Source organism: Anopheles marshallii, chromosome 3 (assembly GCF_943734725.1).
Source record: "Anopheles marshallii chromosome 3, idAnoMarsDA_429_01, whole genome shotgun sequence".
Lineage (NCBI taxonomy): Eukaryota > Metazoa > Arthropoda > Insecta > Diptera > Culicidae > Anopheles > Anopheles marshallii.
Genome location: NC_071327.1, coordinates 52990858 through 53062946, shown reverse-complemented (window position 1 = coordinate 53062946; position 72089 = coordinate 52990858). Strand labels below are relative to the sequence as shown.

Sequence of the window (72089 nt, the reverse complement as noted above, 5' to 3'; positions counted from 1 at the left end):
AGTTTGATGCTACCCGCGTTTCAACGGGGTTTTAAGCGATTGAAGCGCATCCGTCAGCTGTGTCCATTACTCATCGCAGGATTAGCTAGGTTTTTCATCACACGATGACAGATCCGTGCTACTACCGTGTGGCATTTTGCTAAGGCTAACGAACGCTAGTGAAAGAAGACGCTACCGCTTCCAAACGCCATCTATAAATCTGTCACCGTACGACGAATAACGTATAACGTTTTACTGTATCGCTTACTTATTCACATAACGTTATTGCGCTTTACAGCGTAGCGTGTGCAGCGGATAGGGAATAGCAAAGCAAAGGAAGTAACAATTTGTTTTTGCGACCATATTGGAAGATCTGCACAAAAAAATATCCTCTCGGTTGTTACTAAATTTTCGAACTAAAGCAACCTACAAAAGGAAAGGAGAATCATGAGGAAAAACCGATAAATCACGTGGTTTATGTGTTGCATTAAGACATAAAACAATGGATTTTAAATTCGCTTGATAGAGTCATTAACGTATCTTTCCCCTTCATACGCGCGTTTTATATGTAGCGTAATTAGTTTGTTAGAAGATTTTGTAGTTTTTGCTTATTTGTTACTGTTTTTTTTGTTTTTTTGCCATTGAACACTTCATTGTTTCCAACACGTAAACAAATTTTGTTTTGTTTTTTTATTCATTGAAACATAGTTTTTTGTACTGTTTTTAAGTATTAACGTTGTAAGGTTTTTCTTATATGTGAAATATGAGTTAGGAATTTGGCTAAACTTTGGAAGTTGTAAATTTATAAAACATAATAAACTTCAAAAAGTATTGTTTTTAAAAAAACAAACGATGATTTACAAATAGGGAAGTAGACGTGGTAGGAGTGTTTTGTTGTATCTGTGCCATCCTATTTGTTGCTTGTTTTGTTACACTCTCGGTCAGACCGGATCAAGGAGCGACAAGAACATCGCGAATTAAGATCGCGTTTTTTTTTAAATACGGTCAAAAAGTCACCTACAACAAACAATAGTACCTCAGCGGACAACATTTTACAATAGCACGCGGCGGATCATGCGGCACATACAGGGCAGTAGAACATCCTCCATCCAACAACAACGAACACGATAGCTATAACAACCCGAAAAACATCAGCAACAACCAAGTATGCCCGGGATAAGGCAAATTACATGGAGGGAATGCTTTGTAAAAGATGACCAATTTCAAATTCTATAATGCCGGCATCTTCAAATAAATAAAATAAAACAAACACAAAAGAATGAAAGTTGAAGATATAGATAAAAATGTCATAAAAGATAGACAATACGTCAAAAAAAATACCAACGATGCTGTGCGGACTTTGGGAAAAACGAAAATTATGTCCATCAGACCGATCAGAAATAACGACCGGTCAGTACGTCACATTTTATGCAAGCAATTGACACATTTCGACAAACAGGTAACACATTTTATGCGTGCGTAGCAGCAAACAATAATTGGGAAATCATAACTATTGTTATGGTTAGCATTGCGACAGGAATCAATCGTTCGATTGACAATTAACTGGAAGAAAATTAACAGAAGAATCAGCTAAATAAAGCGAATCATTCAAGTCTGAGCGTTAACACGGAATAGAATAGTTTAGACTGTCAGGCTGTATCTTCTCCAACCCAAACCTAACGTCTTTTCATTTCAAGCCCATTGAGTGTCCCTCTACCCATGGTAAGGTTTCAATGTATCCAACGGCTCCAGTAAGCACCAGGTTCTAACGATCACTTGGATGATCGACACAACGCGGAGGATTTGTGTCGGAGAGTTTATTAATCGTTCCCGGAAAGTATGTTCGCGTGTGTATTCTATACGGAAATTTTTAAATGGTGTCAGTAAAGTTGTATTATATGGTGAAACATTTGTATTACACTTTTTCCAAGTTCACGGCGTCTTTGAAGCGATTTACATAGCTAAAAGACCAATTTTGCTCTACGTGTATGTTAATCTTGAACATCTTATCCGCATTTTATGTTTTATTTGTTTTTTTTATATCACTTGCCCGCCTCTTTTGAGCCTCACAAGTCAGTCGGGGCATTACAAAAAAAAACATAAAATGAATTAAAAAAAAACACAATATTTAATTCATAGCAATCACCAGATATGTGAGAAAAAAAATAAAAAATGTATTGTACAGTTACTTGAGCTTCGAAAAGTTTATTTTTCTTTTAATTTTCGTATAGCTATATTAACTAATGATTTATGCAATTTTTGAACTAGTGAGCGTAAAATATCGAATTATTATATTTTACAGTTATTTAATGTTGCCTAACTTTTATTTATCTAATTATTTTCTATTCAATTTTCTTTTATTTGATAAAAAAAACAAGTGAAGTGAGTTGTTATCACTTTCTTCTACTTTCCTTCTACTTCTACTTCTACTAATTCAATTCTTCTAAACTCCCTTTGTTGTTTTGTTGTATATTATTATTTTCATATTCATTTACTTTTAATTATCGTACAGTTTCCCAACTCTAACAAAAACCAATGCTCATGCTGAATGACTTTTCTTTCTGTTTGATATTTTAAAAATTAATGGGGAAAAATATCACTCTCCCTTTCATCGCAGCCGTTAATCAACATCATAGTGCATGAGGTGCTTTCGGTATTGAACAAAACTCCACACAATCTCTCCATCGGCCATCGGTACTAGCCTTTTTTCGGATGGTATTGGGTAACGGATCGGAAATATAAAGCCGGCCGCACCTTAACAACATACATCACCTTTCTCTATTTTCATCGGATTTACCCTAAAAATAAACAAAAGTACACACACACACACACACACACACACACACACACACACACACACACACCTGATTACTCTACTTCCTCCAATTTGGCCATTCGCCGTCGGGGTTGACTCGCGGTGACTTAGTTTTATGGAGCTTTTAACGAGTGCACAAAACAGTGCCAAATTATTTTCTACTTCCTGCACGACGCATACGAGGGAGTTCCTTTTTTCCGAGCCAGTTTGGTTTGCTGTTACGATGTGATTACGTCGAAATGGCCTTCCCTTTCAATCTGGAGGCGAACAAAGCGATCTCAATTAAACATTCATTCAACCCGAAGCTTTCCTTTGTCCGGACAGGACTGTCATGCTTGTTTTGCCTGCAAAAAAAAATACTAGTACTTCACATTCTTCATTCTTGCGTGAGTTTTACACGATCGTAACTTAACAACATGGTCGCTCTGGGTTCAAATAAGATTTTATCTTCAAATTTCCTTTTCACTTCGCTTTGTGCCTACTAACAGCAGGGCTATGGTTAAACTAGATCTTTCGCCAAATTGCGCAATGCGGTGCATTCACGTGTGGTCAATAAAATTCATTCTCCCCACTTCACTTACCTAACCTCAAAAGTGCGATGATTTTTCGAGGTGCAAAAAAGTCCGCAAACAAAAGCAATAAAACGAAACCCAGACAAGTCAATCAGTCGCAAAGATCAAAGAAAAGCGATATGATACGCCAGGAACAGGGCTGAGTGGTCCGATTTTCCGTGTGCGAAAATTAAAACACTACTGTCACTGTGACGGCGTCTGTGTTCCGGTGCACACACGAGGTATATGATGTGCTTTATCGTGCCACTGTCACGCTCTTTTGAATTATGTATAAGGGCGCGGAGACTCGGAAGGAAAACCCAAAACAGATCCACAATGATGACAGGCCGACCGTCCGTCCGTCGGTCTGACGGAAGGTTTTCAATGCATACAACACCACCATCCAAAAACGGTGGTAGGTATCAAAAATGCGTATACAATTGAATAATCGAATATAAAACGATACCATGAACCGTTGAGATGGATTGCACTTTAAAACAGGATGTAAACGAAGTAGTTTTTTGTAGGCTTTTGTGACCCTAAAGACGGGTAAAAGATCCAATATGTTTTAAGTTAAACTAAGCACAATTTAAGCTGCAGTTAATGAATTTAATTTCATCACATATATTAAATGCCACGTATTTGCACTTTAATTACTCTATTCGAAAAGGCGGGCAGTGCACACTCTTCAGTTTTCCGGCTACCGGGTTTCAACGACCTAAACCCACCAATTAGCCACCCGGCAGCACCTATCATAGCCGTTCAGCTTTATCTAACATCTTAACGGATAAAAACCGCTCGAAACGAAGAAAAAAAAAACGAATATGTCAAAAAGGTTACAACCGATACACCCTCGTGATCCTCCCACTATTCAACGGGCACATTTTTCACCCCAAAGCAGCAAAAAAAAAAAATCCCACCCTTGTTTGAGCATGATCTTTTTAAACTCATCAATTTTACAGTTCGTGCACTATTATTTCGGCAAATGGGTGGTGCGATGGTATCGACACTTCTAATTCAATATTATTTACCACAACCGCGGTACTACGGTTCGATGGGCACGAGATGATTCCAGGATGTATGGTAGCTGCTAATGGGGCGTTAGTAATCGTTAGTCACCGTGAGCAATTTGGTTTTGTTAGTGATGTAAATGATGTAAGCATGTTTAACACATTTAACGCCAACAGTAGGGTCGGACGGGAAATACTATAAGCTTGATGATGGGAAAATTGGAGGATTATGAGTTTCACGCTTCACAAGCGGCACGTTTGCAATTCGGTGATGAATTATTTATGATTTCTTATTAGTTTATTTAGGATAAGGAACGATATGAAGACTGCCGTTTTAAAATGCAATCCGGCGTATTTTCAAACATGAAAATAAATTAATTTACATCGAATAATTCAGTTTTTAGATTATTCTTTTCCCTCGTAGACGTTTGATCTAAGCACTGATTATCTACAGAAAGGATGAGTTTGTAGTAATGGGTCTATTAACACTGGTACTGTCACGCGGTTAAAGCATTTTTATTGGTGATTACATCAATTTAATTTTGATTCTAGATAATTTCGAAGAGATGGATTATGGATGAATTGTGTTAATATTTTTTGAAGTTGGGAATAGAAAAATCATGCAATAGATCTGATGTTGAAAAGGTGATGAAAAATAAATAATAAAATTAATTGAATGCCATAAAGTTTACTACTGTCTTATTTTTAATAAGTCTTCAAAAAGGCTGGCTAAAGGCTAAAGGCTAAACTGGCAGGAACCTAAGGCAAAGGACAGCAAAAAAGGTAAATGTTTGCTTTTAGCTAAGTTTTTTCGAGACCTTGGTGATCAACTGTCCCTACGTTTTGGGCCACAAAATTATTGGAAGAGACCTTTCGTTTGAGGTTTGGTTATGAAAGCTCTAATGGTTGCATCTGAGGATCATGGAGAGTGTTGGTGTTTTTCGGTTAAATGTTTACCTTTAAAATAGCAAACAGCTCAGCTACTTCTTTAGTGATTTCTGCAAATGAAGAGGCACATCTCAAATTTCACAAATGAAAATAAATCGCGAAGAAATTTTTTCCATTTCGTTGATTATCAACCACACAAGGATCTTCTTCACAAGGAGTTGTAGTAGTCGGTGGAGGACATAAAGTTCACGATCCCCAACTATCAATTTGCTGTCCAGTATCGTCTCGATATCATCAATTAAGACCCTGATAGGATGTTTCTTTTATGTCTTATTGTTGAGATGCAGTTGACCACGACTGACACTCACAATGCTCCTGGTAATCGAATAGACTTTGCCTCGATCTTTATTTTTTACCAATGCTTCAAAAAACATTAAAGTTAACATTATAACAAAAATTTAATTTAAAAAACCACTTAAATCATCAACGGTACAATTGTTTAAGCCCAAAAATAAATGTAAGTGAAAGTAAGCGTACTACTTAAACCTACTTGTCCAGTAGTACTGGTGTTTCGCAGTTATGTGGCAGCCATTACCTCTACTAGGTCGTTGAGCCAATAAGATCAATGATGTGTAATTTTAACGTCGATGTGTAATTGTATATCAACAACTAGTATTTGTAAAATATTAATGCCCATTTAACAATTTGGCTTTAACCGCTTAACTTTGTTGACCTGCGACAGAAGGACTATAAAATACAAAAAAAAAAATCATGATAATAAATAAACTCCCCTATTTATTGTTAATATGTTACATCCAGTTACCGGGGCCGTTCGATTGAGTTACGTAAATCAATGAAATTATGTAAAATTAGACATTACAACATCATTCATTTAGAAGGCATCAATTGCATTTCAATGCAACCGTCTCCTATTAGAAGGCCTAAATTTTGAATACTTTTTCACGATCGACCTCACCCGATCGTGCGATCGGGCGTACCGTTCCGAATTCCATTCATCGAATTCCTTCCATCCTTCGCTATCTGGTCTAACCGGCCACTACTAAAAGCACCTTTCCAATATCGATTTTCCGCTTTTTGATTTCGGCTCTTCGCAACGTCTAGAGATTGAATGAAAGAGGAAAAAAAAACATCTCACCACGACAAAACGGTTCGCTTTCATAATCATACCTAATCGAAGTACAACTAAAAAGCCATTTCTTCTCGGTTGCCCTCGCGAAACCACACGTCAGCCTCACCATCGCCGTCGGTTCGGAGAAAATTTCCCTCCAAATTTTCCCCAGAAATCGATCCATTGAAGAAGACTATCATCAAACCCAGACAGGTTGGCCCAATCAAAAGATGCCTCTGCCTCTCCCACTGCTTCGCGTCCACTCCGGACTACTAAGTGGGTCCGAGTGGTCCGCGATGGTAGTTTTCGGATAAGATCTTACATTCATGGCTTGACGGTGGCTGCGTCAACCATCCTTAACCCGCTTTTTCATTATTTTCGCTTTCCGATTTTTGTCTTATGCACCAGAGCTTGTGCGCTTGGTTCTTTCGTCTAGGCGCATCCGCTGAAGATGATATACATACTTGACAAAGTTAAACTTATCTTAGCATAAACGGAAGACATGGGAGAGGTCCACGGTTGAGTTGGAGGGACGCTTTTTTGGCAGCTAGCGTTAGCGTAACGAGTGGAAACTTTCCAACAAGGCACTTTTGTTAGACGATTTCCTGACGACTCATGACGGTAAACGAGACAGACAGAGGGATCTATACGTTGTGATAAAGATGACATGTATTGCTGCATTACAGTGCGTTGTATTCCGGCGCAGTAACGTTATTTTGAATCTACTTCACACCCAAAAATATCCTAATTCACCCAAAATCATTCAAAAATTGTAATTTTTAATTAAATTATTTAAATGAATTTCGGTGCACATTTGCTATTGCTAGCATCATAACTTAATAAAATATACAACAGCAACATAACAAATTACTTTTATCATTGAAAAACTAATGCGAAAAAATCAATGGACAAATTGCCAGTAACTTCACTCGAACCAGACAACAAATCTAGATGGTGCGCAAAAACCAAAACAGAGGCTAACGAGCGGGAAGCAAATCGACCGAAGGTCTGCAAGCCCGATAGGAGGACCATTTTGTTTTGACCGAAACTCACCGCACCGTCAGGCCTAGAGAAAGTTGAAATCGATTAAACAACACGCCAGTTTGTGGCCAGTTCGGAAAGCTGGTAAAAAAAAAACCTCGAGGAGGAACCTGACCGCGTCCGGCTGTTTAAATATTTGATCATCATCTTCCACAGCACAAATCCAATCCATTAGCTGGATGGAATGCAGCTATGGGAAGTTTTCATCCCCGTTTGGCTTGCCAATATTTTATCAACCCGTGTGCCGACGATGACGATGACCATCTGTACCGTCTATTTCATTCATCCACCATCAACAGAAACAGGTGCACGATCGTTTAGTGTAGCTATTTTTCAACGTTTTAAGCCCTTGCAAGCACAGACCGCTATCCGGGAGAATGGGCGAGACACCGGCGGCATCGCTTTAGCGACATCCTGCCCAGATCTTCCCGGACATTCGACATTCGTTTTTGTTTCCCACAATTATGCAATCATCTCCTTAGCATTCCAGCAGACTGGGAGGAACCTCGCCAACCAGACACTCACTCACTCACGGTACGCGCTCTGAAAGTGGAACTGATTGCAAATCAAATCGCTCAAATCAATCATCCGTACGGTTCCGGCGGGACAGTACAGTACAGTGTATTAAAACACTATTGCACAGCAAGGAAAAGTGAAGGTAACAGTAGAGGAAATGGAATCTAATGCATGATTGACATGCTTTTAAATTACATTACAGGTGAATGCGAGAAGAACCAAGCATGAAATTCGGAGGACAATGCGTCATAATGTACGATCGACATTCACACATATACATACTACGCCTTACTGTACGTGGGTCCCCCTCACTCGGTACGCTTAAACAGCTCTTAAGCAGCACACAAGCATCATAACAATTATAAGAGTAACGCACGCTGTACAACATGGGTGTACCAGGTCTTTCTTTTGCAACAACCGTTTAACAAAACGCTTCAACAGCATCTTCAATTTCCTTCCCAAATGCTGCCAACCAAGGTACAAAAGAAGAAAAAAACTATGGGGGACAAAACAATTTCCTACCATCGAATACAAGGCTGTAAACCAGAGGAACCTTTCTAACCTGTTTCTTCCACTCTTTGGCGCCCGGTTGGTGTTTCCCTTCGAAGTTTCCCTAAACTGTCAACAGAGGAGCGGTTCCCAAAAATCCGCCCATCTCATAATGGTTAATCAATTATGCATTTTTGCTGTGACTTCTGCGTACCACTTCCTGCCCTTTGGCTGGAGAGCGTCATTTGTGGTTCCTTCCTCCGGTCCGTCGATCCATCGTCCACTTCCGAGTTCACGTTTCTTCGTAACGATATGGCACCACGGTGTATCGAGCCGAATGATTTAAAAATGAAACTAAACCTCAACACACTGCACCGACATTAGCCGATTGGATTGTACTCCGCATCGAACGGAACTGAGTGGGAACGAGATGGATCGGATATGACTGTGGCCGCGGACCTGGGTGTAATCATAAATCAATATTAACTCTATAACATTAATCACTGCGGAGCGGAACCTTTCGATCTCGCCGTCCGCTGGAAATGTCGCATTTCCTAGGTGAATTTATAAAACATGCGTTACAGGATGGGCAGGGTCAGGTCTGGAGAGTTTAGCCATTTATCGACAATCTCCCGCCGCTGGGACGTCGGTGCGTGGGAGGCGATGGTTTGCGATATTTCCTGTAGGAGGCCAAGAAGATCGGAATGTTGTACTTATATTTTACGATTATTGCATAGCTTGCATTCCAAACTAGGATTTTATGGGCGAAAAGATATTGAGTTTATTTTTTTTAGTAGTTCCAGTTGCTCTAATGCGGATGGCCCATATCCGTGTTAGTACTATTAAAATGTTAATGCATTCAAGCATAAAGTTAACATAACGTTAACAGGGCGACTGAATTGCCTAAGCGGCGAATTGACAATCCGAAGACTGCTCAGATGCTGGTGTCAGAAGGATCGCCAAAAATGCTGAGATTTGATTGTGGAGAATGAATCACGTCCTTTTGATTTAGGTATTCGACACGTGAATTAAGGAATTCGTAATCAATTTGCAATCATCGGTAAGTACATAACTTTTGGGTAAAAATTGCACTAGATATCATGATTGAATAAGAAAATGGTTGAATATTACGTTTAAAAAACCTTCAAAGACCACTCAAAACCTCAAATCATTTCGTTCCGTTCAGCTTTTACGTAGTCTAGACGATACACTGAAAATTCATTTTAGACTCTAAGCTATAGGAGTGCTTTCTTTATTAGAAATTTGGCAATTTAAGTTTTGCGTCTATTATCTATTATTATTTTCCAATATCCTTTCTCGATTTCTTGACATGATGGGTGAAACCAGGACAGTCCAAAAATCACACACAATTTGTCAAGTGATATTTTCTGATGAATATGAATTTCAGCTTTTATGGAGGATAACTTGTGATAGACACTTTGTGGTGAATAACCCAGGTCACCGCTAGTCCTAAAGAAAGAACTATGCTCCTTTTTCAAACGATAGTTAACCACAGAAGGACCTTCTTCCACGGAACATGGTGAATAAGCCGTCATACATTAAGACCCCGACGTCGCGCTTCGCCTGAAAGAATTTCTTCACCGGTACAATTTGCCTTCTGGGTGATCGCCGACAGATTCGCAGAATAATATTCACTTTGACCAAATTCTTCTTCATCGTTTAGCCGGTTGCTCCTACATCTCCGAAGAAACAATGAGGTTATTTTACTCTCTCGATCTTAATATTAAGATTATGCAGATATAACAAATACCATAAACGCTATATCCGGTCTATATCCGTGTCTCACGATGTAAAACTTTTTCGTTTCGATGTGGCGTCAACAACACTAGCAAATTTTCGAGCATAGTTACTGAACTGTTGCTGAACTGAATTAGCATTGATTGTCACAAATTAACTGATAATATTATAAAATGTTATCTCTGCACTATGGAATAGCAATAAAAGACGAAACATAGTTGGGCTCGCCAGCAGGTGCCAGGAAAATCGTATGTCGGTTAAATCAGTCCATTTTTAATGGATATGTTAAAATAAAAAGTGTCAAAAGGAAGTCGTTACGCAAGGCACTGGCTCGTTAAACAAAAGGGAAAAATTAAATCAAAGCACCACACTGGGAACAAAAATACAATAAAAGGTCAAAAACTTTCCGGTACGCTCAACACAAATTTCACCTTATCATGCAAACCATCCTCTCATCACTCAATCAGGTATCAGTATCAATTTTAAGACCATAATTAGCATATCGCAACAGGTAGTAACATGCGTAAAATTAATCGCAAAACCAAACATACAAAGCTGGATGTGCAGAAAACAAAAAAGCAAGCGAATAAGTGCGTAAACATCCGGCCATAAAGCTCCCCGGTCTATGGATTCGAAAGGAAGACACCACTTTGACACCGACCCAAAAATTTCTCTTTCACTCTTTCTCGGACAAGCGTTGAGCTAAACGTGCAGGAAAAAATGTTAAATGGCCAATCAAATGATGAAAAGATTATTGTGAGACACACCAGAAGAATGGTGGTACGATCATGGTAACGTAAAACATGATCACCTATACCGACGGCTACGGTTCCACCAAGATGACAACGAAAGTCACCATCATCATTAGAAGAATTCGCCGGCTCTTTGGACGGGACCCGATCTACGAAAGTGATGGTAGCGACACCTAATGCTTCCGACTAATCGACACCGACTAACCATCCGTGCGGGAGACTACAATCAATCAAGCGAAGTTTTAGCAACCGTTGACCGGTACGAGACCGTGCTGATTGAGTAGCTCCAAAGATGGCGAATGAATGAAAGCGAACAAATGACTTCGTTACCAACATCGGAAGGCAAGCGACGAACTCCCGACGAAGGGTTTTTTTTATCTGTTGTTGTATGTGTCTTTTTTTCGGGAAAAGGAAAAGGTGTTTTCGGTGTCTAACCGAGGTAGCGGCTGTTGTGTAATGAGGTGCGCAACTCACATTCAACGGTGTCATCAGTCACCGTCGATAGGACTGATCGGGAGTGCAGAATGGTATATTACAGCATTGGAAAACGATAAGCGCACTGCCCTGAAGCAGCTTGCCTTGTCACAGTTAGGGAGCGTACGCCCTTACCATCATCTTTTTTTGTCACTGACGGCACGTGATGAAAGTGCGGTCGTTTGCGGTTGGTACGATGCGCAGTAAATAGTGCATGCGCAACCCATCAGCTGTTGTCAAATCCATTCGATTCGGGAACGAACCGTGCAGAGGAGTTTCCTTTCCGCGTGCACAGTAGACGCCATCCGCAAGTGGCCGTCATTGCATCATGTTTTGTCATCTGTCCAAGAAGCTGCAGCTACCCGGTGCCCCCATTGTGCAGGAAAAATAATGCGATGAAGCAAGACAGACGAAGAAGAAGGAAAACTCACCCCAGACGCGTCTGTCGTCTAGTTACAGGATTTCACACTAGCTGCCGCTCTTGGTTGAAGATGGGTAGCCATGGTAACACAGTCGTTCACAGCACGAACAGGCAACCACTTTGGCAGGGCTCTGCCACTGTGGTTTTAATTGTACCCATAAAACATTCTCCCGGTACGCGATTCGCACGCGATTCGAACGCGCCGCAGAAGACCGTTCCACACGGTGTGACAAATGGGTTGGGGCACACGCTCTGCGCGAGATTTATTGGTGGTCTCTGGATGGAGCTGGTGGTGTTCGGTTAGATTTCCCTAACCGTACCAACGTGTGCCGGTACAATTTTCCTAAGTAATGATGACGACCACGAAGACGACGTGGATGAGGTTGATGATGATGATGAGGGGGGATGTCTATTGCCCGGTTGGTAAATGTACTTTAGATTTTACGATGCGTCTTATTGGATTGCATAATGTAAATACGTTGGGAGCACGTGTTGTTGTAGTTCTTACGGAGTTGAACTAACTCTCATAAATAGTTCATAAGAGCTACTCTATTTTTAATTTAATATTTAATTTAAAAAAAAGCCACCGTATCAAATCTTTATGGGTCGAGTCTATTTGTGCATTAATATAATTATGCCATCAATGAAAACATTTCCCGGGTTAGTAGGTTAAATCGTACCGCCCCAAAGGAAACACCGCCGTCCATACGATCACTTTCGATTGTCTTTGGAAAAAACGGACCAGGAACGAGATCAAAAGTTGAACTAATATTTAACAGGTTATTCGGGTCAGCTGAAGCTTTTAAGCAACGCGGTGCGGGAGCAGTGCACCAAACGACGTGCAAATATTAATCATTCACACTATGGCCACTATCGCACCAGCGGTACCGAAAAACCAATTTTGATTGATCGGCATCATGAAATATTGATGGTTTCAACATGCCACATTAAATTGTATGCGTTAAACGGCGAGGCGAGCTGCTATGGACATGGAACAATTGCACCACCATAATGGAAAATGTTTGAATTGGTTGATTAAACTAGGGCAACTAGATTCATAGAGAATCAACAAAGTAGCACTAGTGCAAATAGTGTGTGATCGCAGTGGATCTTTGAATTCGGTTGCAGGTTTTCGAAATCAGAATATTTCCTACTGAGACAATGATTAATTACTAATTACATGGCAATCACACATTGAAATCTATACCGTTTGTAATAACCACAAGTTTGTTAATTGCGTAATATATAGCATTTAATAAACAAAATCTTAAATTGAGCCATCTTTCCACAACGGTGATCCTCCATGAACTATTATACCTTATTTTCGTCTCAATTTCCATGCGCGATTTTCGGGCAGCACCAATTTATATCCAATTCAAACAACAACGTTTGCACTTTTGGGCCAGAATTCGCATGTATTCAGAAGGTTATGCGCTGTTGCTCATATTCTACATTTTTAATTTAATTTGTATTCGAACCGTTGCAAGGCCCACTTATGACACGCGATTCGGCAGGCATCGGTATTGTTGAGCAAACGATATCCGATGTGCGATGAATTTCATCTACCTATTTACGGGTAGAGAGTGTGGCTCACCTTTCCTTCCACGAAATTGGCAATAGGCCAACAGTAGAGTAGAAAAAAAAATGATTCGAACCTCCGTGCTTGATTGCTTGGACACACAACGAGCTCAGGCTAACCCTGCCATGTGACGAAGGATAATTACCGACCGAAACGGTACCGGGCATCGGTTCCGAACCGAGCTATGATTAATAAGCAGCGATTGGCCTGAACAAAAAGGGTACCAACGTCGAGAGAAAGGATGGTGCGCTGTCGCTTCTTTTTCGCTCACACTCTCGAAGTTTGCTGCAGTGAAGGCGACGACGATGGTGTAATGTATAGCGCCTCGAAATTAAACCACCAACAACAACATACAACCGAGTTCAGCAGAGATGTGACCTTGCTCTGATTAATAGATCTCGAACAAGACGGCATAATTCTCTAAGATGAAGCGTAGCACAAACGTCCCACGCTGGAGATAGTATAATGTATAATGAATTGCGTCACTTAGCATCATTACCTAAATGACTGCTTCCGATTGGATCTGGTTGCACGCTACCGACGAGATGTCAAAGCTGTCCATTCTCGTGCCTTTCCTTTCAATCCTGCGTACAGTGCACGCATCTACAAGAAAAGAAGTTCATAAGTCAAAGTTCAACCGAAATTGTAGCGGAAGAAAAGATCTCTGATGAACTCGCTTTACCTCGGAGGTTCTCGATGTATGGCTCCGCATGTCCAACAATACCGTCACTGGACAGATCACGGACGACCAAGGTCAGATCTTTCGGTTTGCAGTCATCGAATCCTGCATTGCAGTTGTGGCATGCAGCCAGGATCGAGAAGACGATCAATGCCAAATAGCTACGGGACAAAAATGAAAAACCAAACCAGAACACTTCGGATCCACCGAGAATTGGAAGTACCAACTTACCGCTAATGGGCACACGAAACGCGGCTAGACATTGCTTAACTCCACACATGGCTAAACTCACGCTCGCGCGCACACCATTCACTCGCCTGTGGAAGTGCTCGTTTAACACCGAGGAATAAAAAATTAGAATGGTACATGAATGGTTCGCACAGTGGCGGTACTTCGCAACAAACTCACAAACGATGGCTGATCTGCTACGCGGTGTGCTCTTCAGTAAACAGTGCCAGTGCCGTTCGTTTGCCGCCGCATGCCCTATGACCGGGAGCTTTGCCGTACTTAAGTGTGTGGCAAAATTGCCTTCTGCCGACCCGGTAATGATCGTGAAAAGGGATCTCCGAGCGAATACTCGGACAACAACTTTAGACATAGTTAATCATACGTTACATTGGTACGGTGGTGCGTGCGGTTACATCGATACGTAAGTTACTGCTAGTTTGTGGTCAAAAAGGGTCAACGATTCTCAACGAGCTTGAAGCTTTTCTGCCTGAACCATTGCGAAACATTTGAACAGGATAACGCATCTTCTTACGTCATGCAATTAGTAGCTTAACGTAACGCTGATAGTAAACATGTTTGACATTAATGACAAGTGAAGCTTCAAATTGCTTGTCTCTGGAATCGTCTCGTCAATTCTGGAATCTATCCATAAATCAAAAAGGAATCTTTACAATTTCACATAGAACCTCTAGAAGTCAATTGTAGAAAATGACATCTGTGGTTACTCCTTTGGATGCCAAGCAACACTGAACTGCTTCTCAGCATTTTTTATTACTTTTAACGGTTCACGGCTTCAGTGGAGTGGCTTCAGGTATCACCATAATAAGATGCACAGATATGGTCAAATCTGGAGAAAGAGCTGATTAGGGAATAATCTCTTTAGGAATATTAAAAACAACGCGATCTACACCGATTGACGGAGTTTCAAAAATCCTGTGGAATTGATGTCCACCAAAACATGAAAAGTCTTCATGTATGAATTCCTCCATGTAAGGTATAATCGAACTAACGAATTCTTCCCATATGGTCTCAAAGCTAATAATGACAACAAACACTCAAAGTAGTATCAAGCAGCGATATAATTAAAATAAACCGCAAATATGATAAGACATTAACACAATCAATCAATTCTGCCATTACAAGCAATAATTTAATCAATTGACAATCGCAACACCAGCAGCTGCGTGTGTGCAACACGCAACAAGCTCATTCCACGCTTGTCACTGGAAGGGAACAATCAAACCTTTCAATATGCAGACGCTATTTTCCTCCTCCCAAAAGACCCATAACCGTATATTACACGCATCATCACCAACCAGTTGCAGTGCTGAAGCTAAGTGGCCAACGAGTGTCGATATTCGCCATCTGCAAAACAGCCAGGCGCATACATTTTGCATTTAACATCCAATTCCAACATACCCGGGGGCTCCAATGGCCATGGCACGGGGGTTAAAGGAAAACCAAAGCCCATACAGCTTCTAACAGCTTCTGTCCGGTTTGGAATGGGTTACAGTTGGGAGATGCAGCTGCAGCAAGAGCCACACTTTTGCCAATCGTGTTCCCAAGGAAGAAAGGTCGTCATGCTTCTTCACAACCGAATGCAAACGCAAATCACAACAACGATCGGTCATCGATCGCAGGAAGGCTTGGGGTACGGTTTGGCTTGCCTCACTAAGCAGCGGCGATGGTCAACAATGCGCGCATCGACAGCGTGATCGTGTCACGAATGTGGCCGAAACCACCGTACCATCAAAACATGCACCGCCGAGGCTAATGAACGAGAATGCGTATCGAATTCGTGTTGGCACGATCGCAATCGCTCTAATTAAGCTACCAGCGGTGTAAGAAGCATCATTCTTCATTCGGCTGCGGCCAAAGATGAAGACAATTTTCAAATCCGGCCACAAAATTCCGCTCACACGCGTGTGCATCTGCTGCTGTTATTGCGTATCTCTGCTTTTGTTTTCTTGGTTTCGAAGCCATCAGACAATATTGTCCATTTGATCACCAATTGAAGGAAGGGGAAAGACCTTGGCGAGGAAAAATACGACCGAACAAAAGATGAGTCTGGTAATTTTTGTTGCGGAAACCCATAAGGTACTTTTCGACGATGGGCTGAAGGTAACCATGCAAGTTGAAACATTCGGTGCATTTATTGCTGTTTTGCAAAAATGGAAGAACGATTTTCACACAATGCACTTATCAAGCGGTTAATGGATTATGGCGAGTTTTTTTTTGCTAAACAGTACAAGAAAAAAGTGGCTCAATTATATATCATTGGTACGTGTGAAGCGCAATTCATTAAAGCATTATTCCTTTACGTTTATGTGCTTATGTCCGTGCTGGATGTTACATCCCAAGACACTTCACAGAAGTACATCGATTGTCCACCGATAACTTGCCATACTGTCCTGTCACGCCCTTGAGAGATGGTTCAATGATTCGATAACCATCGAATCGGCACCACTCGATCAAGTAGCATAATTGCACGATTGTTGTGCGCCCTGCTGCTCGCAATTACTAAATGATTTAAATAAGCCCAAAAACTAATACATCTCATTATGTGTGGCAGCACTGGGGTTGAAAACAGTTCAGCAAGAAAATTAGTTTGTGCAAAGGGCACTTAAGGGGCACACGTGAGCTAATGCAAAATGTACGTCAACATCATCGCTTCATGTTTTAATGAGAGGAAAAATTTGCTAATTTTTGCTTGCATAATCCAAATTTACTTCTCACAGGGGCGCGATCAAGATCTTTAATTATTAATAAATTATATTAATTAATAAAAGTTTTATAATATAATAAGGGTATTAATAAAGAAATTATTGATTAATGTTTGAGACCTTCAATCTATTACTACAATGTCTTGAAAGAAACCATTGTTAATAAGCTCAGCCCTTATTTCGTTTTTGCAGTTTTGTAATAATGTGTTAAGCTTATCCCAGGGTTATTAAAAAAAACTTAGATGGCTGAATTAGAGCTTGATCAGTTTGTAAAGAATATTAAACGTTTTGTTTTAGCTGAATCGTTCTTGAACATTCTTTCAACTCTACTCAGAAGCTCTACCTTCATGCAACTCCAATAAACTCAGATTTTTTTTTTTGTTAAACAATGATAATGATAATGAAATGGATTTACTTCCAAGGTCGCAGTTCTTCTTCATCGGCACAGCAACCGGAAGATGTCTAGGACTGCCATTTCTGGCTATCTGTGACTTTATTTACCCATAGATAGATAGTCCTGCGTACAGAGGATTGGTCCGCATGGGTTTTTGGACCGATCCTGTCGCGTTACGACCTGCGCCGCCCACCAAGATCGTGATCGCCACCAAGACCAGATATTATCCGAATGATCATGGCTGTAAACGAAAAAGAAAAAGATCATCCACAGACAAGAATGAACAAAAGTATATCACCAGATGACGAAGATTTCCGGGCTGAAACGCTGAATTGTTCGATCAATAGTACCAAAGAACTGATGACAGATTAAGCCTAAAGCAGACGAATTCCAACAATCGTCCACTATACATCAATCTGATGCATAAATCCCTATACTTTGGGACAGTTGAACATTTTAATTTTCCATCAAATGAACAATTTACTTCATCAAAATCTATCCTTTTGCTTTGTATGTTTTTGGATTATATCGTCTTATCGTCTTATTGAATGATCATTGGTTCATCCATTTATAATCGATTACTTAGAATCACATTGGCCTGATTGACAACTCAGATATCAAATAGTTGTAGTAGAATACTATAGGTAAGCTTTAACTTAGACCTCTTCAAGATATTGTTCGTCGACGAATTCTAAGGAACAACTTCGAGTAAACCCTACCATAGATCGAATAGAACGAACAGGACGTAGTCAACTGCCAACGATTAACATTAGGACTTAAAAGAACAAGTTTACAAACGAATGTCTTGAGATCTTATTTAAAACATACTTACTTTAAACTGTTATATGAGTTTCCTGTTGTCGTAATTTACAATTAATGGTAACTTTTATTAACTATTAACTATTACAAATCCAAAATTGTACATAATTCATGCAAAGCTTGCTACTATGTAGTTTACTAAATAAAATACTAAAATTGAGGAATTGTTCATATAATATTGTTCAACAAAGAAAAGGTCGCTGCATTGCACCAACATAACAAAGAAAGCACCCATTATCGAGAGTGAACCAGTGATCGAAAAAAAACATGGAGATTATGTAAAACTCACACAAAACCCATCGTCCACCATGGAGGAGATGGACGGTTCAACAGCTCCAAGTGACAGTCCGCCAGTTCCGCTTTAGTTCCGTGGCCGTGTTTTATCACACCTGAGCCAGATGGTAGTAAAGGGTGACCACCAAAAGGGGGACGATCCCTTCAGTAGGGCGCACCTACTCGGTAGATCATTTCGCTTTCTCTCCCTTCATACGCGGGGTGGTGTGTTTCGGGTGGTCGGCATTAATGTGGTATGATTAAGTTAGACAACACATGGTAGAGGTAAGGTAAGGAGAAACAGCACGAAGACACCACCCGGATGAGACAAACTTCCGAACGGTCATCGCAAGAAATCAATGCACCCAACAACACCGGGACCGGGGAACGATCGTCGGTATACCGAACCTCACCCAGCACCCGATCCCGAGAAAGGCGTATAGGAAATTGGAGTGAAAAAAAAGATCTGCAGCTCGTTAGCTGTGGTCAACACTGTGTTAGAAAACCACGGCAGGAACCGACTGGCTTCCGAAAGAAACGTCAAGGAAAAACAAAGACAAAAACGGAAACAAATCTGGCCCCCCTTTTCTTGAGGGCTGCGAGCAAAACTTATAGCACATGTGAGCCGAAAATATTCGGCTGTTTTACATAATTTTACACATGTCATTAGTTCGATTTGTCGGTCCACTGCATCGAAATGGGAGCGGATAGCAGGGGTAAAACATCTCTCCACACCACGGGAAAACACAACACACTCCAAACCCTCCCCGAACGCACTCAAAGTTCGCCAGAGTTTTGGAGCACATTCGCAGGTACTGCCACACTCCACGCGCGGGCTTTCCTTAGCTTAGCCCCAAAAATACGCACTAGAACCGGTTTCATTTCACTTTCACACCGACCCAACAACACTTGGCTAGATCTCAAATGAGGATGGAATTTACTAAACAACCATGAAAACACTTACACACACAAAAGAAACCACTGCCGATCTTCCGAAAGCAAGCAAAAATTCCGCCCAAACACATTTGTCACAGAACGGCTGAGGATCGAATCGGGATCGGTTGGTTTCGAGAACGGACAGGAAAATGGCCGCGCACCGAAACACCTGTTCCGCGTGGATCGGTCAACAAATGTCAAACGGTGAGGCAAAGAAAGCGAAAGGCAAACAGGCAAACAATTCACGCAGCACTTCTCGGCAACATCGAGGTCAAACAAATCGCTTTTCTTCACGCAGAAACGAGTCGTGTGTACACCGTTGTCCCGATAATCGTTATTAATTTACACAAAAATGTGAACCCCCTCGGCGAGAAGGAAGGGGGGGGGGGAAACGAAAGAAGGGAGACAGTGACATCAAAAATTGGTAGGGAAATATGTAAATGTATGTTAAAAGACAAGCCTGCGGCTTTTGCTGTGGAGTAGTAACTGCTGTGCGTTCTTCCAAACGGTAAGGATAGCGTGGAGAGATTTCTTTGAATCTCGCTTGATTTACAAGTTGAATAGTAAAGAGCCGAAGCAAAAAAATGATGGTCCTGTGGCCATCCGGTCAACAAATGCACGATATTAGCTTTGACACCCCAAACAAAAGGATCCATGTTTTATTCAATAACTAAGTGATCTGGTTTTTTTTTGTTTGCTCTTCACCAACCACTTCAAATAAGATGTCAAACTTCTTGCTGCGGGAAAAAGAAAGCCTCGAGTAAATTCGTTTACATTACTCCTTCCGGATACACTAGAAAGCTAAACGAACAACCTTTTTGGCAGTGTGCCTTTTCAATTATCACGATCGCGCCGAAGTTTTACGCGTGGTGTGCTCACGATCGGGTCGCCTTCCTCGATCTTGAAGATGACAGTGTGCCACTACTTGCTGCCCTGTCAGAAACGATCCTCCCGTACATAACTTAGCTTGTTCGTTATGAAACAATCCCTTTGCGGTGTTTTGTTTTTATCTTCCAGTAGACAAAACCACATGTGCTCTCGAAAAACTGATTCACCTTCGATCTTCCTTCGCGTATAAGATGTAACGTTCCTAATGTTCGTAATCATCTCGCCAGGTATACACAGAGATGAAAACGAAAGGAGTCGCAGCAAGAAAGAAAATAATGGTAAATAAACAGTTCATCTCTGTCTGCTGATGTCGATCGTTGATGCTTTAATCTCGGGAAGGCGCTACAGGTTGCTGGAGAGATAGTAGTTGGATGGTTTGTGTATGCAGGTTGATCATTTCGATACCTTTCCAACTTCCAAACTAACCCCTAACCGGATGGCCTAACCTAACCCGAGCTTAATGAGCATATTTTTCGTTAATTTTCTTTTGCAAACCGGTAGAAACGACCATTCCTGTACATCGGGACATGCCAGCCGCATGGTATCATTTTGCTTGGGGTCCGTTTCCAAACAGCAAACAGTGTGAGTTGCTGTGTTGTCTTCGGCTTACATCTTCCCATTTTTCGTATTATGCAATCTAATCACCCTGGAATGGGGATCGAAAATGTAGTCCACATGGCCGGATCGTCCGGATCGTGAATAAAACGTTTTGCAGCCGCAGGGTGGATGGACAACAGATCATCAAGTGATCCTCTTCAAGTGATCGCAGTGGGATCCTTCCACACGTTTCAATGGAGCCATGTGTAGGTTTAACCGTCGGAATGGCCATTGTTTGGTCACAGTGACGGGAGTGGTTAAAGGTTAGTAAGATCATCGAGCTGGCACCATTCATCTTTCAGCGTAGAAACAAGTGGCCAGGAGTGAACAGGCAGGGAGTAAATAGCAAAAGAAAAAAAATCTACTGGGCGCTGCTGCTACACATGGTTGACAATCGAAGAAAGGAAGATGTCATAGCACTTTCATGAAACGATTCCTCTACCCAACTCATTCCCAGAGAAAGGTGCGTAACTCCATGAAGGACAATGGCAGACATTAAACCAAACACAGCTTTGATTCTCTGCGTTGCAATTCGTTTGACGACGGCAACGTATCGAGCCGTGACGAATCCGTTCATTAGACACTTTTTTCATGCTTATCGTGCCGTGACATCGTGACTTTGGGCATCAATTTGTCGCACAATCCGTACAGTAGTAGTGAACTTGTGGATTTCCAACGCACACGCATTGCGGGTTGTACACTCACTGGCCATCATTGCCTATGCAAGGAAAAGGAAGGACAACAACGATTATAGTGTTTTGTTTAATCCGGTGCGCGATTGTACCGTGAAAGCACTAAAAACACTCACGATCAAGCTTATTACGTTATCGCCTCAGCTAACCGGTGTCATTGGCATGAAAACGCCCACGAATCCAATACTATTTCCTTTATATATACCCCATAATCTGGGGTTTCTTGAAACAATGCAACGGAAAAAATGCACCATGAGACAAACTGGCCCATGTCGTGTTCACACACCTTTGCCTTAGTAGGGTGTGCTTCCTTGTGCACTGTCTGCTATTGAATGGATGGTCCTTTGCAAGATCGCCAGCCGTTAAAGTGCGTATGATTGATCCTATTTAATCATTTTACCTACATAAACACGATGATAATTACCCTTTTAGAATATTTGGTCGTTAGCAAAAAGGGATAGGTTCTTTGGTAGATTATGGGTTTTACTGTGGGTCTTAAATGTTTGCAATGTTGGTCAATTGCTTCACCAGCAGGATCATGGATATCCCAATCAGTCGGTTTCATTAGGAAGGGAATTAGAATAACATACCGTTTTATTGCGGTTCCATCCGTTCTAACTGGTGCATGAACTGCTCAACAACACAAACAAGGAACTTCCGATTCACAAACAATGATTCCAAACCGATCAACTGAACTAATTCATGTATTATTGCAATAATTGGGGTATCAGCTTAGAATACATCAGCTTTCTGCACGCGGTACGCTCTTTACCTTTTTGCTACACTGTATGATACGTACTATTTGTCCAATCAATTTGTTTAGTTTTTTGGGCCATAAATAGCTAAATTTATATTGAAACCGCTGCAAAACCAAAATTTGAAGCGTTTCGTTACTTTTGCTATGTTCGACCACGGCTTCATGCTAGTTTCAACGGGAAATGTCAAAATGACATTCAAACGGGCAGAAATGCCAATCGGCTCACAAACATTCGTAAACATTCCCTACACGTGCGTTTCGTGCAGCATTTCTGTCTGTTCGTGAGCATTGCGACGAGAAAAACTAAAACAACGCAAAACAAAAGACTACAATTGCCGTACAATGGTGTTCTTCATCTGTAATCACTGTGGAGAATCACTGAAAAAGCAGGTTGTAAGTAATCATGGCATTCGCTGCAATCGTGAAATTAACGTATCGTGCATGGACTGCCAGAAAGATTTCAAGGGTCAAGCGTACGACGCACACAATGTCTGCATCAGTGAAGCGCAGAAATATTCCCCCAAAGGATATATACAAAAGGTAACCAAGGGTGTCAAGAAACAGGGAGACTGGATCAGTAAGATACGGTCAATACCGGAACAGCACAAGGGTCTGTCTCGGGGTGTTATGAACGTGTTTGAAATCATCAAGCGAAACGATAATACACCGCGCAAAATGAAACCATTTATGAACTTCTTTTGTAACTCGAACCGAGGAATAAGCAGGAATGATGTAGAAACGGCTTGGAACCTCATAGCGCAGGAAATTAAAAATGATCAGCAAACGCCGACTCAAACAAACGGTCAGGAAGCGGAGCCAGATGTACCTTCCACGAATGGTACCTCTGATCCCAAGAACAACGGTGTAATGCAAAAGGGGACAGAAAATGAGGATGCACCGATAAAGCAGAAGAAGAAGAAGAAAACGAAACAAACTTTCGAGAACGATGAAGTTCCTGTAGAGAAAAAGCAAAAGAAATCGAAGAATGCACCAGAAACCAGCCCGGAAGCAGAACAACCCCAACCCACTAAGCAGAAAAAGCGAAAGACAAAAGACGCTGCCGAAAATGACCACGAAGAGGAAGAACCACTTTCAAGTAAGCAGAAAAAGCGCAAAACGACAGATTCTTCACAAAACGGTAACGAGAATGGAAAAGCTTCACCGGGAAACGAGACTAATGGAACTGATATCAAAGCTGTAGAACAGGAACAAAACGGCAGTGGTGAAAAATTCAACTTGAGCGAAGTAATTCGCGCACTTCTCACTTCACAAAACAACGAAATGAAGCTGTCCAAGTTAAAGAAGAAGGTTATGAAACGCTACCAACAAGCTACTGGCGAAGAAGTGGATGGAAAGTTCGAGAAAAAGTTTCAGAAAAAAATAGCCAAGACTGGCTTCGTCGTGGAAAATGATAGTGTGCGACTGGTAGAAGCTTAAGAGAAATATAATCTAAAACATATGTACGCGTTATCATACGAAAGTACAAAACATTTGTGGGGTTTTTGTTTTTTTTTTTTTCAAATCGACTTCCGAGCGCCGAATCGATTCAATCACAGGACCCGTCCAACCAACCATCTCGCCATCGTTCGTTCACCTTCGTGCAGTCGAACTCGGGTTTGCCCAGTTTCACGTTCACTCGATTGTGTATTCGGCAGAGCCACTGGGATAGCGCGTGTTGGGACTTTGTTTCCGGTGGCATCTCTTTTAATCTGCAAATGGGGGAGGGTTTAACATTAATCGATTTATTCTTCTGATGACTTGTACATTTGAGCGGTATCTTACTCTTGCTGGAAGTCCTTCGCACAGTATTCGCATGGATAGAGCTTTGAGAAGGACGTGAAAAACGTTCGCACATTCCGTTCATCCTTTTCGGTAGGAATCGTTGGATAGTAAGCAGCAATTGTATGTAGTAATCCCCAAGTATATCGGCCGAGGCGTTCCTTGTCGAGCGGGCAGTTGGGTGGCGATCCACCGTTCCGATCGTCGGCACTGTCCGTTTTCCGATGCGCCACATCAGAATCGGCGGAAGTTATTGCAACGCTGCTGGCTCCGGTACTTGTGCTAAGCGATTTACGTTGCTGTTTCGACCATGATTTAAAATCCATACACGTTCGACAGGGTGCCGCCGGTTCTTTGCCATTCTGGTGGTGGTTCGGTAGTGGTTCTGCTGTAGGCATTTTTGCCACAAAAGGATTAATAATTTAGGATGATGAAATGTTTACTACGGGACCGTTTTCAGCGTTACACTGTGAGGACGAGCACAGCAACATTTGCTGCAACCGGTGGGGACAATGTGATGTAATTTTAGCCCCGCGAAACGTAAACGAAATTTCCAACACTTTGACAGTTGTGACAGGTAAACAAATGATTTCGGGTGACCAGATTGAAAAGTCTTGCGGAATATTTTGAATAGCAAACACGAGTTCAGTTCGGTTCGGCAATTCAAGGAGTTTGTATCGAATTCTTTAAAAAAATGTTAATGGATCAACTTTAAGCATTACGCTATATTGCATTCGTTGATTTAAATTTTTAAATTAAAAAAAATAATTTTTAAAACACTTCGCTAATACACATGTATAGGCTGATATTAAGATCAACATCTACGGCACATGGTTCATAAGCAAGAACGTACGTTAAGCATTGTTCATAACACATGGAAGGACCAAGAGTAATCTACAGCTCATTAGCAAATCAATGCTGTTTACAGTATCATTTATCAATGAATGGGATATTACAGAATAGCTAAATAATTTGATCCTCATGGCTAGTGCTCCGAAGCGGGGGACGATAACGATAGAACTTAACAACTAAATAAAATTTCTTTCGAAGCAACTCATATAAATATCACCCACAAATTCTTGTTTTAACGGTACAGTTCTCTTTAATAATGGGTGTATTTAATTTTTACCGCGCGCTTCGCGCCACACAGATGGTGGCGAATGGCATCGTAACACACGCTCATTCATATCCGGATTTTGCGGTTGAATTTTTACTTCTGATGGTTTACTAGCAAAGCTGCGTGCAAGAGATCCAGTCGTCACTCATCGCACACAGTTGTCGGCCAAATCTTCTACGGTCTATTTCTTTAGATGCGACCGGCGAAGGTGCCCTCCTCACGCTGGGTGTCCCATTTCTCAACCCACGAGTTCGGGCACATCGACGAGAAGACGCCTTTGAAGTACTTGCATACCTGATCACCCTCGCCCTTTACCTTTTCGCAGCGATGGAAATCCAGATAGCTCTGGTAGCAGTACTTGGTCTGGTTCTGGTTGGGAAAACGAGGATCGAACGGGGCTGTCTTCGGTTCGTACGTCATCACGCTGGTTGTTGTCGGTCGTCGGTAAGTGACGCGAAAAACACTAGATTCCAGAGAAAATATCGTCAAGATTTGTTGTTGTCTATGTGTATAAGCCCCACAGCAAAAGGGGGGTGGTAGAAAAAGTTGAACAGCCGTGTGCGCTCTATTTCCTATCCCAAATAAAATTATGTATATATATTGCCTGCACTAAGAGCAAAATATCGTTTGCACCTTAGCAAATGATAGCACTTAAAGGGTATGCTAGAAAACCCTTGTTGAGAAGATATTTTAAATTCAGTATCTTAGATAACATATGTACATATCTAAAGACCGACCTGCCAAATACAAAAAGAGGAATCTTTTACCTTATGGTTACACCACCTTCCTATGTTTCGCTCAAATATAATACCAACTTCATCACACTCCCTTCAGCAATGTGGAGCAGAATAGAAACATCACGCCAAATATGTGTTATAAACAACAAAATACCCCAAAATTAAAATTTGGTTTCTCCCGAGACAAAAAAAAACATCCCAAAACTGATACTCTGCCCATTCAAATCATCCTTATTTGACCAGGGGACGCGTTTTCGAATCTGCATCGCAAGAAGCACTTTTGTACTTCTTGACCTCCTGCAGGTAAAGCGTCCAGGCATCGTTTGGCGCGTCTGCCGTCGATTCTTCGACCGGACGAACCTTCTTAACCATTCCAGTCTTCAGGATTTTTCCACCCCGCCTTCGTCCAAAGACGGGCAACACCGGTGGTGGAGGTTCCTTGTCTATTGTCGAAGATTTCACCACCTGCGACACTGCAGCCGTAGATACGGCGGGACCCATTTTAAATGGACCCGCTTTTTGTGCGACGAGAGACATTCTCGGTAAAGCAGCGGTAGGAACCATCATAGGCTTTACACCCGGCGGGATAGCGGTTGCTACGGTCGGCACCAACTGTGGAACCGTCGGTGCATTGCTGCCAGTGGTTGCTTGCTGTTGTAGCTTCTTAAACATCTCCAGAAATGATCCATCGTTTGCAAATCCTGTCATTGACATAGGGGCTGGTGCATCACGCTGTGGTTTAGATGGTGGTGGATACAGTTTACCCTCGGCTGCAAGGTGCTGTTGCAGCTTTTCCTGCATTTTGCGCTGGAACTCGATGCGCTCTTCCTCCGTTTGTATCTCGGGCACATATTCTACTGGCTTTCCCGAATCATTTTTTGGCAAAAAGCTAGCTGAGTTCTGTTTTCTAAAATGTCCAACGAAATTCGTTCCAGTGATCGTGCTGTTACCGCTACTTGTAGGTTTCGAATCTTCCTGGCTATCGTCTTCATTATTGGATGCCTTTTCTTTATCTTCCTCTTGTTGCTGTTGCTTCTTTAATGCTTCCTTCATATCATGCTGCCTTCGCAGGTTTGCCAGCTCTTGTTCGATTTCTGCCGATAAACGATCCTGTACCGTACGCTCTGGACGGGGCGCATCACGTGATGCACGATCATCCCGATGCGACCGATGCCGATCACGGTCACGATCACGCGACCGTGATTCTTTCGATCGTGATCGGCTACGTTTGTCACGGCGATCACGATAATCATCCCGATGGTCGCGATAATGATCCCGATACCGGCCACTATGATCTCGATCACGGTGGTCACGATCGCGGTGCCGGTCACGATGATCCCGGTGGTCACGGTGACTTCGTTCCCGATCGCGATCTCGATTGGAACGATGGTGATAATCGTCATCGTAACGACTGTCGCGATCCCGATTCGAACTCGAATTATAGCTACGATCTACTCCATTGCGGCTGCTGCTCTGTTTCTCGACGTGTTGATGCTCGGACTGTTGACCATCACCGCAACCAACGCCCCCTCCTCCTCTAGGGGTCAATTCTTCATCTTCCTCCGGCATCATGTTGGAAGGGACGGAATATCCTGGAAGAGTAGCGTACACTACCGATAAGCGTCCAGTTACTGAATGTCTAAGCGATCTATCGCTTCCTTCCTGCTTGAAGGCTCTAAAATACCCAGGAAAGCGATCACGTACGTTTCAAAATCGATCATGGCCAAATGGATGCAGTTCACCCTCTAGATTTGCCACTCAGTCACTGTAGTTGTGAAACTGGAGCAAAAGCCTAGAGGGTAAATATGCATACTTTGTACCGAGTGTTATCGCATTGTAACTCATTTGATGTTGTTTTTTTTACTAGGTTATGATTACATTACCATCAAATATGAATGTGAGTGTGAAATATGCAGCTTTTAGATACATAGTTAATAGTAGGATAGATAGGATTAAGGTATAAAAACTACATTACTCTTTTCGTGCTTGTGTGTTGAAGCCTCTCTGGCTTACAGCAAATTCTTTAGCAGATGTCTCGGGAACGCTCGTTGCTGCCCGCGAACGATGTGCCGTCCGGTGTTGGGGCGGGAGAACCCTTATTCTGGCTGAAGGAATGCGAGTCTCGTTTTCTTGAATGCCTCTGTACTTCTGTTCTGAATATCTCCCGCTCTTTGTTTACTGGTCGCGGTTTTTTGTTTATTTGACAGATTGCCTGAAAAATATTTACTTAAACGTGAATTTTTCTTCGAATATGGTTAACGTAACTGCAAATAATTACTCTCGGGATTTTCAGATCTAGAGTCGTAGAACAATAGGGAGTCCGAGCGTTGCATTTGCACTGCACATGCAACTTTAAGGGATGGAAGGACCATGTTTTTTGTTCTAGTGGCCCCATTCCACCCACTCTGTGCGCTTTTCTCCAATATTAACATCCATATATGCATTCCACAGCGTTCGTTCGTGATGTAAAAACGCGAGCAGATAGGGATAGATCTTTCGAACCGTTATTGGACATAGCAGTTGAGAACACACCAGGACAGTCGCATCGTTTCAAGAGACGAGTAGTTTTCGACGATAGTAGTAGGTCCATGGGACGTCGGGATGGCGTAGTGTGCTGTGTTTCTTCGCCCATGTCATCCTTTACATTTGCTTTGAAACCTTTTTAACGCCTTGCCGCTGAATTGTTACCCTTTTCGCTACTGTATGTCCCACGTCTAGTTCATTCGACAGTTCTTAGTAACACAAAATGCCCACTTTCAAAATGCTTTTCTATCGTTCTGCAGAACGATGCTTTGGTGCCACAGCTCAAGGTAACTTACATAATCATAGCAACAAACGCAAGCATTTAACTTCCAAGAATTCACTATCATTGTTTCTAATGGCTACAACCTAATGATAGATTTTACATTCGTAACTTCTATTGGAACCTGCCGCAAGGTCACCAGCTTACGATCCGTAATGTTACCCCAGCGCACAAATTATGTAATTTTTCTTTTCCTCGTTCTACAAGGAATAACCCGGGACATACGGGGTAGCTGTCAAAAAGGTGTTGCTCGGTCAACACCGAATCATCGTTCACCTGTACGACTTATTCTATCAACCACTTCGAAACTGCACCAACCAATGTTCTGCAACACTGCGAGACCCATCGAAAACGGAGGAGGCAACACAACAATGATGTACGTAAGACTTTTTCTCCGTTCCACCATGTTCAATTTCCACCGATCACGCCAACAACCTAGTACAGATTTGCCTGTCCTATTGTTACCCCCCTGTGCCTTTCTATTGCTGCCCCAAATGAAGGAAATAGTGCACACACCGGAAGGCTGTCTGTTTTGCGTTCGATGAGAATTGAGCGGAGCAATTACCTGGAGCTAAAAAGGGAAAACCACCGGTCGCTTTTCTTTCGCTTCGACGATGAAGACACAACTTCTCGCTGCGTACGAGTTGCGATTTGCTCGGGCACAGATGACGGATGAAAAAAGGCTCATGGATTTTTCAATATGGCGGCTGAACAACCAAGGCTGCTAGTGATGGGATGTGCGTAGGGACAGCCATCGTTTTTATTTTGTTTGTCATATTAATTGAATTTGAAACGAAATAGTTTGCAATCTTAGCGTTTGCATTGTTCATCAGAAGTAAATCATATTTTGCGCAAAATTTTCCTTCATTTAATTGCTACAATATCATGCACGGAGAAAATCTAACAATTTGCTGTCTCTTTCTTTTCTCTACTGAATTTGGTGCACCTTTTGTCTAGGAATCTCAACCTACAAGTATTTTATTTGCGAAACGGAATTACGAGCTTATAATATCGTTAGTTTTACCAGAAATTGTACAATGCAGAAAATTGAAGAAAATACAGACCATCGTTTGTTTCATTCATCGATAAAATCGATTCGTAATTATCTACGTACCTTGTAATTGCGCATTTTCATCAGCGGATATTTGCTCGAGAAAAAATCTACACGAAAAACTTTCTTGCTGTCTTATTATCGTTTTTCTATCAAATTCAATTCAATTGCCACTGTCGCTAGCGGTCGTTTACGGCATTCGCGGAACATTTTTCCGTTTGTGTAGTTAGGAGTACAGCTAACAAAGGTTTGCGTCTGTTGTGCGGTGCGTGGTGCGTATCGCTATAATTTAATGTTTGTATAATTGTGTAATGGTAATCTCCTATGTAATTGTTATACACAAAAGTAATTGAACGAAAAAACAAGTGCGTAAATACTATAGATACCATAGCTAAATACCATTCTCTGTAGAGGCGGCTTCTTTGATTGTGCAGATTTGCGTATTTGTGTGTTTCTTTGCGATTTCATAACTATACTGCCTGATATACTGCAAGAAACTTTTAGTTGTGCGTGTGTTCCCGTCTATAAAATGGCCACATGCAGCTAATACGAAAGATACGCCATATTATTTGATTCTTTCCTGATTGCATCGTATCTGTACATACTATGAGAAAAGAGTCTGTCACATATAAGTAAAGCATTGCAAATTTTCGATAAAACTATCATCGAAAGACCATGTCGGATAATGTGAAGGTGTCGATAAAAGTGCGGCCACTCATTAAAAGAGAGAAGGACAGCAAACTAGCGTCGCAATGGCGCATCCGGGATAATACGATTGTATCGATCGACGGCAATGGTGATCCGTTCGTATTTGGTAAGGATGTTACGTTCTCACTGCTTCACTGTTTTTAACTTTTCACTAAATTTTGTTTTTTATTTTTTTTATTGTAGATCACATCTTCGACGAAACCGTGTCCACCCGACAGCTGTTTGATACCGTTTGCCGTCCGGTGATTCTTTCTGCGCTCAATGGCATCAACGGAACGATATTTGCGTACGGTCAGACATCGTCCGGTAAAACGTACACCATGATCGGGAACGAACGTGAACCGGGCGTGGTACCGCTGACGGCGAGTGAAATTTTTGAACAAATCAAAAAGATCAAGGAACGTCAGTTTCTGATTCGCGTTGGGTTCATCGAGATCTACAACGAGAAGATTCACGATCTGCTGAACACTGCGAACACGAATCTGAAGATTGCGGAAAACCAGTGCGGCGATGTGTCGGTAAACTCGAAGGAATGCATCACGAATTGTGCGGAACAGATCATACAGCATGTGGAAGATGGTAACAAAGCGCGTAAGATTGGCGAAACGAATATGAACGAGCGGTCTAGTAGATCACACACGATTTTTCGGATTACGATCGAATCCAGAATTATTAGTTCCACGACCGGTGACGGCAGTACGGATAACGAGGCGGTTCAGATCGGTATTTTGAATCTAGTTGATTTGGCTGGCAGTGAGCGAGCGGATCAAACCGGTGCTACTGGGTCCCGATTTAAGGAAGGTGTTTGTATCAACAAGAGCCTTCTGTCGCTTAGTTGCGTGATACAGAAATTGAGCGAAAATTCCGACAAGCAGTTTATCAATTATCGTGATTCGAAGCTGACGAGAATCCTGCAAGCGTCGCTCGGTGGAAATGCGGTTACTTCCATGATCTGCAACATAACGCCGGCCGTGGTGGATGAAACGTACTACACGCTAAGCTTTGCGATGCGTGCCAAAAACATCCGGAACAAGCCAAAGGTGAACGAAATTCTCACCGATGCGGCCATGATGAAGCGGCTCGAGCGGGAAATTAAACGGCTGGAGAATGAGCTTCGTTCGGAGCAAAACAAGAACAGCAAAATCAAAATGCTGGAGTTACAGAATGCCATCACGCTACGCACGAATCAGTTCATTAATTCGAACCAAACACAGCAGGCACTAACCGACAACGCTCGGCGCCGAACGTGGTGTCCGTCCACGACGGAAATTTCAAGATTAGCCGCTACCCAACGGCCCACACCGGACGTGATGAGTGAAGGGCGAACCCTGATGGGACCTCCCGCGGCGTTTATCGGTGGGCAGTATCTTATGACCATGAACGGTGCAACACCACAGATTGCCATTCGCACAATGTCGGCCGATGAGGATCAGTTTCCGAACGCCAGCAGTGCTGTGGATGGAGGAGGTTTCTCCGCAACGCTAGCACTAATGGGAAACGATGAGTCGCAGATTAACTACCGTGAGTTACTCGACAATAAGGACCTGTTGGCACGACGGATTCGCTCCATATCGCCGAACGGATTGTTGAATCCGTTCGCCGTCGAGGGCGATGAGTTTGTACCGGGTGAACAAGTAAGCTTCGGACATGTATCCTTATCGCCACTGGCAACCATCGAACGGGAACTACACACACCGAAGAGTCTGCGTAGGACGCGTCGATCGTCTGTTGGCGATTCACCGTCACAGTCTTATTACGAGCAGCGGTAAGTTTGCATTGACCTCGACCTAGCGAATGTTTTTTTTTATTTACCGATGCGCACAAATCATCAAATACGGAAAGAAGATCTGTTTCATTGCTAGTGCATTTTCTACTGACATGTACTGGCACAATGGAACATTTGTTTATCAAAGTTTAAAAAAAACTTAGGTTTAATCCAATTTTAAAAGCCATTAAATTATTGTCCCCCAATCGGTACATAAAATCTGACGACTCATGTGTGCGTCGTGTGTCGTGTGGCTTGAAATAGATCCAGTACGTTGAAAATAATATGCCTGTGCGTTTGGTCGCATTAGCTGCGGCGGGCAACAGTCGATTTAAGCAATGTTGTCTACCGTACTGGTATTGTACGTACTCTACTGTATCGGAATCATATGGAGAAAACGTTTACGCGGTTCTAAAAATACGCTTCCGTACAGAGCTAGCAAAGACCAAATTTTGATCCATTTTGTTTATTTGCTCAGTTTCCGACGCACTGCTATTTGAAGGATTACGATTTGTTTTTTTTTTATTCTGTCTTCAATTCGAAAACAGAAGAAAAATAGGTCTTATTTTAGATAAGAGCTGCAGTATCAGAGACGATGTACATATTTGTAGCTAGCTCTGGCTTGATCTATCATCTCGATCTATCTATAACCTGTGATCGGCAGGTTATTAGTTGTAAAAAAAAAACAATTTGTAATCCAAAATTATAGTGACTTATCCCTTAAAATTTGGTTAATATGCGTCATTCGAATAAGGCTCACGGCGCAACAGCGTGTCGTTTGCTTACATGTAAATTGCAATTGCATCGATCATTCTCACGCCATGTGTGAGTTTGTATGCGAATTCACAAACTAAAATTCTCTCTGTCTCGTACTCACTCTTCATTCGTTGAGAAGCTAGCAGTGAGATGCGCGTTTCGTTAGCAACGCATGGACAAACAGCCGCAGTGTTGCGAATAGCGCGATCGAAGTAAGAAGTGAACGCAAATCTGCGGTTCACTCACAGCGTGCGCGTGCACCATACTGTGTGTGGGGGAGGTTGTGCATGGTGTTTTGTTTATTTTGAGACGACGTACACGTTGAGCCAGAAGGTCGTGTTACGCGCAGTGTTCATCAACTTTACTGTGTGTTGTCCGGTGCAGCACACAACAAACGGAATATTCGGGCCCAGATGGTGAGTTACGCGGTGACTTATTTGTAATCGAACGCCACAAACGCATTTGAGAGCTGTGTTACAACGTGATGTTTTATAACACAAACGTTTGGATACCTATTCTGATTGAATTTTACTGTTGACGATAATGTGCTGTGATCTATTATCTTCACCTACCCACCCACAGCATATCAGTGCAGTGTCGTCACCTAGATAAAAGGTGATTTATTAGGTTTCTTTCTACGACACGTTGCGTCTTTTGCTACTCAATCACTCCCAACACCCTTCCAAGACGTTAGAAACCAAAGTAGAAGAATGCGGAATGTTGACACAAACATTCACAAACGAAGCCGCACTCAAACACGTTCAAATCATGGCCAGTACTTTCTGCACAGTTGTATATGGTTGAGCCGGTTTACGAGAATGTTTTCTTGATACGTACGGCGAGGGACTGCATACAAAATGCACGACGCACAACGTAAGCGATTCGTTTTCGGGATTTTCGGGACAAGATTAATACTGCGCCGACTAAACTACGCGCAAGGGAATGTCGAACTCTCTTTAACTGCAACGCCCTTTTCATCACCCCACCTTCCTTCGTAAGTCTGCGTAGGGTTTGTTGCTGTTTCTTTTCCCCCTTTTTTTAGGGCAGTTCATTTCGTCGAGATCGTATAATAGTTGCATAACAAAACATCTGATGGGTCAACGATCGGAAATTTCAACGATCTTCCAAACAGCCGCGGTTCATACGGATCGCTTCGAAGTTCTTCCCTATGTTTATTGTTTAACATTTATGACATATTTTTCTTGATCATTTCGTACGCAGGTGCCGGGAGTTGGAACAGGAACTGACCGAGTTGCAGGAGTTCACCAAGCTAGAAAACTTAGTCGAGAGGAAAGATCTGAAGCAGGAGCTCGTCAAGCGTGAAGCAGCTCTATCGGATCTGAGAAGCGATCTCGATGAGAAGGAACAGCGCTTGGAGCAGCTAGGGGAACGGTAAATATCATTCGCATAGCAAATAGAAGGGACAGTATTGTAGAAATTATCAACCAGGTATCAGTAGGAATGATTTTCCACACGATTCTTCGCTGGTACTTGCTTTGATCGCCAAGTGATCGGTGTATTTGTGGTTGCTGCTACTCCGCCAGTTTGATTTTGTAGTTAATAATGAACTCTGTCAATCAATTGCAAGGTGGTTTGAGTGGCAAAGTAAAGCAAAACACCGTTTAGTGATAATTGACCTTAGCTCATAGTGTTACTTGAAAATAGGATCGTACATTTCTATATATTGTGTTGAACATACAAGCATGCCGCATGAGTGAAACGGAATTGAAAGTATGAAAATTAAAATTTAAGATCAAAAATAAGATTTTGTTTGTATAGTTTACATTGTAAAAATACTTAATTTATGATTAAGACATTAGATTTATTCACAATTTTCTCGACAGATTAGATTTTATTTTATTATCAAAGTAATGGTTTATTTTTTTCGTATTTATTAATGCCGCTTTAAAGATAAAAAAAAGTCGTGCATCGATTTTTTTTATTTTTGGATTTATTCTTATTAATTCCAATTTTACAATACGTATTGTTAACTGCAGTGTTTTTAAATGAAAACAATGAGCAATGAAATGGAACGCAGCGCAACGTTTTCGTATCGTTAAACCTATTATTTTCCCTTTAATAATGCCCTACCTTGTTTACCGAGCGTAGATGCACTCATCTAGAGACTGAACTGAAGCACCAGATGGCAGCAGTGACCAAAGCAGAGCAAGATGTCGCCCTAGCTGTTAAGGAACGAAAGGCAGCAGTAAAAGAAGCGGAACTGCATCGCAATCAGCACACCGGCATCGAGTTCGAGTACGAGCGATTCCGGCAGCGATCGGAAGCCCGAGAGAAGGAATTAATAGAGTCGCTTCAAGAGGCACGCAGTGGTGGAGGTAACACCTCAAATGTGTCGGATACCTTCAAATTGGATCAAAAGCGAGAAGAAATGAAGCGCTTGGAAATGGTAAGTTTAAGTTAGTATACGTTGGAAATACAATTCTAAAACTAAATCATTTATCATTTTATAGCAAAACTACGAATTCACACTACAGTTGGAAGAATGTAACAAACAGATCGAACAGCTAAAATCCTCCTGTATGGAGCACCATCGTAAACTGGAACATGTCAAACAAGCTGTTCTCCAATACCAACAAACTCCCGCGCAGGTAGAGGACGTTGCTCAGTCGCTCGTGAATTCGTTACGCAAGTTGCTTTTGTCTCAGGATACAGGATCAGAAACGGCATCGAATGGATCTCACCAGAATGGTTTGCAACCAGCAACATCCGATTACGATGCTGATCGGACGAATGGAATCGATGGAAATGCCACCATTCTAGGTGAGGAAAAAACCATAAAAGAGTTAGTGAAAATCGTCGAGCAGCTCGAAGAACACATTCAGATACTCGAGCGAGAAAGGTGTTCTCAACAGGAAGCAAGTGATGTGATGTTAGGAAAGTTAAAATCGAAGCTTGAAAGCAAATACGCATCTATCGAACAATTGGAAAAGGAGTTGAAACAGTGGAAAGAAAAGTTCGAAACACAGACAACCGAATATGATGAACTATCGACTCAGCTAATGGATCAAATGCAGGATAATGAAACTCTTCGAAAGGAATTTGAATTGTTCCGCAAAAATCAGATGGAGCTGGAGAAAGAAACGCAGGCGAAGCGTTGCGAGCTCGATCGTGAAATTGTAACGTTGCGTGAATCGCTCGAAAAATTAACCACCGAACGAGAAGATTTACAAACTTTATGTGATTCGCTTAAAGCTGCTGTAGAAGAACAAGTTTCTCAAGCTAATACGATCATTGTAGAAAAAGAGAAATTGTCATTGGAATGTCGTGAAGCGAAGACTCTCTTCGATGAGGCCGTTTCCAAGAGGGATGAGTTATCGAAGGAACTAATGCGCTTGAAAGAGGAAAAAGAAACAGCTACAAGTGGTGAACTGGAAACATTGAGGAATGAAATTGTGAGACAAGAATCGGAAATCAGCGATCAGCGTTCGGCAAAAGAGTTGCTTCTGGAGGAAAATGGACGACTGATGAAAGAGTTAGAAATGTTGCGAAAGGAACAGGAGAAACTGTCTGCAGAAAACGCACTAAAACAATCCGACAGTATGGAACGGCTGCAGCATTTGAAGCATAACGTTGATCATCGCGTAAAACTTCTTGAAGAGGAACTTGAATCGTGTCAAAATAAGTGTGCTTTAGTTGAAAAAGAGCAAGAGAATCAAGCGAAGCGATTTACCGAGGAGAAGGAAATTCTTGTAAAAGCCAATAACGATCTGCAACTAAAGATTGATGAAATGCAAGCTTTAGTAAAAGAACTGACGGCAAAAAAGACCAACCAAATGGATATGGCGCAATTTGTTACGGAAAAAGAGTCTTTACTAAAGGAGTTAACCGATTTACACCAGCAACATGCTGCTCAGGAGGCTCGTGTCGAAGAACTGCAACAAAAGTTTAGTGAATATGAGAAGGAAATAGCAGCACGAGAATCTAAGAAATGTGAAGCGTTAGAAATATCCCTGAACCAAGTGCGAGATGAAATGGAATCGTCAAACAAAGCATTCGCACAACTAAAGGAGGAAAAAGAAGCGGTTGTGAGACAAGAAGCTAATGGCCGAGAAGAATTATTACACGTTAAGGAAACTGTTAAAGTGCTTGAAACGCGTATACTAGAGTTAGAACAAGAATTAGCGACTTCTCGCACAGAACTTGCAATATTGGTGGAGAAGCAAAAAGAAGATCGATTGGAGGGTGAAAAGTATCGCAGTGAAATAGAACATGAGCTGGCAACAACGAAAACCATGCTTACAGAGAGTAAAGACGAAAACAGTGAAATGTTGAAGCGGTTAGAACTGACAAAGTCAAAAGAAGCACTACAACAGGAGTTGATAGAAAAGGATAACGCACTGGTTAAAATCGCAACGGAGCTAGAAGCTGCTAGGGAGCAGTGTAATCTTACTGAGGAGCAACAAAAGACTGATCGCGAATCGTACGATACGGCTCGGCATAAACTCGAAGAGGAAATAGAACTGCTTAAGAAAATGGTAGATCAAGTGAGTGAAGATAAAATACTTATTGAGAAGGAACATTCCGAGTGTAGCACAAGGCATATTTCGCTTCAAAGTCAGCTAGAGGAACGGGAAGTGGAAATGCTCAAGTACATTACCGATCTGGAAAAGCTCCGTGCGGAACAAATACGATTAGTGGAACAACAGAACGACATACAACGTGAGCTGCAGGAAAAGAACGCTAACCTCCAGCGGGAGCTAGATTCCTTGCAAGAAAATATCATGCAATTGATGAGCGAAAATGAAGCCTTGCTTAAAGAACAGATTGATGGGGCAAAGACGCAACAAGAGCAGATCGAAGCAGAGACAGATGAGTTGGTAAGGTTGCGATCCTGTCGCGATGAATCCGAACGCTTGGTAGCGCAACTTGAACGTGACCTAGCGACGGTACGGGACGAATTGGAGATGGTTCGTAACGAGCTGCTAGAGGAAAAGCAACGTCGAGATGCATGTGAACAGACGGAAAAAGAACGTTCGCGATCGATGAATGAGGAAATGGAACGTTTAAAATGCTCTATCATCGCTTTAGAGGATGAAAAACGACGACTAGTAGAGGAGCAAAATCGTCTTCAAACGGAATTAACAAAAAAAGAAAAACAATCCACCGAACTGGAAGCACTTCAGCAGGAAAAAGAAAATTTGCTCGAAGAGCTGCGGAAAGAAAACAGTGATCTAACGATAGCAGTACAGGAACTTTCCGCTAAGATCGTTAATTTAGAAGAACAAATGGATAGTAATGAAGCTGTACAAAGGAAAACGATCGATACACTAGTCCGCGAGAGGCACGAACAGGAGGATACTGTGCTTGCACTTAAGCGCCAACTTACGGAAGTTGAGGATAAGTTGAAAGATCTCGAAAAGCAGCACCGGCAAGTGGACAACGAACTGCGTGTAGTGAAAGCATCACTTGAGGAAAGTCTCACGGCACGCTTGCGTCTCGAAATGGACATTGAAGAGTCGTCCGGGGAACGAGACGTTCTTGAGCGCGAACTACAAAATCTTAAAAGTGATCTCGAGAACCTCGACAGCAAATTGGCGAACGAACGGTACGAGCAAGAGCGACAAATTTCTGCCAACCTTCGCCGCGAGCTGAACGAAAAGCAGAAAGAGTTGGAAAGCTTTATGGCCACCGGTCGCCCATCGCTCGGTGATGGTCGGGTTGTGTCGGCGCTTCGGCGGGAAAACGAAGATCTGCTAAAGCAACTGAACGAAGCACGACAAATCGATGGTCTTAAGGGCCGTCAGTTGCAGGAACGCGTTGACGAGTTGGAAAGTCTCGAAAGGGAGATAGCGCGACTTCGCGATGAAATGTCGTCCATGAGACACGAGTCGAGCTTTAACGAGAAGCTAGAAGAAATAACCCATCTCCAGCAAAAGGTTCAGGACTCGGAAAAGGTACGTGAAGAAACAGTACACCAGAAACGTTCACTGGAACGTGCATTCGATCAGCTGAGGTTTAAACATCAATCGCTCGCGAAAGAAGTAGATGAGCTGCGGCGAACAACCGATAAGGAGCGGAAATCTCGTCGCCAGAGCACACACGACGATCGACGAGGATTGTTGTTTAACAGCAAAGAAATAGCCACGATGACGGATCCTACTTGTGAGTAAGAATGTTATATTCAATGCAAACTAAAATATCTAATCTTTTAATTTTCCCTTGTTTCCACGTTGATTTAGCTGCTGATTGTGCCTGCACGGAGATGAACGACAAGATTAAGGAGCTGCGCAATAAGCTTACCTTGAAGGACTGTCAGCTGAACACACAAAAGCTCATCTCCTCCGCAAACCCGCTCAAGAATGAAATAACGGAAATGCGCCGAAAGCTTGAAGATCAAAATCGCGAAAAGTCATTGATCGAGCAAGAGTTACACTCGGTACTACAGGAGCTTGATAGAGAAAAGAAGGATCGCAAACGACACTGTACGCAGTGCATGAGACACAGCCGACAGCAAAACGCTCGCTGTGATAAAGCGGTACAAGCGTACCAACCGAGCGAGAGTCCCTGTGCGGCCGTATCCGTTTCGATTGTGTCCACTGGCAAAAACGGACGGGTGGATGTTAGTGAGACGAGTGCAAGCACAGAATTAAAGGCACTGCAAAAACGTTTCGATGAACAGCAGGAACAGTTTGAGCGGCTGAGCGAAAAGTATCAAACGATGAAGCAGCTATGCCGGATACGTAATGAAAAGATTACCAGCCTAAGTATAGGACTCGCAGAAAAGGAAAATGAAAATACTAATGTAAACCGTAGTATACAGGTAAGTCGAAGTCAGAAACGATGCTGTTACGTTGTTCACTCACTAGCTTTTCTTTGGTGTCCCAGAATGAATGTATTCAATTGAAACAACAACTGAAGGAGGCAGAAAATCGATACGCTCAGATCTACCACAATAGTTATCAGACAAAAGCGAAATCGATCAACAGATCAGATGTCGGTTTGCAGACGGATAAAGACGTAAGTACACACCCGAGATATTAGTATCCATACAATCTTGATTAATATTAACCATTGGTTTTAGGCTGTTCGAGACGAAGTGGATATGTATCGTGCAAAGTACGAGCGTTATAAGGCACTGTCAGCCCGATTGCTGGAAGAAGCTAAAACGTACAAATTAAACGCCCAACGGACAACGAACGGCGTTTAACTGGGCTAGCTCTCGTCGTTCGTTTTCATTAGGATTTGTTGCATCCCTAAAAATAACATAACTTTGTCTAGTCTCGTGCAAAATAGTGTAAAAGTCTTGCACCAAACATTTTGCCTGGTTGGAATATTGTGCATTTTTCGATCAGATACTTTAACAAACCCGTCCGTTCTCGGATCACTGGAATATCCCGTACCGTTGCATTTCCGTGTGCTTGTGTAACAATTGAATGTACATTGATAATTTAGGTGTAGTAAATCTAATGTGTTCTTTTTCAACACTACTTTGCTGTATGTCTTATTGTTCGCTATTATTTTGTTTTAAAACATTTTCTTCCTTATCCTACAAAAAAAAAACATTCTCATAGATTGTTGTTTCAATGTCTAATGGGTTTGTATCTTCTGTATTTATTACTACAAAATTTGACCGTTTGAATCTTGCAATATTTGGATAACACACACTTAAATAGCACAAACAGGATTTGTGGATTCTTTTCCACAAATAGTTTTTGTGGGATTCGCAAAAAAGAATACAATATCATACATTACATAGCTGATCGTGCTATTCAAGAGTATATGAAATGTTGTACCTTTTATCCCTAATTCTATTATTGCCAACTCATACAAATTGCCAAACCAGCAATCAAACTAAAATCTAGATAACGTCTTTTTTCACGTACTAAATAATGGCCAAATTCACCATTCAAGTATTCAGTTTTATTTTCAAACTAGATTACGGAGAAATTTAATTTAGTTGAATTGTGTGTTCAGCTGCTGATACCGTCATGAGTTTTATATTTGTTTATCTGTTGTATCCCAGCAGAAGTGCAAAGTGTCTCTTTATCGACCTTGTGGAAGTTGATGTACTGAAATTGAATGTTCTACGCGATATAATCCAATGGAGACGATTTTCTTGAAATTCAACATGAAACAAATAGACCGTATCCATATACCTTCCAAACCGTTCAAAATCTCGCTAGTAGGTTACATTTGCCCTGTTTGCGAAACGATCTTACCAAAATGCTGGTTTATTGAAGGACACTCATACACACCCACGAATCCCACAAACCGTTGACAATGTGGACATACGCCATACACAGATTTATTTGTTCAGTCGTTGAGACAAACCCGAAACGAGTGCAAAATGAGGAGAATTGTTTCGATTTGTTGCTAGCATATTTAGCTCATCATTCCATTCGCATCGTGGCTTAGTCTTGGGATTGACCGTCACCAGTGAACAACCGAATTATCCACCGAACACTGTACGCTTCTGCATCATGAAGCTTGTGGCTATCATCGTACTCGTCGCAGGCCTGCTTTCTGTTGCGTTTGCACAAACCGCGCGGACCACGTGCCAACCAATAACCCGCAAAACACGCACTACCACACCGGTGCCGACGACATAATTTCTCCCGATGCTGACCAATAATCAAGCAACAAGTAGCATGGTTTTTACGGGGAATGCAATGAGAAAGGCGGGAGACGGTTGAAGTAATAAATTAAAACATAGAAGAATCCGTATCAACTTACAGCAATACAACATTGTACGTGAAAGAAAAAGTTTAAAACCGAACCTAGATATCGAAAGAAATGGTTAAAGCGTATGAAGAAAAGGTTGGCAAATGGAAGTTCTCTAGAGTACTTCCGGTATGAGTTTAAAAATTTCGTCTAGACCGGTCATACCAGTGTCATTATCGCTCGTATAATGAACTTAATATATTTGCAACCGTGAAGATTGATTACAAGTTAAATCGGCATAAACGATCATATCAAAATTAACGCACAGATTGTACTAAAAAGCAAATAGGATTAGCAGTTAAGCTAGAATTAAATGAGAAAATACCAACAAACTAAAAACAACCGTTGTGATAAAAGTACTACGACAGTTCTCTAGGCGATATCGAGAAAACATTGTAGCTAAAATAAATAAAAACAAATAACATTTTGGTTTGAAATAACCTCATAGTATATAGGGTTTATCATTTTATTTATCATAGAGCTTATAATTATAGCTATCATTTTACGTGGAATCTTTCTTTGTTGTAGCTTAACATCACGCAAAATTATTTCACTGATCGATCGAAGTTCAACGGATTTTGTTCGTGTTGTTGTTCTTGTTGCGAGAAAGGCGAACGTCAAACGTCAGCTGTCATGTGAATGAAACAAAAGAAGGAACAGAAAGAAACAGACAGTTGCGAAACGTATTGTCATTTCAACGCAACCCGTGCAAGTGCAGGTGTGTATGAGTGTGCGTTAATTTTGTGTAGCGAAACAGGAATGACAGACAGTTCTTTATCGTGAAATATTAATAAAATCAAATAAAAAGTATCACGAAGCAAAGCAGAAGTTGCTTTACTTCCAAACAGTCAGCTGTAAGCAGAGGAATCCGTGGAATTTGTTGTAAAGTTTCGTTTATTATTTTTCCATCGTTGTGTGTTTTGTGGTTGAGTGTGTGTGATGTATGTTTCCTACCAGTCTGCACGTCGTTTCATCGAGGAGGTTCGCGCAGAGCAATAGAGACCACATTTAACCCACAAAAACAACGTGCATTTGGCGTGCGGCCATACTGGAAAATTTATTGTTCTTTTGTACACAATTAACACGAATTCATGGTTGCTAGTTGCGGGGGGCGGTGTTGTGTTCGTCTATCATTTTCATTTATATTTTTCCATAATATGAGGAACGTCCGTGTCATTGTTACGGAAAGAAATGTGTCGATGGGATGAATGATGGGAAACAGTGAAACATCTCGATTCGGCCAGCTGCAATGAGAGTTTGGCAATTGGGAAATTGAAAAGTGAAGGAAATGCCCATCAAAAGTTGTTTTGTGTTGTAATTTCAGCCAGCTCCGTTAGCTGAAACACATGAGCAACGGGCGAATGAGCGTGAGAGAACGGACGCAACAAAGAAGAGCGTGTGAGTGAGAAGGTGCGGCAGTGTGAATGGGAAGCAGCAACAAGACGTGAGCAACCGAACACTCGACCGAGACGTAATGATCTCGTGTATTGTGAGGTGCAAACAACGTGAAAAATCAACCCCTACTGCTGCGCCAAGGTGTACCAGTCTAGAAGTACAAAGGGATCCTACACCTTCCCCTAAACAAAGGGCTCCGTTAGTAGGGACATCGAGAAACAAAACTAAAGTGTCAAAAATCCGCGTGTTTTTTAGTGTTAACCATTTGTAGAAAGAGTAAGAGAGTGAGATAGAGAGGGTAGTAGTAGTAGACTGTTCGGACACCTTCATCCCCTAAATAGAAACGGAAAAACAAAATCGCTCGTTTGTGCAAGAAGGGGTTTGGGGAGCGGGGATGGTTGGCTGATGAGACAACAATTTCCATTACAATCGCCCTACCACTTGTCCCTCGCTTCAACCCGTGCGTCAGAATTATGCTCTCTTCGCCGTCGAACATCGCAGCGCGTAGTAATAGTGGCCATCGTGCCACCAAGCCCCCCGCCCCATTACCGCCCCCAACATGCCGAGTGTTCCTGCATCTCTTTCACTCGAGCGTGTCGTCACACAATGTACGTCGTCTCCTTCGCATGCAATCACACTTTCTATCTTGTTTTCTATCGAGTTTTTGAAGCACAACTATTTGCGACCGAGAGACTGAAAGTCTGGTTCTATCCTCCGTTTAATATTGTGCGGACATGTGCCTGCGTGTGTGTGAGTTTGTGTGATGTGCCCTGCATGTGTGTCTGTGCAGTTGGGCACACACAACAGCATCCTCTTTGAATGTGCAATTTTCTTTCTCACTAGAAGAAATCAAAGTCATTGCTAACACGGGGACGGTCAAGAACGTTGGTGTCTACCGTTGGTCGATCGGATACGGTGTGAGAATTCTCAACAAAAATACACCTGTCCATGCAGCAACTCTCTGGCCACGTGTTATCTACGGTTGGGATGGAATTTATACTGAAACTATTTTGTGAATTTGTAACACATTTTAGCACATGGTATGGTGCACCATAATTAATTTCTTTTCTCGCTTCTAGGCTACCACCAACGCCAGGGTTCTTTGAGTGACGAAGCAGTCCTGCGTACATGCAGCAGTTGTGGTTGACAAGATAGGAAAACATTCACCGGCCGGAGCCATTGGGAAGGCTTTGAAAATACCATAGCAACCAGAAGTGAAATTCTGCAGTAGTGTCGGCAACAAAAGGCGCTTCCATTCTTAAATAGCTGCCACGATAACAAAACAGAAGGTGCGCTGATAAACTAACACACCGGTCCTGCTGCTGGTGGCTAGAAAAGGCCGCGTAAAATGTCCGAAAATCGGGACGAAATTCTTGCTGACTTTCAGGTAATTACTTTATGTCAAGATTTCTTTAATAATACCACTAGTGTATGTCACGCGGTTCGAACAAAGCACATTGTGCTGTATACAAGGCGGGTCGATATTAATTCGAAGTAGTATGGTATCTCTTTGTCTTTAAATTGTTTAAATTGTGCTACTTTTACTCGTTCATAGCCGTGTCAGCGTTGTTTATTTTTACACCGCATCCGGGCTGTGCGCATTGAGACGCATTTAATTTTATGTGTTATTTCCGTTGTTATTTTGTGTATGAAATATGACATTTATTTGTACATATGTAACAGTTTATAATTACATTGTTAAAAAAAATACTTTCCCTAGAGCATAACGGCCATCGAAGATGTCGCCGAAGCTATATTTCATCTGGAAGCATCGAACTGGAATTTGATTGTAAGTAAAATGGTTAGACTATGTCTAATTCAACTATTCGTTTTGTAATCACTTTTAACGAACATCTCTCTGCTCCTTGGATAGTCTGCCATTCAACGTGTACTGCCACAGGATCCAAATGATCGAGCCAGCAGCAACGGAGGGCACAGCACATCACACAGCAGCAACAGTGCCGGATCGTCATCATTGTTTGCTGGTAATAGTTCCAGCATGGGCTTATACAGCAATAACCTCAACTATCTGGACGAGTTGCCAGACGTGGAGGAACAGATGACGGCTCCGTCCTCACCGGTGAAAACGAATTTTGCCGTCAGAAAGAATGCAGGCAACGTTAGTAGTAGCGGTGCGGCTTTTAACATTTCAGATGTTGGTAAGATGCCGCAAACAGAATAGAAGATTAAAAATCGATCATGTTGTGCTTAATGGTGCATTTTCCTTCTTTTTAGGTGCATCCTCTTCGCGATCCAACAGTAACCATGATTTTCGCACCGCGCTAAACTATCTGGACACGAAACCGTTCGATGTGCTGTTTAACGTGCAGTTTAAAAATGAACATCATCAGATCAGCATATCGAATCAAGCGACGATTGGTGATCTGAAGGCAAAGATCTTTGACAAAACACGGGTGCCGGTGTGTAGACAGGCGCTGAAAGGATGGGAACCAGGCAAACAGAAGGAAACGACTAACCTAAGCACTCCACTGAAGGCGCTCAACATCGTTGGTAAGGAGGTGAATTTGAAGCTGACCGATCTTACAGCGGAAGGTTTTATTGGGGACGTGGAGTAAGTGAGAAAGGAAAATAATTGCCGCCAAAAAATCATATTAATCTTTTGCTTCTTGTTGGATGTTTTTTTTTGTAGTGTGGATGCTCATCCAGCATTAAATTTGCAAATGTATCTGCTGCACATTAACGTACAGCCCGGTAACCAGCTGCTGCATCTGAACTTTCCCGCTCAACAGGATATACTGTCGATCAAAAATCATGTGTACACCATCACGGACATCCCGGTACGTCACCAGGTGTGGTCTGGCTGGCCTAGCAACATTACCAACCACACGACGCTGGCCGAGTCGGGCTTGGGACTGGAACATAATCTGCTGCTAAAGCGTGCAGAGGAAAGCGCGATCAAGCCCAACAACAATAACAACAATAACAACAACACTAATAGTATCAGCAACAGCCATCTGTTGAATGCGCTCAGCAGTGCGGGCACTAGCGCCAACAACAGTCACAGCAGCAGTAGCAGCAGTCGTCATATGATGAACTTTGGGTAGGCATTAGGGATGGGAATAGCAGCTCGGTAATGTTAATTGAATTAGATTGAGTGAGTTGAAGAACTACGAAGAGAACAGATGTACGCGGATGAACTGGATGAAAGCGTGAGCGATTTAAATCATTGTGAGTTAATTAGATCGTAAATGGGTGCTAAAATATCTTCGTGGAATTGTTTATTCGCTAGCAAGTCAACTCACTTATTCTAATTCAGTATACACATAATCCAAAGGAATACGAAAAAGAGAGACAATGATTTTCGGTACAGTGCTAGATTTAATTGGATTGTTTGTGTGTCATCGTTTACTTGCAGCAACGATAGCTTACCGATCATTCCAGTGGATTCGGAGAGCAGCGGCGAGGAGTTTGAGGATGCGTCGGACTTCAATAACGATGACGATATCTTCACCGAAACGCCAATTATAAATCAGCAGAAGCGTTTAAGTACGTGCTGATGCTGAACAGTTGTTTTTGTAATAGTTAGTTACATTTTTGTTCCATTTTCCATTCCAGTACCGGATAATGTGGATGATGAAACGATTGGAAGTATACAGTTTGTGGAGAATTTTGCTGAACGCTACGGTCCACAACATCCGATGTTCTTCCAGGGTAGCTTGGAAGACGCGCTGAAGGAGGCATGCCATCGTCCATCCGCCCGAGACGTACGTTAAGTCACGCAAAGTGGCATCGAACACTGATTAGAAAATATTTTCCTCATGGTAGCAATCTTATTTTCAGCGTAAGTTGTTGGCGATATATCTGCATCACGATGGAAGCGTGCTGACGAATGTGTTTTGCGGTCAGCTATTAGCCTGTGAAAGTATCATACAGATTCTGCTGGAACATTTCGTCCTTTACGGGTGGGATTTGTCGTTTGAAAGTAACAAAAATATGTAAGTTATTCTGTTGGTGTGTGCATGTGAGGGTAAATGAGTGTTAATTATTGATATTGTTGTTCTGGTCGGTAGGTTTTTATCATCAATATCGGCTTGTGTGGGCATGACGGCTTCGATAACGGTGCGTAACATCCCAACCGATCGGTTACCGGCCATTCTTGTGATATCCAAAAATCGCAGCCAATGCGAAGTGTTTCAGGTGATCTATGGTAAGTATAATGGGAGTATTTTTATGTTTGTAGCACTAAGAACAGCTGATAATGTTCTTATTCGGCTTGTAGGTAACGTTGGTGTGGATGATCTGCTGTCGAAGCTGATGGAAGCGTCCGATATGTACACGGAACAGTTGAAAATTGAGCTACGCGAAGAAAATGAACGGTTTGCCCGGGAACAGGTGAAACTTGAACAGGATGCGGCCTATCGTGAAAGCCTCGAGGCGGATCGGGCTAAACAGGAAGCCAAACGGCAGAAGGAGATGATGGTGCAGTCCGAACGGCGCCGATTAGAGTCGGAACGGGCCGAAAACGAAGCAAAGCGTGAGTTAATCCGTGCGAAGGCACGCAGCACGGTACCGGATGAACCGCAGCAGAGCAGCGGAGAAAGCATAACCAAGATTCGGGTCCGTACACCCGCAGGGGAAATGCTGGAGCGCAAGTTTACCATCGATACACCGTTGGAATTGCTGTTGAATTATATCACCGCCGAGGGGTACCTGATCGATGAGTTTAAAGTGATCTCTGGGTGGCCTCGTAAAGACGTTAGTATAAATGCGATTTGCATATTAAGTAAGAATGTATACCTTTTGTGACCCGTTACCTATCTATTTGTCTCTATTTTAGTTAACAACACTGAATCACGAAAGCACACTGAAGGAACTTAAACTATATCCGCAGGAAACGTTGATCCTCGAAGAACGATGATTGAACTACTAAAATTGAGCCAGTAAACCGTAACGCTCATCGTCCCTAAAAGCAACCACTACCGTTCTCCGTCGTGCTCCGCGAAGGAAAAGATCTTCCTTTTTTTTCCTTCGGAGAGAATGCCTTTTTTCTGCGTCCCGTAAACTATCCCATGGGCTTTTTGTTACTCGAGTTCGATTTTCGGTCAAAACTGTTGGGTGGTATTTATTGATACTATGGGGATGAAACTCGAAAACCATAACCCGATCAAATACGGCTGAAAATAATGTTCCACAAATACGCCCCGCACTAACAAGTAGATTTTTAGGATGATTTTAAATGTTTTTTTTTGTAGTGTACCTTTACCAAACAACTGTGTTACAAATTACACTATATTGTTGGCCAATTATGCGATTCATTATGTGTCCGTTGGTTTATACGCTCTCCGTTCTCTTTCAGTCCCTGTTATGTACTAAAATTGCTGTGTTCTACTATTTCATCTCTTCTTGTCCTGTTTTATCAGTTCCTTAGCAAAACTATGTATAAATGTGTGTGCGTGTATGTGTGTGTATGTTAACAATTACCTTCTTCACCTCCCTTCCCTTCTAAGTAAGGCTGAGCTCACATCTCTCCGCCGGGACATAGGATGATGCTTACCTTATAGATTCGAATACTTGATTTGTACTCTCGCCAATCCGCAGATGGAAGCGCCACGCGGAGAAGCAGTTGATTTGAGAATAGTGTGGGCACATATTCATAATAAGTCAGTAAGGTTCTTGTTTATGGAATTAACTTCTTGGGCGTTCGCATCTCCGCTGGGGGTGGATGGAATCACGCCATACAAAAGCTGGCAAAAATGCGCGGCACACGCGTAGATGCAGAATGCGGGAAACTAGAAATTAGAAAGGAAAAAACAAACACATTGTAAGAAATGGCTATATCAAACAAAAGAAAATCAAATGATCTGCCAAAAAAAAGAAACCCTAACTATGGATATTTAATTGTTTGGTTTTCGTAATTTATAACGTTTCGTGAAGAAGATTGTCTTTTGGTGTGAAAGAAAATGACGAGCATTCTGCATAGTTTCGTCCCGAGAGTTGTCGATTCTTAACCATCGATAAAATCCTTCTAGAAATCAAAACCAAAAAGAGATATTTAATCCGTGTTGTTATAGATGAAGATAGGTGATTCACCTGTGGTCATCTGAGGAGAAAATTGTAATGAAATTGTGGAAATTTTCCATTCCCGGCGCAAAAGAGAAAGCAACTTACGATTTGCTCTAGATGCTGCGATGCTATTTACTTAAAGCAGCACCGATCCGCCTTGTAGGGACATCAGCATATATGAAATAGTTTCTGAATGAAAAAGGGACGTGCAGGCATTAAATGACGATACTTAAATGCTTCAATTATAAAATTAATGTTGACAATCGTAAGTTAGGCTTGAAATTAATTCGAAAGGTTTTCCAAATGTTGTACCTATTACTATTCTTTGAAGCATGGTGTAAAACCGAAATGGCTTTTTTTGTTTAACCATACCAGCTTTTTATGGTGGTTGGTTGGTGGTAGGTTGACCAGCATTTTGGGGGAAAAAGGTTTAACGAATATTTTGAAATGTTCAAAAGCTTTCCCAAATGTGGATATATAAAGGCAATGTAGAATTTAAACACATTTTTGGAAGATGTGTTTTAGTTTTCCTATACTTGGAATGTCCCATACAATGGCCTTTATTTTTTTCCACGTGTACCGGTGGTTGCCGCTCCGAACTCCGGATGAGATTTGATCCGTGGTTTCTGTGTGCTAAACCGAATGGCGGGGCATAAGACCATGAAATCTCGACACGGCTAAAGATAAACATAAATGTGCGATGATACTTAAAGCTATTCTGTTTACTGTATTATCTTTTTAGTCTTTTCAACATAAACTTCAACGCGCCTAGTGTTGTCCATCTAGTATTTATGATAACCCCTCAAAATAAATCTTGTATAACACTGTACCAGATGAAATATTATTGCTACTCAAAGGGTTTAAAAGGAAATGTGTTGTTGCATACGCATTGCACGACAGTCGCAGTGTGTGTACTTGTGCACACAATTGGTAGGATATTTCGTGATAAAAAAAACTCAACAATGAATGAAAATTTAAAATACACTAAAAAAACAATGCAGTGAAATTTATTTTCAATCGAAAAAACGCTTTGAAAAGCATTATTTCATACATTCTCACGCACAACGTATCGTGACGCAAGTTGTGACAACTTACTCGTTTGTGGAAACCGTGCCTAACCATCAAACAACAACGGGTTGTTAGCCGCGGCGATTCCCTTTCCCCATTCAATCGTTTGTTTCATTCAAAGCGCGGTCCGACGGTTTTCTTTCTTTCGACGGGTGTAGTGGGTCGTCTTGGGGGTAGAAAAAAAGAAAAAAAAGCAACACCAAATTATAGACGACCAGACGACAACGGCGCTGGCCGAAAACCGGAACGACGCGGCTGGCTGAAAAATAGTTGCAGCTTAAAAAGCAACGCCATTAGCGAAAGCAAACGACACACGGAAACGGTAACAGTGCAAAACAGCCAGAGCTGCAAGGATCAAGAGGGTTCAAGCTGGGCTGTGGAAAATAGGCAGCGCTGGTGAGCAAATAAAGCGAGAAAACAGCACATGAAGCTTGCAGCATTCCAGGTGACGATTGCTGGAACGCAGTAATATCAGGTGCAATACCGCAAACACTGTGCCGTGCTGTGGGTTGAATCCGTTTCCCCCTCGAGAGAGAAAATCCTTCCATCACATTAGAAAGGCTTTCCGCAGAATCGTGCTATCGTGCGTTCGCAACTGCAGGTGTTTTCTTCACTTGTTGTTGCAAGTATTATTGCGGTGCGTGCGTGCGTGTGTGCATATGTTTGAAGTGTGTCTCTCTGTGTGTGACAAGTGCGACAACCGTGTGTAAGCAAATTCGGGAAGAAAAAGGTGCATCGGAATCGTTCCCCAGATTGTGCCGGTGAGTGTTTTGTTGCATAGCGTTTCGTGAGAAACATTTTGTGCCGTGTTTTCTTCTGGTGGTGTACCCATCCATTTATGTCCAAAGCATCGCAAGTTCGGTGTTCCCTGGAAAGGAAAGATAAAGCAGTGTGAAACAACCACCATCAACGGCACGGTGTGATAGTAAGTGAATTCGTCCATTATTATTGCTTTCGACGTCTGTCAGATGTTGCGATGGCGACTGTGTTTTGACGCAGAAAAGAGGATATCGGAAGGATATCTGCAGAAGGGAATCACCAAAACCCGCATTCCGTCAGACAGCCAGGCACCCGCAACTTCGGCCTACTGTTCCAGCTGATTGGGACGTGGGAAGCTGATAAAATTGTGCAAACAATCACTGGACAGGGTTTGTCTTATTGTATTCCACGATAGACTGACGTTTAACAATTGCCAATAAGAATTGGTAGAAGCAATGGTTACTGATACTAATTATTGTATCGCGTTTGGAATTTCCACACAGCTTTATGAACTTTTCCGACGCTCATTTTCGTTCAATTGCCTAGAAACATGTGATAAAATTAATCACCGCAGATAATTCTCCATTTTTATGTGATGTAGTTTATGTAGTGGATATACCCTCTTCAAAGGATGCAGCGGCACTAGCAGTGGTGTTTCCATTATGTTACCCTCAACGGCCGAATCGTGCCGTGGTAGAATCGAGAATCTTTATTGATTCTATGCCGCACCACCGAGAATGTGGTCCGACCGAACCGTCCGAAAGGGCAATTTCGGTGTTTCCAAAGTTTTGTCATCACGGTGGAAAAGCAAAACAGCAAAACACCCAACCCACCCACCAGCAACAAATACGCGAATAGGAACGCACACAGCTGGGCCGACCGAACAGTGGAGCCATATCAGTGCGATACCGGTGCGGATCTTCTTGGCTGTCTCGCTGCTTCGTTAAGGTTTGCGAATTGATTTTTGCTGCTTAGTGATTGCAGTTGTATTGCGTACACGGTCACATTGGCCACAGGTCGTTTGGTCTTGTGTTACTGTTGGTATTTCTTTAAAAGCGCTTACCCACCTGGAGGTGGTTGAATGATTTGAACTGTGTGTCCTTTAAAGTTGCCGATGATATCAGTCAAATATGAGTTTAAAGATCGGAAATAACATAACTTTAGACACCGTTTGATCAAAAGAAGTTTCTTCTCAGGTAGTCAATACGAGTCTCTGAATCACTGGAGTGTCTAAATTACACAGATCTAGATCGAGAGCTTATCGCCCTACTAGATAATTCATGGCCTACTTAATTTATGTTACGATCACCAGGAAGCTGATCAAATCTATATTGTTACCTCATGCAATCATTTAACATCTGGAAAATGCTGCTAGATTCTGCCGAAAATGCTAGAATACCACTGTCTAAAAACCTTGAAAGGATGCGGAGTTTCCTGCACAAGCCCACAAGCAGATAATGGGTGACAATGCATCGTCCAATAAATTTAACTACTATTATTCGTTTCTTTAAAAAAGTTGCCCACAATTGGAGATCACAATTGGACAGATGCGGAAATTCAAGATACGAGGATCTCTGTGTACCGCTATAATGAATTCTTGGGTCTACCTCTGTAGTCATTAGTGTTAAGACACCTAAAAAGTTTAGCAACAAAGGACACCCTGTTCGCGTTGGTCTGCAATTAAAGACCTGATGGCTCAAACAGAGCTCTTCCCAGCATGCAGAAATACTTACTGCAGAATATCAATTGTCCACATTTGTTTGACAGTTATCGGCTAGACACGATAAGAAACAATACGTTGGGCCATTTGCAGTTGTTTATCTTAGACCCAAATCTTGCATCTGGCGTTGGTTGCGTGACGGTCGGTAACAAAGATCATCGTTATCTGTGCCTGATGATCGCTGATGGTTTGGACACGAAACGAGCGTATGTAGGAGCTCCTTATTGACATCTTTCTACATCGGGGTCCTACCGGAGGTGTGATAAGAAAACATCCACCTCAGACTCATCGGAGATATCAGAGAAGATGGCGGCACTCCTTTGGTTTTTTTTTTGGAGCAAAAACCAAGAAAAAATCAAACAAATATTTTTTAACAAGTTCCATGATAAGGTTACTGCTCCTTTTGGGGTTCCCACTTCTGTCGCGATCTTTGTCAACTAAATGTTCTTGCAAAGAAGACTCGTTGATGGAAGGGTTGGGTTGCAGGTGCATGATGCGTGGATGTGAAATTCGGTTTGGAAACAAGAGTTTACTTCGACTTGGAAGTTGCAACATTGGCTCTGACTTCCAAAATTATTCATTGTTTGATTTTGGTGTCCACTCTGGTGTGCCGGTTAACCTGCTGTAGGAGTCTTCTAAACATCTAGCCTTTCTGGCAGATGCATCTACACTATCATTCCATCTCAATTTGTCTACCTACCTACCACGACTTCTCTTTACTCCTCTCTCCATGTGTGTGACCTTAAAGTATTTTGCGGGCTGAGTCGTCCGTTGTCATTCTTATGACATGACTAGCACACCGGTACCTGGCGTGTCTAATTTGATGTATTGTTCTTCTCTACATATTTGTCTTTGGCGATATTTATTTATAAGGCTCTTAACGCTGATTGTAAAGATAAAAAAATATATTATTATTATTGAATTAGATTTAGGTTTCCATTCTAAATATTAGAATATCTTAAATTGTGCCTGTGAATTGAATGTAATTAAATATAAAAATGATAATTAATAAAAAACTTGGAAAAGACAATGCAAAATCGTTACCAGCAATTAAGAGAATTGAACCCGCGTTCACCCGTATCGAACTCCATATTAGTTACCCAAGACATCATGGAACACCATCCATCGAAATGCATCTTAGTCACCTCTATTCGGAGCAACTGTCTTTTGATGTATTTATGGGCCTACCCCTAGCACCTTAACTGTCTTTGGGGTGTGCCGATCACCCAACTTTGAGCACTTTACTGTTCATAATAAATTGCCTTATCAGGCACACACATACGTGAGCTAAGCATGTTATCATTGTCTGCGTTATATTATGACGTTTTTTTTTGTCGGTATTTCCATAATCATTTCAACGCACCGGTTCAATGTACTTGAAATGGAGTTGGTTTTTGAACTCATGACTGGCACTACGTCATACCCGCCTTCAATAACAAGTGTGTTGTTGTTGTTTTTTTTTTAAAGTAAACTCAACGTATTTATATAACTCTTGAAATTATTTCAATGTATAAACAACCAACGTTGCCGTTGCTGTGCAGTTGACTAAGACAGAGGTGTCAATATAAATATGAAAGGTTATTTCCGCGTTTATCGCATCCCTGTGTTTGTCGCAGTTCAGGGCGCAAAACTTACAGGAGCAGAACAATCGTTGCAGGATCGATAATTAAACATCACGCATTCGGTGTGGTTCGGTACTGGTGCCTCGATTGTCTATAGCTGTCCCGGGCAGCGTATGATCGGGAATGTTAAATGGCGCTAAATCTCTACGCACCACGCACGCAGCGTGTGTATGATAGCATGCATTTGATTTAATTTACATCCCTAGGTCTTCCTCCGCTGCTGAAGGCCATCGTCAGAGTACCTAACGGCAGCAAGACTTCGGTCACGTTTTGTTTGCAAATTCGATCAAAACGCCGGTGCTTAATGTTAGCCCGGTTTCGTGGTGATAAATGAGCGTGTTCTGCAGTATCTTGCCTCGTTTGTTTTTTTGGGTGGCGTCTTCGGAGAGCACGGACACTGTCACGTGTGACCTTGTATTGTTTGGAGGGTGTGGTTCGCAAAGATCACAGCGTTGAAGGAACGTTTGCTTCCGGTAACTTTTGTGTCGGCATTGGCGCTTTGGTACACCAGAAAACAAGACAGCACAGCATGGGCCGCAACGATGTGATTTACCTGTGGCACACGGGCGACACATTTTCTTGTCCAGCGCGAACCGGTCAAACTTTGTCGCACCATCGTGACACCCGTCCGCAGACATTTTGCACAACAGCAGCAACATCATTACCCGGCATTGGCAGCAGCTTGGGGCACTCATTAAGGGCCCGCACGGCATCGCCTTGTGTTGAGTGTTTGTGTGAGGATTTGGTGTGTGTTGTGCAGCATGTGTCCCCTGTTATCCCTGAAGGACTTGGCCAAGATGCTGTTGAGATGCTGGAGGTAACTAGCTGGAGTGTAGGGAGCTTGTTTTAAAAGAAAAACTTCACATTATGTAGCTGAACATGCATAACTGATAGCTGACTGCTACCAATAAAAGGTGAGTTACTAACGGGAGCTGGGAGGTGGCTGATGTCGAACGTGAATAAAGGTGTCGGTTTAAAATTAGCACCACCACCAGACGAACCCATTAGTGGTCATTAGCAACTATTATCTACACACACCTCCAGAATAGTGGAAGATTCTGCTACGTTTGTGTTAATCAACGATGTAGATCAGAAATCGGCAGAACACGTGTACCGTGGTGCCATTCTAAGATGCCTTCTTGTCCATGCAGTGTCCCAAACCATGCTCCGTTGCCGAAAAACTTTCCTTTTTCAAGCAGGAAGATCGCAATAAGAACGTGCAATAGAAGACGATGGACGGTGGAAGGCACTCGATACACACGGTCGGCATTTCCGTGCGGCTCTTCGCGCTATCCGAGAGACCCCTTGAGATTGTTGTCCCGGCGGAGGCTTGAGTGTTGTGTATTTGCCCGCAAACATTGTGTAATGTTTGTGTCTAGATGCCGCCGCATCGCGCGGTGTTGGGATATTGATTTTCGCTGCACGCCCGTGCGTCTTCCGCGATTCGTCAGCGGGTTGCCTTTTGCCGGGCGGTATGGCATATGTGGAGGGTTTTTGTTTTGTTTTTTTTTTTGGGTGGGAAGATGCATCAAACAAACGAACGAGTGACGATAAAATGATTGAATTTAGGCTTCGCGAGTGCCTGCGTCATTTTGTTTCGTGGTTTGATGAGGTAGTTTAATGTACGATCGTCAATACCAGTGAGCCTGTGCACCACAGTCAAAGTTCCACATCACGCAAGCCACCCTGTTTCGTGAGGTTTTTTGGTTGTTTGTTTTCTTGCGGGTTCTATTTTTGGGAAGCTTCCAAAATGTCCTGTGCGCCCATCGGCGACAGATAAAATATGGGCAGGTGGGGCCCGCCGGTGCAACGTACTTGGGGTTAATTTGTAAACTTCGGGCCACTGCGAGTCACTGTGCTAAAGCACAGCAGTTGGAATAATGTGCGAGCTTTGTGTTATCGATTGTGAACCACCAAATGGAGGTTGGGTTTTCGAAAATTGGTAGTGCTCGTGCGACCCGCAAACAGCCAGAACCGCAAGGATACCGGCGGTAGAACTATATAGGGCCGATGGGGCTAGTGGTGTACCCTTCATTTTCACCTTGCGTGATTGACGGGGGACCTATTTTCATCCTGTAACGGTAGCACTGCCAGGTTTTGCAGGGTTTGTTTCGATCGGTTTTGGAAAACGTTAGTTTGGTTTTAGTTGTGAGTGTAAATAAATATTAATTGGTAAAAAGATCAAATGGTCTCTCAACGAAGTATCCAACTTCGTTTTATCTATAAACTTCAAGGCACACTTAATAGTGCTTTAAAATATGCTTTTAAGTTAGCAGCTATAATAGTTTGAAATGGTCATAAGAGGGTTTAAGATTTTTAAAAAGCTGCTTAGTACAATAAAAAATCATTATAAAAGTAATTAGATTTGGTGTAACTGCATTAAAACTTTATTAAAACTTGTTTAAGACTAAAAAGCATAGAAACATAGAAATATAGAAAATGTTTCATGGGCATAACAAAAAAAAAAGATAAAATTAAAGTGCAAGGAAAAAACAGAATACCAAAGACGAAAAAATGTAAGCAACACAACAACAGTCGTAATAATTAAGAAATATAGTGATAAAATACGCCAAAACAAATGGAAACAAAGATAAAACTGGACAAAAGGTAGAAAATACATAGAGAAAAGTACCGATAAATCTGCTTTATTGGGACAGCAAAGGCAATCAAGATTATGGATGGAATAAGGCATCTCAGGGGAGCGGGCCGGTGGTGTATTGGTGGCGGCATCGGTTTTCACATGAGAGGACAGATCCAAAATCCCATCCGAAACAATCCTCCGTGCGCAGGACTGTAAATAAAACACTTTTGTTAACGTAAAACTAACAATCTGATGATTTCGAAATTTGGTTGCAAAATGTCTAAAATGCAGGTTAGCTGTTTACAAGGTATTGTTTTTGAAAAATATACAATTGTTCAATTTAATGACAACAATTTTAATAAGAAATTTTAAAAATGTTTTAAAATTTCTGCTATTGCTCCGTCTTCGGTTGTCGAATAAAATATGATACAAATTAATTTCTTACTTCTCAAGGCTGGGGTAAATCTGGGTAAATGGTGGCTCGCATCATCATCAGCATCAATTTCCTAGGCAAAATGCAAAAAATTAAATTGCTTATTCCAGGGTCAAAATTTTAAAAAGTTTCCCATTGGTTCGGAAAAACCCCAGCAACCCTGCACTTTTTCACGTTTTGACTTTGAGATGTATTTTTCTGTGGTTGTTATGTTATTTGTTTCCTAGTGGCGCACGAAAGCATTTGTTGTTTTGTTTTTTTTCCCTCTCGAAAAACATGAAACAGAACAAAGGGAACAAATATTTTAATAATTGGTTACGGTTACGGTTTGGTTGTTGGAAAATTGGATCCCAAGCGAAGGTACTATATGTTGCGTTTTTTTTGTTTCGTTTTATTATGTTACTCAATTTTTTCCTACACCCAAAACTATTGCTGGATCTCCAATCAAACAAGAAAGATACTACATCAGGAGCCTTCCCTACCTGAGCATCGGAAAATGTATTCCCTGATGTTTGCGATACTTGTTTCAACTCGATTTATGTCTTTTTTTTCTACCTTTCTTTGAGGGCACCTTGTCACGAATTCGCCGGCCGTACATTTTGTAGCAGCGAGAAGGTTTTGTGGGAATTATGGCACAGTCACCATCAGTCATCACTATTTTCCGTTACCTGAGCTTTTATCACTTTCACACCCCCCCAAAATTTCCCACCTCCTGCGAGAGTGCCATTATGAATGAGCTTGCCTGGGGGAGGGGTTTTTTTTTGGTGCGGGGGGATGTAGTGAGATATTTTTAGCTTTATCGTGCTCTTTTGCGGGAGTCGATCATGGATCCGGTTATATAAGCTTCTCCGGTTCGGGGTTTGGGTGGTGGAGGTGCCCAGTACATTTTAACAGGTGAAGGGGGTTAATGAGCTTCTGGGTAATGTGTTCCACAGAGGTGGGCTATGTGGCCATTCGCCTTTCTTATTTATTTTTTTGTACAAGTAAGGTAACATTTCATCCTCCTTCCGAAAAGGGGCAGGTTGTTAGTGTTGTTGGTGGAATATTTTCAACACTGGAATGTAATATATCATTCATTACTAAATGGAAATGTAACTAGGGACACCAGTCGTGGGTAGATTACATAAGATTGTACCACGTTGGACATGGGCAGCATGAAAAGGGAAAGCAAAATATCATTTAAGCAAATGCACTAAATTAAGTCAAACCGCCCCCACGATCCTTGCTGTTTGGGGGCGAAAAGAACAATCCCCCGAAAGCAAAATTGGAAAGTTTAACTTACGAAGGAGATTATACCTATGGTGGTTGTCTTTGACGTGGGGATGATGGCCACTGCCCGGCCCTGGTGTAAGCTAAAAATAAACTCACGTGCTGGGGGGAATTCGTTTCGCTTTCTGCGGGTTCTCCGGTGAGTCAGCAAAGTGGACGAAAGTAACACAAAAAAAGCTGGACCACCATTACTATTGGGTCACGCTCCATCGTGATGTTGGCACACTGCAACACGCCTCGCAGCAAAGATGAAAGGACAGCACAACGTAAGCTTTTCGGGTTTTTTTTGTTCCTGGTGGGGTTGAGATAAGATGCGTTGATTGGACGAAAGTTTGCCTAATTTCAGACGCGCATCAAAGAAAGTGTCTTCTTTCAGCTGTTCGCCCATAGCTGGCGGTTCGGCAGGATTAGTGACAAGAGTTTGGCTTGCGTCTGGTTTGAGAAAATCGGAAATGATAAATGTGGCCCATCGTTCATCGGTTTTCCTTGTCCCACCTTTGGTTCTTATGGGGGTTCCCAAGAAAAATAGCACCATAACGCCAGCCCAAGATGGGTCCGTCTTTCACATTCATTAGCTGCTCCTACACACCCAACCAGCAGGCAGGCAGGGAGAGTGTAAAGAAGCCGACTGACGCCACCTTCTTGAGTTAGGTAGGAACGTGCCGGACGTTGGGTGAAGGAATGAAGGAAGAGCCGACTTAGCAGGAGCCCATTGGGGGCGGAATCACACTGCATGCAAGGTTGAAGCCACACACCGAACTGTGGTTGCAAAGCAAAATTCCCAACTAGCGTCATCAAAAGGAAACCCCAGCACACGAGCAAGCGAGGCTTTGCTTTTAGGTGGGAAGGGGATTGGAAAACAAAAATATAAATTAGAGCGAAAGCAAAGCCATCCGCACCGTTCCACAACGCCACCATGGCGGAGTTAGTAAGTCAGCAGGACGATCGATGGTTTGGGTTGGGTGCCATGGATTCACTTTTCGCTTTCTTCGTCCTTGTTGTGCTCGAAGTTTTGCAGCGACCACCACCAGCACCGGGACAGTGCCAGCCGTGTATGGAGATGTGACCGTCTGTGTAATCTTCGGCGGTGGCATCTGGCGATGTAATCCGTTGTAACTGGAACTGGCGCTAGGAACGCCTGGTGTCGCTGTGAAGAGTTCATGAGGCTGGTGAGCGAATATCATCCTTGAAAGGGAATGTTCAACGGGTCGCCATGTGTCAGCAGCGGTACACAGCGCTCGTGTGTCGCGAGAGTGAGGAATATTTCATGAATGAAAGTTGCAAAGCGTCGATGAGAGTTTAAATTTAGTTTTCCAGGTTAAAACCCCTGACACTGTTGACGTGCGAGAGGTAAAGCAGGAATAGACGCTGGGCGTCACTAGACGAGATGGAAAACTTTTGCATGCTTATGATGTTAGCTGATATGATTTACGAGTTCTTACGTGTTACGGGTGTGATATAGAGAACTATTGAAGCCGTGACTAAGCTGATGTAATTTAATGTTTCAATTCGAGAAGGATCTTATTGGAAGGGTTTGCCTTTTCTGCTGTTTACATGTAGAACGTCAATTACCACGTCAACTGACTTAGGTAGACGTCCAGGAATAATTTGTCCTACTTGAGCTTGTACGAGCAATATTCGATTTTTTTTGCCTAAAGTTATGACTTATTACTATTTTAAGTCGATCATGTTTAACGTGTTGAATTCTTTGCAAGATTGCTGGAAATATCTATAGTAAAGTATATAGTATAAAGGATAGTAAAGGAAACTGTTGCACAGTTCCTTTTGCCGTCATTGTAACACGAATAAAATGATTCATTCCTTAAATATTGTTTATACCTGTTGGATTTTCGGACCATATTTTAAGCACAATTTGAACTAGTTACGGTTTTCGTTAAACTGGTTAAAATTTATTGTCGCTTACTGTGATAAATCCGATGAAAAACAGGCCCTTCGGCTCGACATCACTTGAATCACTATATAGATCAAGATCGCTATCGCCCTCTGCCGGAATTAACCACTACTTCCCTGATGTTCAGGGGTGTTAAATTGCTTTGACAATACCTTTTTTAGATAATTTTACCATCACAGCTCATTTAACTCAAATTTATGGGAATTTAAATTAAATTTGAATTAAACAATAATAATTTTATTGGTGTAGTGGTAGCGGCGCCAGAATCCAAAATCCCATCCCATCCGGACCCATCCCCCGTACGCAGGACTGACCATCCAGCTGCGGGTTAATAAGGTCAAAGAAAGCCAGAAATGACAGGACCTCTTGAGGTTGTTATGCCGATAAAAAAGCAGAAACGAACTGCTGTATAAATATCTATCTAAGAAAGTTCCATTGTGACGCGATCTGAAACAAAGCGGCATTTCTTTTGATTGTTTTATACAAATAACATTAATTTGTTTGAATTTTCAGTTGTACATAGTTGTCGAATTTCCATTTTTTAAAGATGGAGTGAGGGATAAAGTTTTTTTTTTAAACTAGAGACTAACTCCTTAAAACTCGTTTACATAGAGTAAATGCTGCAACTGAAAACATCGTGTAATATCGGTTGAAGTTCCCCAACTGTGTACAGACTTTGATGAAGAAATATTAAACCTTAACAGCAATCTACTTTACCAACACTAGGGCATTATTAAGTGAGTTGTAGTTCTTCTCTCTAATACAAATAAAAGCATAAAGGATACTCGTTTCACAGTAACGCTTCAAAATGTTCGGATCAGCAAGGATACAAAGGTTTAGCATGTTCAGTTTCTATCGTTTTACACGAAACGTTGATCTGTTTCCAACGTCGCTCACTAGCGGGACTCGGCAAAACAACACCATAATAAAAGCGATTAGCCTTCCATGTCAAGCATGGCACTTTTCCAGCTGCCCACCTTTCATGTGGAAAGCAACACAAAAAGAACACTACGGAAAATAGTATCTAAAACAAAAAACAAAAACACATAAGTATCGTGCCCCCAGTGACAGTGTGCCCACCGTGCTCTGACAGGTGACGGAAGCAAGTGTAGATGTAAATTACCAGCTCTAATCCTATTGCCGCGCGGACCCCGTCCCGGTCTCGATAGAGGGTTTGTAAAGTGCTCGACGCCCCAGGCCAGTTGTGAAGCGCGATTTCATGCACTGATGGGATGCGAAAATCCTTTCCGACGCCGCCACGGCACATCGCGTCACCGCGCGACGGTGGCGCCACAAGGAATTAACGTGCACAACCGTAACGGGAGAAGGGTAAAAAAGCTCGTATGGGGCAATGAAAATAAAAACAACGTCCAAACTCGCTTTCTGGAGACACGATCGGTGGAAAGCAAACAAAAGCCCACTAGTTGCCAAGCGGTCTGCATCGTTGTGACGACCGATTGCTAAACCGACGGGATTTGTTCACAACTATGTTAGATCCATTGATGAGCGAAAGCCCTCGTAAGCATTAGGCCAGTCACCTCCAAATAAATGAAATGCAATTAACATCTCCGACAACAAATGCGTCCCCTTTGTTCCATAAACCGCCACAAAACACTAAACAAAAACCATAGCTCTCAGTTGGTCGCCCAGTCAATGGTCGCACGGAATGAATCATGAAAGTAATTTAATGAATACTAATGCATTCGTGCTGTTGGACATTGCAGCGCATAGTGTTTTTATTCCACCCCCGCCCGAATGCCATTAGGTGAATGTCTCCGGCACGAAACAAAAAAAAAATTCACCAGAAGGTGTTAAAAATATTGAATTTGTTAATAGAGTAGACACAGTAACTTAGGGAAATGTGCCATGCATACATAAATTCAGATGATGTACTGCGATCGATTTTTCCGTTCATTTTTCATTCGAATTCCATTGTTAATAGTTATTTTGTTTGCTTTTCGTTACGTGGAGATGTTTTATTAAAGCTTGTGTTTTATTATTACTTGTAATAATAGTTTATTTTATTTAACCTCTATTTTTTTATTTTTTTTCTTTCGTTTATTAAAAATTGTAATTTTAGAGTTTTATTGAAATTTGTAATAATTTTTTCTTCATTTTATTTACGATTTAGCTGAACTGTTTGTTGTGTTCAGTGGTTTTGTTATATTTGTTATTTATATTAGTTGTTTCTAATTTTTTCTAAGTTCCGTATATTTTTTTGTTTACTTTATCTCTTATATTGTTTGTTTATCTTCTTTTCTATAAGTGTTCTTTACAGTAAACAGTTTTAATAACATTTTTAATGAGTTTAACATTCTGACTTTAATTTGCTTTTGACATTTCTGTTTGTCAGACGAAATTCTTTTTTCATTCAACTCTAGCGACCGTATCCACTGGATAGCTCCCCTTAACCGCCTTTGTTTCATGGAGGTTGTTCGCATATCTCGTACAAGAAATGTCAACAGATGACATTTACTATCATCGCTGCTTTGGTCACATTGTGTCGACCGCGTTGATAGTAGACCAGCCAAGCCATACCGTCCCGTTTGTGTGCTCAACCGTCTGTAGCTGGTTGGGTTAAGCAGGGTTAAGGTGTGAGGATATACTAGATTAAAAAGGGAGACACAACAAAGAGTGGAGGGATGCACAACAAATTGTCCAGCAGCACCGGCAAAAAGGCTCGTGTGATTGTGTTTGAAATGACATTCAATACGATGGCGCGTGGTAAGTGATATCGTTCGTAAAAGAACGTTGCAATAAAATAGTTTTTTTTAGAACAAAAAACGCGAGAATGATGCGCTGAATCATCATTTTTTGTAAACAGCTCAAAATCAACCATTTTAGAGAACCTTTTGTATGTGGCTCGTGTTGTGATTAATGATAGTTAAGGGTTTCCTTAATGGGTGAGCTTAGCCCATCTAGCTTCATGATGCTCAAATTGCTTTGCCTACCCTTCTAAGTGTACGCATCAGCTGGAATAATATTTTTGTTTGCTGTTGTGAAACAATTGAAATGAATAAATAACATTCACACCGCAGCAGCAAATCAGCGCAAGGACACAGCAGGACACCCATAAACGGCTGTTTTGGCAAGCAGCTTCCACCAGCCGTATAAGTAGCACCATGCGGGAAAAGTCGTCTCCTTTAAGACGCAAAATCGTTTGCCGCGAGACATTTCGATTGCCAGTGCGAGACGAACCCCCGTGCCATGTCTGGGGTCGAATCGATCGTCTTCACACTTCCCTTGCTCCCTTACGCGGTCCACATTCGTTCGTGGTACGCTAAACGATGGGCATAAAAAGGTCCGGTCCCGGTCCGAATGGATGCTAAAAATAGCATTAATCTTGATAATCACCAATAATTGAACAACGGGTTTTTGATGAAGCGATGGGACGCGCACCGGATCAGACCGCGGTACGGTGGACCGGTGGGGAGAGGAAGTGACGGAAATAATAGTGCATTCATGCACAACTTATGCATACAAAGCTTTGGATGCCGCTCCATGTTACCATGATGCACACATCAACTGCAATTGAACGCCCCGAGGTTCGGGCAGCGGGAACCGAGGGCCAATGAAATGGAGAAAACGGAGGTACGGGGAGAATATGCGGACCTGGTGAGTGATGGGCGATTTGTACAGCCGTGAAGCATACCGTGAAAGCGAGCAAGTGAAAGAGTAGAAAATAAACGCAAAAAGAGATATACGCCCGAGGTCGATTCTGTCGGTCAACAAAATGGCAGGCATTGGGAAGGATAATTTAATTAAGCATACGGTTTATGGTCTCTCATGCTACGGTGTCCAGCAGAAATCCCTTTTTCTCTGACTGATCGTATCGTGTGGCGAGCGAACGTTGCATTAGACACACAGCTTTTGGGGCGATTTGGAATACACCCGAGGAAGAGTTATACTGTGCTATAAATTAATCTGTTGGAATGAATCAGAATTCGTGGTAGGTCGATTTTTTCGCATGTGATAATTGGTGGGTCCCTTCCTTATTGGTTCCCCCCCTCCCCCCAAAACAGTGGGATTTATTGTGATGCTAATTTGATTTGATTGGTAATAGCGTACCGGGCAGGTTTCAAGTATTGCATCATACCTTTTCTGGCACGGGCAAAAGTCGTGTGCAGTAATTGATATTAATTGGATATTCTCACATTCGGATGCGCACTAAATATTTATCAGCATCAGTTATCACCATTGCGCCCCCCCTCATGTATGCTATCGTTCTCGTGTGAGTTTATCTTTACAAAGACATTTTGCTTAAAGACAAGCAAAATTGAATACTATGTGCCACAAGCATAGAAAGGCTCTAGTACTAAGCTCTGTCTGACATCCTATCCTTGGAGACCTTGAAAATGGAAGAAATGCTAAAAAGAGGAGCTGTTAATGTCTTCATAAAGATGTTAACAACTCTTACCCGTTAGCCGATCCGATCTCCGGAACCACTGAGAAGAGAAGAGAAGAGATTGAAAAGATTTCAATGTACCTGTTCGTGTTCTAAGATGCTGTAGGCCTTTGAAAAGTGTCCAAAGTAGACGTGCTTATACAATGATCCTAAGACTGTTATGGCTTTTAGGTTTAATAAATAGCTGAATAAATAGCTAATAATTAGCTGAAATGGGGCCCCGGGCCGATGAAGTCCCGAGCAAAGTCTTAACTTTCTCCAGGAAGTTAGCTAAGCCAACGGAGGTGTATGCAGATCGTGATGGATTATCCTGCTTTAAGACCACATTTTTGGGTGCCCACCAAGGATCTGTTTTTCAGTAACAGTAGCTGGAAGCAACTTAAGACTGAACATGAAATAGTTTCTTTTAGTGCTAAAATTATCAAAAAACGTATGCACTTATAAAGGATTGGTTTTAGCGATTCTTCATAAAAATCCCTGCTGCCTTGTGGATCTGTTGATAAATATTAACGGTCCAATAGAATCTGGCACCATTCTCACGGGTGATGACGTTGTCGTCGTCGATCAGTATGAAGTCGGGTTTGATCGGGGGTACGATTTAGGGTTTGGTCATGAGTCACTAACGAGGACTAGAAAAGAATAAAAGGGATCAACGAAGAGAAAATAGACGTACATTTGAGAAACACGCGAAATTAGTGGGTTTTTTTAACCTGCCTCGCTTGCCTGCATGACTAAAAATAAAGGTTTAATAGAAAAAAATCCAGCGTTTTATTAGACAATTTTCCGTTGCAATAACGTTTGCAACACCAACATAGTGTAGTGTCTTATAGCAATTATATTACGAAAACAGAGGGGCAACTACTTTCAACGTTTTGTTCGTACGGCAGGCATCTTACCAAAGTATGGAAATTTTACATGGTGTTAGGCATTTCAGATTCGTCTGATATATCTCCTCAATAATCTAGCCAAAGATAATTATCAAATAATACTCCTGCTCTGGTTATCCAACAACAAACATGACCGCAAAGGGCAACAAAATCTCAAGATGAAGATCAAAATTCAATAGTTCGTAAGACCTAAGACTCTGTAGGTTGAAACAATTGGTCGAACAATTAAGAAGTATCCTAACAAAATGTAATGTATAATCTTTTCAATCAAGACCAGCATTCTAAAAGGAGTTGAACTGAACGTTCTTGTGCTATAAGTATTGGTTAAGGATAACGTTATACCCGAACCACCACCATTGCTAATAACATTCAGAAGCAAAGGACAAAACTTTAAAGAGAGAATCACATCCAATAACTTCTAGGCAAAATCAGACTGTCTGTAAATGGTCACGAAAAACGGTTCTGGATAGTTGGCGTATGGCCGCCCGGTATCGCTTCTACGCATTTCAGTCTATTGCATCATGATTATATGCATTACATTATTTTCAATAGTAACCTCACTGCTCTCAACTATCAGGGCCTTCAACTCTGCTCAGGGCCTCCAATGAACTAAACTCGCTACTGGCTGTAGATTGAATCCGGTTACCGACATCAAAAGGACTTCACTCATCCGGCTATGTGTGAGGGAATCATGCAAAAAAGAAATTGTTCCGTCGTTATGTCAATGCCACTTTTAAGCCGCTCAAAAGTACACGGAATAAACGTGGGAGACAATTCGCCACAGCGCACAAGGGATGCTAAGAACGAAATTATAGTTTCATAGAACGGTGTGCAAATATTTGCGGAAAGATGTGTTAATTAGTGGCATCAACATATTGCCACATTGTAATAAGGCCTTGATATCTTAGCATTGGTAAAAACGGGTTTTAATTTCGATTTTTTTTCCTCTCTCAATGCGATACGCACGGTTTACAACGCTAATTGAAGACCTCTATGAGATGTCAATTATGATGTTGGCAATAATGTTCCTGGTAGCAGAATCTGCATGGCTAGGAAGATACCATAAATATCTAAATATTTGTACAGTAACAGTATTTCTTCTGTTTGAGACATATGACGGAAAGGGAGATCTTCTTCTAGTAGAAAGTGAAGTCGTACCAGTCCGTACGTAAATCAGGTTAAGCACCCTGTTTATCGTACTCACGAATTGCACTATAATTGAGCAATAAAAGGTGCTAAAACGAATGTTTCACCTACTCGCACCAGCCAGAGATAGCTGCGGCGTGCGTTGTTTACGATTACAACCACAGACGGCACAGAGCGCACGATGACGAACTGGACGAGCTAATCGGCGGTAACGAAATCATCACATCAGCAAGATATCTGCCGGTCACAAACACCCAACAAACGCCCGGTCGCGCGCGTTCTCCGGTCAGGAAGTTCGTTCCCTTGTGCTTGCGGTTCGCATCGCAAATGGCGCATCATTTTCGGGCGGTTACGAATGTAAGACGTCGCGCAGAACCCTTGCACAAGCGTACTCGAGATAGTGGAACTTCGCAAGGGACTCGCGGGGAAGAATTTAAATTCATCCCTGGGATAGTAGGTATGACCTAACGGAGATGACAGTTGACAGACAGACACAAACACACACGAGAGTGTATGATTTATGGGAGATTAAAAGAGTGGCCTCGTGTGTATCACCACTTGATTGCAGTAGATGTCTAAAATCAACTCCTCGGCGAAGCTAGTTGTACAATGATCAGCAAATCTCATGCCAGCAACATTGGACATAGTGCGGAGTGGAGCATCAGTGTGATTGAGAAGAGCCTGTGAAATGTGCGTTTGATTGTCGGCTGGACAAACAAACCATTTTCGGGACCGTAATTCTAAAAATATCTTCAAGCAGAAGTGTTGCCGTTTAGCAGCTTCTATTCAACAGTTTGCATGATCATTGCTGGATGAATGCGGCAGCGGATCGCTTTTTGTTGGGATGCTTACAACAGGCAGTTGGGGATTGACTAATACACCTGACCGTGCGTCATCCGGTGCGAACAAGTGGTTCACTATCAAGGTCTTTTTGACTTGCCATCCAGGGAGAGACAGTACGAAGAGCATCGTTTGGTTGTACATACTTACGTGCGTACAGGAGCCGGGCGAACTATGTCGACAAACTCGATTCGCTGAGGGTCGTGCCCGAAATGTCAGTCACGATCACTGATACACCGAAACCGGTTACTGACGACAACGTACCGATCGATGGTGCTGTCCGATGACTTCCGCATCTGGAGCGGTAGTTCAGTGTGGTTTCCTGTGCAGATGATGAAATATTGCACCGTCTTAAGCAAACCGAGCTTGCGGGGCAGGTTGGACTGTACAAAGCAAGTTTTCACCATAATGTGACTGGTGACCAGGAGTTTGCAGGCAACATTTTGATTGCTCATCTAGCTCTCCTTGGGTGTGTGCAACAATTCGTGTGATCTCCTATTGTTATCAAGGACAAACAACGTGTTCACGTCTAATGCGCCGTGTGCGCGTGCCGCCACGTGTAGCCAAAATTTCTGTGTTGTGTTGATAGGTTTGTTTATTCTCCGTTAAGATTTCCTGTTTTTCTTCACCCGCGGCGAAGGTTGGCAAATAACGGTCCGGAATGGGCGAAGCAAAAAAATAAATCTTGTGACCATGCGTTTTTGCAAAGCCGTTGCTTTTGGTTTGTTGGGAGGTAGGTTGAGAAACATGCCGAATATTAAAATATTCGTCGCTTTGTGGTGTGTGATCGCGCTGCTGTGGTTGATGTCGGAATTCACATTAAATGATCGGCTCTAAGGGGCCCGATCGAACTCGTTTATGGAGTTTGTGTTGTTTTACGTAATGGGTTATATTTATTGCGACACTATCAATTTTAAATACATCACATCATGAGAAATTGTTAAAAAAAAGTTAGTTAGAGTTGTGGGTTTTGTCTCAATAATTTATAAATCCTCTTTCAATGGAGATACCACAGCCACTGCTGTGTACAGGAATGTTCAGCAGAGAACTAATTCCTTCACAAAGAGACAACGATGCATCTATCTGTGGCCTTCAAACTAATCGCGGAAGTGAATTCTAACGATGAACAAACGGCCCTACATTAACCAAACCACTGTCCATAAAAGAAAAGAGCTTAGACGAGGGACACCATCGGGTTGCGGAGGTGCTGCAAGCCGAACACCGTACGCCGACTGCAGCGATTGCAATAATGCGTAAGGGTGTGCCGCCGTACGGTTCAAATCGTCCATATTCCCAGACCAGGCCGGCAAATTTACGACAAACAGTTCGCGTTGTGGCGGCGCGTACGAGATCGTACGTGATTGTGCGGCGTTTTGCGGATCTGCGTCGCAGATGGCCGACAAAGAGATCGCGAGATTGTGTACCAGCAGGCGGGGATTTGGGCGTAACATCGATCGAATGTGACGATCTTTCTGCGTTCGTTCGTGTTACGCTCAATCACGATCATAGGTGCTACATTTGGGAATGGATGATGAGCATCTCATGCGGCAGGAAGATGGGGAATAAATATGGGCAGCTCGAGTACATCATTGACTCATGGACGATGGAGTTGGATTGTTTCCAGAAAAAAAGTGTGTGCCATTTGTGACGTGTTCCTACAATATATTTTATGGGGCAATGTCATCATGAGATTCATTTCATCACCATAACTGCCTGTTTCCTGATAAAAGGTACAGATAAAGATTTGTAACTGACGGGGGGAGTGTAAGGCATATACATTATGATTATATTGACAAGCTTATGTCAGTACTCTAAGACTTCGAATTCATTTTTCTGAAGTTTGAATTACATTTATCAAGATCCTGGACTACTATACTCACTCATACTACTACTACTCATAATAGCTACTCATAATAGCAATGCAGATCCACACATGACAGGACCTCCACCATATCCCTTCCAGATTGTGTTCACCTATTGATTGACTATTCAACCAGAAGTAAATAAAGTTCCAAGAAAACCAAGTAATCAAGTTTTAAGATCTCATAAGGTTATTATACATCTTCAGATTTTAATCTTAAAAGATTATAGAGGATTAAATATAATAACCTGTCACTGAGTAATGCTAGCAAGTTCGATTTAAGAACTACTCTACGTTATCTGATCCTTAGACATGTGTTATTTTCTCATATTTATTACGCGCCAAGGAAAAAGAAGCACGTCTAAACTATTTTAAAATTTTAATTTCTTATTTTATATCATTTTTTATAGCACTGTTTGCAAATGTTTGGCATATCTGCTATAAAAAAAACAAATATTATGTCACCCATTGTGCATCATACGTGAAATGGCGCCGTTGAAGAAATTCGTCGTCATTAGGCGTACGTAAGTAGGACACGGTTCACCTTGGCATATTGTAATATCTTATCGTGCTAGGGGTTAACACTACGGAAATAATTATATATCAACGGCAAATACGTGGTTGGATGAAAGATGTTAGTCTGCCGAGGGCGAAGAAGTCAACAAGGGCAATTAGCTAATGAGCGGCTGTTTGTTGGAGCTTGTCTGGCAAGTGAATGACCGCGAGTAGATTTTTACGAAGTCTGGTCTGGCGCAGTCAGCAAATGATAAATATCCACTGGCTAAAGACTGTTTAAGTCTGCTGCCCGTTAAATTCTTCATTTTTAATCTAAACTTACACAATGTGCTAGTCGAGGATTGGGTCATGGTAAACAAAAAATCTCAATAGCTGTTGTAGTTTATTTATTACCGTTTATATTAGAACGGCCCGGCAGAAGGTCGTATGCAGTTGCAGTTTTAATTTCAATAAAAAACCCGCCAAGTGATATTGCGGCCGTGCCTTTGTGTGAACTCCGACCGACGTGTCCGTCTGGAAAATGCTTTCATCTCTCGATTAAGGCAATCCGGGCTCACTCAATTCCTACCAATGGGAATCACCATTAACCCACTTTGGATGGAGTCTTTGCTTCATTTCGCGTGTTTGTTTTCCTTTCTTTTGTTCCCGTTGCCTGATCCCTGATACTGCACCGATGCAGGGATTGGCCTTTGATCCTCTGGCCTGCACCACTTAATGCTTAACTCGATGTAATTTGCGACTCTAGCCAGCGTGTGGAAGGACGCTTCCGTTTTTCGGTTTTGTTTACATTTGTGCACATTTTACGCTTCTTTCTTTTGCGTATGCTCGGCCAAATGCTGATGCCGGAGTCGCTGCTTTGTTGATAGTGATTTATCAAGACGGTTGCCAGTGCAACGATCAGCTGTGTGTTATGATTACTGCATGCGCCTGCGAGTGTGTGTGTGTGTGTATAGACGGGTGCAAAATGATAAGGCAATTCGCAACGGCACGCACACAGTCCCAGCGAAAGTGTCAAAACGCGCTCGAATGCAACACAGCACCGACCCATCTGATTGGAGTTGAGATACCGATGGCAAAACCCGGCAGCAGGGAGCAGGGTGTTTGTTTGTATCGCGATTTCTGTCCGCAAATAGGGCCAGATCGCGATCCGCATCTTATCGCGCAGGAAAGTGACGGAAAGACCAATCGCAACTTGCAGTCAGTAAGGGAAAAGGGATTGTTGCACTGCAGTGGCTGCTGGTTGTAATGATAATCGGTAGTATCATTTGCTAGATGGTGTGATTACGAAGTGGGCAGGTGGAGCGAGCGAGGAATGCGCGGGTTCTCGACAGCTTTATTATTGTTGACATTTGCTAATGACGAAGTTCTAAGTTCGCACGCCAACGGCGAGTTGACAACGCGTGACAGCAGGTGATTGTGTTTTGTCAGTGGCAGCACGGTAGCACATGCCACAGCACATGGTACACGTTTTGTTCGATCTGTGTGCTTTGCCCCTCTGCGCTGGTGATAGCAGAATGGGCTAGTTGGCTCGAATAGCAACAGTAGTATACGGTGGGCACTTGCTGTGTGAGTGCTTTGTCGCTGATGCGCGTGAGTTGTCATTTTTGACAGAAAACTCTGGGGCGGGCATGATGAATGGGTGGTCAGAGTACAGTCGGATAGGCAAAAGCTATCATCGGTGCATGTGATGGTTACTATTTTCAGAAGCAAAACCGAAAATTCACCCCGTGAACAATAGTAGATCTCGAACGTACCGAAGATGCGCCTGAGAAACTCTCCCCTATGGGGCATTCATTTCGTCCCGTAAGTGATTGTGTCATGCTACGTTGAATCAAGGCGCTCCACCTTCAGATGATGATGGGCAA

At 42.1% G+C, this 72089-nt stretch overlaps 6 protein-coding genes across 6 annotated transcripts; 3 read left to right on the top strand and 3 right to left on the bottom strand.

Annotated features, from left to right (window-relative positions):
* The first annotated feature begins 22730 nt into the window (after positions 1-22730).
* LOC128714583 (cell growth-regulating nucleolar protein) lies at positions 22731-23825 on the top strand. The gene has a single exon (XM_053809456.1). The coding sequence runs from the start codon at positions 22731-22733 to the stop codon at positions 23823-23825; it is 1095 nt and encodes a 364-aa protein (XP_053665431.1).
* Positions 23826-23934: 109 nt separating this feature from the next.
* Positions 23935-24565, bottom strand: LOC128714030 (FAD-linked sulfhydryl oxidase ALR). Its single transcript, XM_053808906.1, has 2 exons — positions 24171-24565; positions 23935-24097 (listed from the first exon to the last, which is right to left on the bottom strand). Exons 1-2 carry the CDS (start codon positions 24563-24565, stop codon positions 23935-23937), a joined length of 558 nt encoding a protein of 185 aa, XP_053664881.1.
* A 908-nt stretch (positions 24566-25473) lies between these two features.
* Positions 25474-25723, bottom strand: LOC128714499 (cytochrome c oxidase subunit 6B1). Its single transcript, XM_053809374.1, has one exon. It carries the CDS (start codon positions 25702-25704, stop codon positions 25474-25476), a length of 231 nt encoding a protein of 76 aa, XP_053665349.1. The 5' UTR covers positions 25705-25723.
* A 529-nt stretch (positions 25724-26252) lies between these two features.
* Positions 26253-27593, bottom strand: LOC128714498 (serine/threonine-protein kinase prpf4B). Its single transcript, XM_053809373.1, has one exon. It carries the CDS (start codon positions 27591-27593, stop codon positions 26253-26255), a length of 1341 nt encoding a protein of 446 aa, XP_053665348.1.
* A 2957-nt stretch (positions 27594-30550) lies between these two features.
* On the top strand, positions 30551-40272 carry LOC128712800 (uncharacterized). Its single transcript, XM_053807672.1, has 8 exons — positions 30551-30689; positions 30767-32348; positions 34326-34496; positions 35214-35511; positions 35576-39227; positions 39305-39885; positions 39951-40082; positions 40147-40272. Exons 1-8 carry the CDS (start codon positions 30551-30553, stop codon positions 40270-40272), a joined length of 6681 nt encoding a protein of 2226 aa, XP_053663647.1.
* Positions 40273-44529: 4257 nt separating this feature from the next.
* Positions 44530-48060, top strand: LOC128711608 (FAS-associated factor 1). Its single transcript, XM_053806489.1, has 11 exons — positions 44530-44568; positions 44902-44970; positions 45055-45340; positions 45417-45753; positions 45832-46242; positions 46558-46688; positions 46758-46906; positions 46983-47137; positions 47213-47349; positions 47422-47897; positions 47980-48060. Exons 1-11 carry the CDS (start codon positions 44530-44532, stop codon positions 48058-48060), a joined length of 2271 nt encoding a protein of 756 aa, XP_053662464.1.
* The last annotated feature ends 24029 nt before the right edge of the window (positions 48061-72089 follow it).

Excerpts from the sequence above, each read along its gene's own strand:
- LOC128714583 (XM_053809456.1), top strand. The coding sequence starts at position 22,731 with ATGGTGTTCTTCATCTGTAATCACTGTGGAGAATCACTGAAAAAGCAG.
- LOC128714030 (XM_053808906.1), bottom strand. The coding sequence starts at position 24,565 with ATGCCTACAGCAGAACCACTACCGAACCACCACCAGAATGGCAAAGAA. Across the intron at positions 24,098-24,170 it reads GCGAAGGACTTCCAGCAAGA|ATTAAAAGAGATGCCACCGG; the intron begins GTAAGATACCGC and ends CCCCATTTGCAG.
- LOC128714499 (XM_053809374.1), bottom strand. The coding sequence starts at position 25,704 with ATGACGTACGAACCGAAGACAGCCCCGTTCGATCCTCGTTTTCCCAAC.
- LOC128714498 (XM_053809373.1), bottom strand. The coding sequence starts at position 27,593 with ATGATGCCGGAGGAAGATGAAGAATTGACCCCTAGAGGAGGAGGGGGC.
- LOC128712800 (XM_053807672.1), top strand. The coding sequence starts at position 30,551 with ATGTCGGATAATGTGAAGGTGTCGATAAAAGTGCGGCCACTCATTAAA. Across the intron at positions 32,349-34,325 it reads CAGTCTTATTACGAGCAGCG|GTGCCGGGAGTTGGAACAGG; the intron begins GTAAGTTTGCAT and ends TTTCGTACGCAG. Across the intron at positions 39,228-39,304 it reads CACGATGACGGATCCTACTT|CTGCTGATTGTGCCTGCACG; the intron begins GTGAGTAAGAAT and ends ACGTTGATTTAG.
- LOC128711608 (XM_053806489.1), top strand. The coding sequence starts at position 44,530 with ATGTCCGAAAATCGGGACGAAATTCTTGCTGACTTTCAG. Across the intron at positions 46,243-46,557 it reads CGTCATATGATGAACTTTGG|CAACGATAGCTTACCGATCA; the intron begins GTAGGCATTAGG and ends GTTTACTTGCAG. Across the intron at positions 46,689-46,757 it reads AAATCAGCAGAAGCGTTTAA|TACCGGATAATGTGGATGAT; the intron begins GTACGTGCTGAT and ends TTTCCATTCCAG.